Here is a 70,431-nt window from a genome sequence, read left to right on the forward strand (position 1 = left end):
CGGCGAGTTGTCTGGAGGAGGCGGCTGTGGTGTGGAGCCAGCCCACAGACCAGAGGGGGACAACCAGGTATGGGGGACAGCCAGGTGTGTGGGTGGGCGGCCGCATTGGAGTGGCCAGGTGTGTGTGGGGACAGCCAGGTATGGGGGACAATGGGGTGGGGGGCAGCCGTGTGTGGCCACCTGCACAGCCGACAGGTGCCATGGAGAGTGTGCTGCCAGCCGAGGGGTCACCTTCTGACATTCGCGGCCCCGAACACGGGGACCCAGCCTGGAGCCAGGGCTGGGAGGGGCCGCACGGCCGTGCTGACAAACGGGACTGGTGCGTCCAGGGTCCCAGGAGGATGAGGGCTCAGCCCCTGCACGCCAGCCCAGGGCAGAGAGGGCAGGGATGGGAGGGTTGGAGCAGCAGTGAGGTGATAGGGTAGCTCCACGCCCCTGCTCACTTGCCCGTCCTGATCTGGGCATGTGGGGGGGGGGGGGGTGTGGCCGGGAAGCCGGGTGGACCCTGACCTCCTACCCTGTGGGCACCCCTGCCATCCCCTGGGTCTGGTCCAGTCATCACCTGGGAGACACAACACTGGCTTCAGGGAACCCAAGACTGTCCTGCCTCCAAGTTCAAGTTCAGTCACTCACCTCCCAGAGAGCTCTGCTCACGGTCACCTGATCACCTGCTGTCCAGGCAAGGCTGGCCTGGTGTCCCCTCTCCCACCTCTCAGGAGGGTCAAGGTCCTGGGGGTCAAGGTCCTAATGTTCAAGGTCCTGGGGGGTCAAGGTACTGGAGGGGTCAAGGTCCTGGTCCTAGGGGGGGTCAAGGTCCTGGGGGTCAAGGTCCTGATGATCAAGGTCCTGGGGGGTCAAGGCCCTGGGGGTCAAGGTCCTGGGGGGTCAAGGTCCTGGGGGGAGGTCAAGTCCTGCGGGGGGGCTCAAGGTCCTGGGGGTCAATGTCCTAGGGGGTCAAGATCCTAGGGGGTCAAGGTTCTGGGGGTCAAGGTCCTAGGGGGTCAAGGTCCTGGGGATCAAGGTCCTAGGGGGTCAAGGTCCTGGGGGTCAAGGTCCTAGGGGTCAAGGTCCTGGGGGTTCAGGTCTTGGGGGGGTCAAGGTCCTGGGAGGTCTATGTCCTAGGAGGTCAAGGTTCTGGGGGTCAAGGTCCAGTGGGGTCAAGGTCCTGGGGATCAAGGTCCTAGGGGTCAAGGTCCTGGACGGTCAAGGTCCTTGGGGGTCAAGTTCCTGGGGGTCAAGGCCCTAGGGGTCAGGGTCCTGGGGGTTAAGGTCTTGGGGCATCTGGGATGAAGGTGCCTCCTCAGGCCCCTGACTTCTGACCTCTGACCCCAGGACCACTGGTTCCCGACCACTGAGGTCGACACTGGTCAGGAGACCAGAGGAGGGACCAGTCTGAGGGCCAGATGGTGGGTCTGTGGGTGCCTTGTGGGCGGTGACCCACGTCCTCCCTCCCCAGGGTTCGGTTCCCTCGGCTCTCGGAGCTCCGGCCGGAACCGTGGGAGGGCAGGTCTCAGGCTGTGCCTATGCCTTCGTCGTCCGTGTGGGGCAGCGCACGCCCCAGCCCGCCCCTCCGTCAGGAGCAGAGCCGCCATCCGTCTGAGCTCTAATTTGGAAATTAGACAGTGTTCACGTCCCATTATGTGGCAGAATTAGTTGCCAAAGCCGGGGGAGCCGGCCGGAGCGGAAAGTGATCTATGGCTGCATTAATCAGGGGAGACAGCGCGTGGAAGCCGGGAGGCCAGCAAGGTCATGTGGGGAGGCGGCGGCCGGCTGCCACACCTGGGCCCCACCTGGGCTGTGGGCTCTGCCCCCAGGAGCCCGCGTCTGACCTGCTCCCCAGGCCTGGCATCTACCCAGGGGAGCCCGCCCGCAGGCCCGGACCGACGCCTCGGCCGTCCCCTGGCTCCAGGCCCCCACGTGAAAGGGGTGGCAGGCAGACGGGCCAGCTGAGGGATGCGGAGCCATGGAGGGAGGAGAGCCCCCCGGGGCCCTGCAGGTGTGGGGTCTTTGGGGCTCCCTTGGGGCTAGCAAGGACGTAGCGGCCCCATGAGGGGCCGTGGGTGTTGGGACGGACTGGCTTTGGGACAGAGGAGACAGAGACACCGACAAGAGCCACGTGAAGCCTGAAGCGCACCCTGAAGGGACGTGGCCCCGAGCCACGGGACACCTGAGACCCGCAGGAGCTCACAGAGGCCGGAAGGACCCTCCCCTGGAGCCCGTGGAGGGGCCCGACCACACACACACGTTGATTCACGCTGTGGAAGAAGGGATTTCTGTGGTTTCGCTGTGTGGTGCTTTGTTACGTGGCCGTCCGACCTCCACACCGCTGACCGTTGACCTTGCCGCAGCAAGGGTCTCCACGGTGGCGGGAGGGGTCTCAGCAGCGAACCACAAACGCCCAGAGGGCCCTTCCTCCACCAGCCAGGCCGTGTGAGGGGCTGGCGCTTGGGAGTGGAGGGCACACAGCAGAGGGACCCTCCTGCTAATGCCGAGGCCCGTCCTCACCCCTGCCCCGGCCATGTGACCACGCGTGACTAATCCCACACGTGGCCACAGGCTGGGCGTGGTCACCTCACTGAAGTCACGTGGCTGAGAGGAGAGGGTGGTCCCGGGGCACCCGTCTCCGTGGACAAGGGGGGCGGCGGCCATGTGTCTGTGGAACACGGAGCCACCTTCGTGGGCTCCTCGGAGCCCCACCCTGGATTCAGAGACCTGTTGCAGCAGCTTGAGGTTTGTACAGCTGAAGGTGTCCGTTTGACACGACGGGAAAGTTCAGGAGACCAGGAGGTGATGACCCTGGTAGGTTCTGGATGCACTTAGCCCCCCGAACTGAGCACTTAAATACGGTTACAACAGTCAGTGTTAGGCTATATTCGTTTTACCACCATAAAAAATGCATCAGGGGCGCCCGGGTGGCTCAGTCGGTTGAGTGTCCGACTTCGGCTCAGGTCAGGATATCACGGTTTGGGGGTTCGAGCCCCACGTCAGTCTCTGCGCTGACAGCTCGGAGCCTGCTTCAGATCCTGTGGCCCTCTCTTTCTACCCCTCCCCTGCTTGTGCTCTGTCTCTCTCAAAAGTAAATAAATACAATTTAAAAAAATGCTTTAAAGTCACATATGCATGTCGCCAGATAACAGAAAAGACAAAGAGGGGTTATCACCCACCGTGGGCTCTTTCTACCCTTCTGTGTCCACCCCCCCCAGGCCTGTCAGTGGTCAGAACACCTGGCCCCTCCTGTCTTTGCAAATAAAGCTTTATTGGCACACAAGCACGTTCACTGTCTGTAGCCGAGGGGCTGGGACACAGGCTCTGGGGCCAGAGGCCTGAGATGCTCGCTGGCTGGCCCCTCACAGGACAGGGTGGAGGCCCAGGGAGCCCTGCAGAGCAGGGTAGAGGCCAGGGGGCCCACAGAGCAGGGTAGAGGCCAGGGGGCCCGCAGAGCAAGGTGGAGGCCCAGGGGGCCCACAGAGCAGGCTGGAGGCCCAGGGCCCCCCCACACACAGAGCAGGCTGGAGGCCCAGGGGGGCCCACAGAGCAGGCTTGAGGTGGGGGGGGGCCCACAGAGCAGGTTGGAGGCCCGGGGGACCCATGTGTGTCCATCTCCCAGGAAGAGGACTGTGTGTTCTGCCACAAGTGTGAGGTGGCTCAGTCCTCCTCGGGGCTTTAACGATATGTTCAAACCCGCCTCCTTGCTCCCACCGCTGGGGTCCCAGGAGCCCTGCCCCTGCTGGCTAGGTGGTGGGTCCCAAGCCCCTCTTTGTAAGGAGGGGCGCAGGGAGTCAGGGGACAACGGGGTCCCAGCCTGGCCCAGGAGTGGGGGGAGCAGGTATGACACTCCTGAAGACGTGACCAGGAGCCCGGGTGTGGATTCTGGGATCCTTGCCCCGAGCCCCCTTCCCCCCACGTCCCCAGGGCTGCTGAAGGGGAGACACACCCTGTGCCAGGAAGTGCAAGACACCTTGGGCCCGGGGTGCTGCTGAGCCCGGCTCCCCCAACCCCTCACTGCCTGCGCCTCCCTGCGCCTGTACATAACTTGCAGCTACGTGCTGCTTATGCAGAGCACGGATCGCTTGTCTCTGGAACCTTCTTGTCCCTGCTTGCTTATCGCTCCCGAAGGGACCTCATGGCCCAGGAGGACCCAGGGAGCAGCAGCCTTCGCAGGAGCAGACGGAACCCCTGACGAGGCCCCAAAGAGCCCCCAGGTCCGCCTCTCCCTCTCCTGTCCTCTTTCCCTTTGCAGAACTGGGCGCAAGCAGTTCGACCAGGAAGCTGCCTCCGAGGGGGTCTAGGAGGGGGTCAGCTCAGGACTTGCCCCCTCACTCAGCAGGACCAGGAGGACGTGGCCGAGGAAGCTTGCCGTGACAGGCGGTAGAGGGCACACGGGCTTGGTGGCGGGTGTCTTGGCCGCAGTGAGAGACACAAGCTTTAGATGTTCTCCTTGTTCTTTTGGGGACGGAGTTGAGGGTCCACAAAGCTGGGCGGGTGGCAGGGTCCTGAGCACTCACAGGACCGGGGGGTGCCGGGGTGCACCCCGTCCTCCCAGGCACCAGCCAGGGCCCCAGACCCCTCCTGTGCTCAGGAACCTCACCGACAAATATAGAATACGTCGTGTTCAATTATTCTGTGAACAAAAGCCAGAGGTTTCCCACAATTCAACACCCCATTAGCCGATAATTCAGCACAGATTCTCATCTAATGTGACTATATTTTATACAAATTATTTCGGACAAGAATTCAGTCCCTAATAACATTGATCTTCATAAAATTGTCGCCGGGCATCTTGTCTCGGGCCCGCGCTTCGACTCACGGCCACAAATCAAAGCGGGAGACGGGCCACAGACGACCTTGTGGCCCAGAGCCCGCGGAGGAACCAGTGGGGTCCAGGCTTCTGGGGACCACTGTGTGCAGCGCCCAGAAGGGCATCTGGGATCGCGGTGGGTGAGGACGGCCCCGCAGCCCCGGCCTCAGCTGGAAGGACCAGGGCCCTTCAGGTCTGCTAGGCTCCCCGCCCTTTGTGGCACCGCCTGGGACCTTCCGGTTCCCGGGACACCCGAGGGATGAACCGACAGCCTCCTGGGAAGGCCGGCGGACTGTGTGTGCCTGTTGACGGGCACCCGCGGGCATTTGACCGAAGATTTATCGTGTGACTCTGCGACACGGCACGGCCATCGCCCTAATACGTTATCAGGCTTGTTGAAATATCAATTTTGCACATGGCTTCACACGGCTGCCTGCGGCCCTGCTCAGGCCTATTACTTAATTCTTCTGTCATTAAGAAATCCAATCTCTGATTCCAGTGGCATTGGAGGGGGCGGGGGGAGGCGCCAGCTAATAGACCTCGAACCATCTGCTAATTGCGGTTCCTCAAACCCCAGGGAGCACGAAGCGGATGAGGGAGGCACCGGGAACACTAGGAGGCTGGGCCTTGCAGCAGCCGGGCCCAGGCGTGTTTCGGGGTCCGGGAGCCGTCTGCCCTCGGGCCCCGGCTGGGTCCCGTCCCCAAGCCCTGACCGCTGGGAGCTCGACCGGCAGGATTTCCACAGCCTCCTGGCTCTGCCCGCTCGCACCCTGGCACCCTGGCCGTGGTGCCCAGTCTCGGGGGACACCCACGCCCGCTCTGCCCCCGGGGCCCTGGGCAGCCTCAGTGCGTGGGGCGGGACCCTTCAGGGGCCCCTTCCCCAGATCGGAGGCCCCTGTCCCCTCCCTCCGCCCAGGACGCCCTTGGAGTGATGGATGGCTCCGCGAGGTCCCAGCCCTCTCCTCCTCCAGAGGGAGGATTGTTGACAACAGCTTTCTGTACCCCGAGCCCCTTTGTAATTGAGGACATTAATTTATTTCTCCGTCCTGTTAGCTCCATGCTAAGCAGGTCCCAGCCCTCTCCCGACGAAGTTCGTGTTTGCGGACCATTAATCATCCGCTCCCCGTTCCGAGCCCTTCTCGAGGCAGGGACTCCGGGCGAACCTACAGGAAGTTGCCCGCCGTCTCGTCAACGTCTCTCCACCGCCCGATGGAACGGGGGCGGGTTTTCTAGACACTAATTCCCAGCCTAAACGGCGGCCAACAACTGACTTTGCCTGTGATCCCCGGGCAGCCCCGCCACTCCCCTCGCGGGGACGGTGCCGAAACGTTTCCACCCCGGCCCTTTGTTCACAGCCACTGCTCATAAGCGGTCTGGCCCGCGCCCAAGCCCACACACCTTTTAGGCTCCAACGTGAAGTTCCCGTTTGTATTGTCGGTAGTTTTCAAACGAATGTGCCTTTGACAATGAGGAGGAGGCCGGCTGGCTTGGAGGCCGATCTCGGGCTGGCCCCCGTCCCCTCCATGGAGCCAGGCCTTCATCGTCCGGGGCTCTAAATCCCGGGGACTCTGAGGCACCAGCTGTCCCCGCACAGCGCCAGGGCCTGGACAGGCTGCTCCTTCTCAGGCAAGACCTGTGTTCGGTCTTCAGCATCACCCGGATGCACCAGGACGGGGCTCGACTCGAAGCACTCGTGGCCCGCGGGGACGGCGGGGGCGCGAACGGAGCCTGGCCCTCGGGCTGCAGAGGCTCAGTGAGCCCAGTATGCAGTGGACCCAAGACATCGGCCTGTTCACAGAGTCAAGAGAGCCGGGAAAACCCATGGAAAAGACTCCCCGTGACTGAGAGACTTTATCATCTCCCGACTGTTACTTGCTCGTAAGGGAATCGGAAAGAGTGTCCTAAAACTCGGTTAAATTTGGTGACAGGAAAGTAAAGCAGGCTATGGAAATCAGGATGGGAGAGGTAAGCTGTATGAGTGGCCTTCATCCATCTTCCCCTTTCATCCCTCCACCCACCCATCCACCTATCCGTCCGACTGCCTTCTCAGTGTCAGACTTCCACGGGGCCACGCACAGAATCTCAGGAGCCTGCAGCTGGATGGGTTCTGCATCCCCCTGGCTTTCTGTGGACCTCACAGCTCCAGAGGCTCCCGCCTTAGGGTTTGGGAACCAAGAGCGGCCATCCTGCTGCCTCCACCACAGGCCTCCTTCCTGTGCCCCCCATCCCCGCCCGCTGCCGTGGGGCTCCCCAGGGTGCTGGGGAGGATTTCCTGAGACCAGGCAGGAGGCCACGGCACGAGTCCACGGGAGAGGCTTTGGTGAGCTGGGTCCGTGAGATGAACGCACAGCTTTTGTAGGAGACAGCATCGAGCAGAGCCGGCCGGAGAGGGAGGCGGGAGAGAGAGGGATCTGGGTTGCGCTCAGCGGTTGGGCTTGGATGAACCGTGAAGGTTGGTGCCTTTGTCTGGGATGGAACGGACAGAAGGGCTGATCTCACGTGGGGGTGGCTGATCTTCACGGGGCTGTAAGTTCATGAGGTCAGGGACCAGGTCCATCTTGTTTCCAGGGTATTCCGGGGTGGCGCAACATTGCAAGAGAGAATGTGCGAAATGAATAAACACGACCGTGCTTTCACCAGGAGTCCCCCCAACAGGTGCAGCTCGGTGCCAGTGACACCCCAGCAGGGCGGGCTCCCTCTTGGGGCTCCAGGTCAGCCACCTGCAAATTCTTGAGGGGTAAGCCCCCTTTCCACCCAGGGGGGGTCATAGCAAACCACGGGGATGACCCACGGGGATGACAGGCTCTGGGGCAATAGCGGCCCCATCCCGGGACCTGTTCCCTCGGCCCAGACCCCAAGCCTCAGCTTCTGTGTCTGCAACTTGAAGAGAATCACGACTGGCTTGCACGGCAGCCTGGAGGGTTCAATGCCTGGTACCGTGTGTTCCGAGCGGGAACTCCAAATGTCCGTGCTGTCACTGCCGATGGGAACCGACACCCGTGGACCCGCCTGTGTCCCTCCCACCCCTGGAACAGCATGTCTGACGCACGGGGTGCCCAGCAGAGCTTCCTCCAAGGAAGTGTCCGTGAGGACAGCGGCTGGCGTGTCTCACTCTGCCCAGGAGCCCCTGTGATGTGCGCCGCCCCTCCTTTCCGCCCACACGGCTTGGGCAGCAGAGGTTTTACCTGGAGACAGGTGCCCTGCTGGTTTGGGCCCCGTAATTTCCACGGACGGGGCGGCCGCTGGACAGGGATGGCTGCCGTGTATCCCCGGGGGGGCCAGTGAGTCCGGGGCTTCCGTTCTCTGGGACCCAGACCCTCCAGGAGGGTATAGACCACGCCTCTGGGCGCTAAAAGCATAACCAGGATCCCGCAAGCCCCCAGAATGGAGAAATGGGGTCGTGCAGAAAGCATAGGGCGTTGCTCCCACAGACCCTGGAATAAAATCCCCAGGCTTCCAAAGTCCCGAGTGACCCAGCGGACGGCCCTGCCACTGCCCCCCCCCCCGCCTCCCCCTGCCTCCCAAACTTGCACCCACCCACACGGGGCCCTGCAGTCGGGGAGGGGGCGGCTCCTGCTGGGTCTCTCGGCACAGACGGACCCCTCTCAGAGATGTCCTCCCGCCCCTGCCCCCTGGTCACCTCCTGACTCGGCTGCTTTGTCCCCTCCATCACTGTCCGAAATCGTTCAGGACTTTAAATGTTCTCATCCGTTCTGTTGTTCACTGCACATTTCTCATCTCTGAGCCCCACCGAGGCGGGTCCCCTCCCCTTCTGACTTGTCACTGTGGTTTCCCAAGGCCTGGAAAGGCAAGCGGCCGGTGGCTGTGGCCCTCCCGCTGAGCAGCTACCAGCTGTGAGGTTCCTGGGGTGTGTCAGCAAAGGGGCTCCCGGAGCCCTGGACAGCCGACCGCTTGAAACGCATCCTTCCGCCTGGACACGCCATTCCTTGCAGAGCCTTCTCGGGGCATGAGAGAAAAGAGAGATACATCCACGTACAGATGCTCTGCCCTCAGGAAGGGGGCAGACGCCCCACTCTTTATGTGCGTAATGACCTCTTCCCCAAAGCGCAGGTGGAACCAGAAGAGGGGAAAGTCACGGTGGAGATGCTGACAGACCCTTTGTCAGGGAACCAGAGCAAGAGGGCAGGCGTCAGGCTTGGTGGCTGTGGGACACTGATATGGTCACATAGGGTGCCTCGCCTCTGGGTCTTCCCCCCAAGCCCCTTCACCCCAGTCGACTCATAAGAAAAGCATCAGACAAAACACAATGGAGGGACAGACCCTAAAACACCTGTCCAGCAGCCCTCAGACCTGTCGAGGTCATCACATTCAAGGAATGTCGGGGACACTGTCCCAGCCCAGAGGAGCCTCAGGAAACCTGACGTCTAAGTGTTACATGCATCCTGCAGGAAAGGGAAGTCAGACACACACTGATGCGTTCCAAATAACACACGGGCTTATTTACTTAGCAACAGTGTATAAATATTTCCACTATTTGTAACAAGTGCACAGCAACAATCCAAGGTGTCAGGGGTGGGCAAACCGGGGAGAGGGGGATACACAAGAACTCTGTGTTGTCAGCTTTTTTCTATAAATCTAAATAAACTGTCTTAAAGTAAAATCCTACTTTAAAAACATCTATGCACAGACATGTTTACCAAAACGTCATCTAGAAGGAGGGGATGTCTGGGCGCCTGGGTGGCTCAGTCAGTTGAGCATCTGACTTCGGCTCAGGTCATGATCTCACAGCTTATGGGTTCGAGCCCCGTGTCGGGCTCTGTGCTGACAGCTCGGAGCCCGGAGCCCGGTTCGGATTCTGTGTCTCCCTCTCTATCTGACCCTCCCCCTCTCTCTGTCTCTCAAAATAGGTAAATAAACATATAAAAAAAGTAGTCAGTGGGGGTGCCTGGGTGGTTCAGCCCTGCGCCCTGCGAGTGTCCGACTTCGGCTCAGGTCATGATATCACGGTTCGTGGGTTCGAGCCCCGAGTCAGGCTCTGTGCCGACAGCTCAGAGCCTGGAGCCCGCTTCGGATTCTGCGCCTCCCTCTCTCTCTCTCTGCCCCTCCCCCAGTCACGCTCTGTCTCTCTCTGTCTCAAAAATAAACAAACATGGAGAAGGAGGTGGCCTCTGCGTGGTAGGAGACACCGTGTAATGAAACACTGCGCCGCCCCGGAAAGGGACAACGGGAAACTCAGTTACATCCCAAAGCGCTCAGCTTTTAACTGAAGCTGGAAAAACGGAATTTAAAGTCTGTACAGCGATCACCCCAACTCTGCGGGACCCTGCGTCTAGAAGAGCGGAGCTGAAGGGGCGCCCCGGCCCAGCGCTGTGCCCCACCCCCTCCCCGGCGGCGGCCCTGCCAGCGGCCCAGGCCCCTCCCTCGTTGCGCGGAGACCGGAGCGCGCACGGGAGCAGGCGACACCGGGGGGCGCAGGCGCTCCCCTCCCGGAGGTGGTGTCACGTCGGGGGCGGGGCAGACGCGATGCCCTAGAACCGAGCTCCCAGAGAATCTGGATTTAGCGCCGTTGCCGTCGACGCGGTAAATCGCCCACCTCGCTGTGCGAACCGCGCCGCCTGGCAGACCGTGGGCCTCGAGAGCCGCACGCGGACGCCCGGCCCCGAGAGGGAGCCCGGGGTCTGACACCAGTCCAGGCGCCCCTCCCCCCCCCACCCCCCGCCCCCCCACCCGCGGTCTGCGGCTTTGCCCGGAGCGCCGGCGACCACGGCCAGCCCCCGGCTGGGGCACCTGCGCATCCCGGCGGCGGCCGTCCGCCTTCTCCGCCCCGGAGACTGAACATTTGGGGAGGAAATCCAGGTCTCGTCTGACATGGCATTTTGCAAGCGGAGCCTCGGAAACTTTTGCGGCCTGGGTAATAGGATAGCACGCTACGGCCTCCCGCCGCCCCTCCTCCCAGGGACTCCGGGAAACCAGCCGGGAGGAGGGGGAGCGGGCGGGGGCGGGGCCGCGCTGCGAGCCGCAGGCCCCGCGCGAAGCCAGTCCCTTGGCCCAAGCCTGGCCGGGGTGGGGTGGGGAGGGCCTGGCCCGCCCCCTCCCCCCACAGGAGAGCCCGTGGGCTCACGGCGCACGTGCTCACCCCCCCCCCCCCACCCCGGCTTCGGACCAGGAGCGCCTGAGTCCGGAGCGTCCGGCTCCTCTCCGGGGAGCGGTCGCAGCAGGCAGACTGACCGTCCAGGTGGCCGGGCCACGGGCAGCAGTTAAAGGGCCACGGAGCCCGCGGAGCGGCCGAGTCCAGGCTGTCCTGACGTGAAGCGGGTCCAGGGGCCATGAAGCACGTGGGTGTGTTTTCAGAGGACAAGTTCACAGGCAGCTGTGTGCCCAGGACTGGGCGCGAGACCCAGACCCCCGCCCCCGCCTCCAGGCCGCAGGGACCCCTTCCCTGAGAACCGGACTCTGGGGTCTGTCCTGCCTTGATGTGGTGGACAGAGTGACAAGGCGGCCAGTGGTGGGGGGGGGGAACTCAACAGTGTCTAGGGCTCCCCTCCCTGGGCGTGGAGAATGGGGGAGGGCTGTGATCAGAAGCCTGGAAGGTTCCAGAAGGGGTAGAGGTGAGTGGAAGTCTGATGGGGAGGACGAAGGGAAGCAGAGTGGAGGCCGCTGGGCCGCCAGGAGCCCCGGCAGGAGAGACAGAGGTGCAGGGCCCCGAAGAGCCCCGGGGAGCGGTGGGGGGGGGGGGGGGGAAGGTCACCGAGCCTGGCACTTTGTAGTCTCAAGAGCCACCCGTTCCTGACTCTCTGTCTGCCCCACAGCCCGCACACTGGCTCGGGGCCCCGAGACCTTTCCCAGCACCCCGCACCCCTGTACGCCCCAACGCCTGCCTCTGTGCCCTCAGGGTGGGGCACATCCCAAGCAAAACCCCTCAGGGCTCCACTCCGGGTAAAGTTACAGGGTCCCGCTTGGTCTGGCCCAGCAGCCGGCTCTGCCCTGGAACCATCAGGCCCTCGGCCGCAGGTTAGAAGCCGCCTGGGCTTTGCTGGTTCAGGTTTCTCTTCATCTGGGTCCCTCTGCCCTCACGGCTGGGGCTCCCGCGCCCTCCCAGGGCCAGGTGACCCGTCTGACAGAAGTTTCCAGAGCCACCCACACATCGCTGGGCTTGCAGGGACGGGGACACCCTCCTTCCGTCCCTAAGGTCAGATGCGGGGAAGGACGGGCACCCGCCTGTCCTGCCGCCCCCCCACGTGGCTGAGGGTCACCCAGCAGCACTGGGCTCTTTCCCGGCTGTTCAAGATGAAGGCGGGGTGATGCGGCATGCGGGTGGAGGGAGACAGACGGAAAGACAGACAGACAGACAGACAGACAAAAGGGGGAGGGAAAGGAACGAGGCGTCGCCCTCAAGGGGCAGAGAGTCCGCAGGCCTGTTGGTCTGTTCAGAGAAAGGCCCAGAGGGATGCCAGCGAGTAGAGAACGCGTTTGCGTGCAGCCGGGAGCCAAGTTGCGGCTCAAGGGACAGAACGACACCTGTGGAGAGCGCCCGGCACTTGGCTTCCCGGCCCCCCTCCAGCCCGCGCTGCTCAGCCTTCCTGGGTCCTTCCCCCAGCCCACAAGCCCCCTGGTGGCCCCGGTGCCCCAGGCACCAAGCCCGCCTTCTCGGTGGGCCCTCCTCCTGAGCATCTGCTCCCGCCACCGTCGCCACACCCCTGTGTCCCACATGGAGGGCTCAGCTCAGGACGCCTCCGTCTCCCCCTGAGCCGAGCCCAGAGTCCTGCGTCCACATGCGGATGGAGGGTAGAGAAACAGATGACAAAGCAGGACAGACTGACGGACAGATACAGAAGACAGGTGGACAGATGGACAGTGGAGGCATCTCTCTCCGTATATATTTAAATATTTACGTAAATATAAATACAATGTGTCTTTAAATACTTGAGGGCTATGAGGGGCGCGTGGGGGGATCAGCCGGTTAAGCATTTGACTCTCCATTTCAGCTCCGGTCATGATCTCACGGTTTGTCGGATCGAGCCCTGCGTCAGGCTCTCGGCTGACAGCAGAGCCTGGAGCCTGCTTGGGATCCTCTCTCTCTCTCTCTCTCACTCTCTCTTTCTCTCTCTTAAAAAAAATAAATAAGCTTTCAAAAACTATTTGGGGACTGTGAATCAACATTCGTATTTCCTGGTTTCTAAGTCTTCCCAAGTTTGCTTTGGATTAAGAAACGATACAAGTGGGGCGCCTGGGTGGCTCAGTCAGCTAAGTGGCCAACTTTGGCTCAGGTCGTGATCTCACGGTCTGTGAGTTCGAGCCCCGCGTCGGGCTCTGGGCTGACGGCTCGGAGCCTGGAGCCTGTTTCCGATTCTGTGTCTCCCTCTCTCTCTGACCCTCCCCCGTTCATGCTCTGTCTCTGTCTTAAAAATAAATAAACGTTAAAAAAAAAAAGAAAGAAAGAAACGATACAAGTGTGTTTAGAAACAAATGACCAGAGGGGACGCCGCGTGCAGGTCCCAGCGTGACCGTGCGTGCGACTCGGGGCGCACCAGGTGAACGCTCGCTTGAACCTTCGGGGGGGCTCGCGCACCGCTGAGGCGGGGTCCCGACAGCGTCGGGTCTGTGGGCCGTGACCCCACAGACCGCCCCGAGGACACGGTGCCTCCCCCGCAGCTGACCCGCGTCCCCCTGGGCTTTCTTCCCCACCTGCGTCCGCCCTTCCACGCACATTCCCGCAAGCGTCAGGCCGACTCATCGGAATTTCCTTCGCACGGGTGTCAGCCCTGCGTCTGGCGGCCGCACGGCCGGCTGAGGCTCATGTATGTTTCCCGTCAGCTCTAGGCTGGTTTCGAGTCAGCACGAAGAGCCCCAGAGAGCAGAGGCCCATCATCCTGAGTCCTCCGCGAGACCACGTGGAACAGACCGCAGGCTGGCCCTGGGGGGACCCAGACACGCGGTGAGAAGGAGGAAATAACTTGGCCTTTGTATTGACCCCAAGAATCGGTGGGGCCGCTTGTCTCTACATCATAACCTGAGCTGCTCTAGCTGGCACATTAGCCACCTGGGCCCAGCGTCCTCAAGAGGACACGCAGGGGGTGTGGCATCCCACAGCAAGAGTATCAGAGGTCGCGTCCGGACAGCCCCCAACACGGGCTGAGCTCCCCTGCCCCCACACGGAAAGGAACGCGGGCGCTTGGCTTCTGGACCGAGAGCAGGTGCTGAAGGTCAGCCTGCGGAGGAGAAGTCAGAACCCGCGGGGCCTGAGGTCTGGATGTGGCCCCTGGGGGCGGGGATGCCGGGCAAGTGCTAGGGGCAGCTCCCTACTGGGGTGGGGGGACACAGCGCCCCGGAGCACGACCTTCCCGCCCTGCGCTGCTCCTGCGGGAAGCCGGAGCCCCCTCGGGAGCCCCCTCCCCCACGTGCACGCCTGTGTCATATGTGTGCACCATTGTAGAGTCGAGCCCCAGCCGGACCTGGCTGTAGGCCCACCCACTCTGCTGCCGATTCCTCTGTGGCCCCGACCCCCGCTCCTGCACAGCCCGTGTCCCCCCCCCCCACACTGAAAGCCTGGCCCCCAGGAGCTGGAGCTGCCCCGGGACCCTGGGGGTGCCCCCCCGGCCACCTAAACCTCCCCGTGGCCTCCCTCACTGAAAGCAAGTGTCTCTGATGCCGTGTCCTCTCTCTGAAAGGGGCTCTGGGTGACAGCGTGGGACGCTGGCCGGAAGGTAAGCCAGGCCCCTCCCCAGCGGCAGCCTGCTGATCCCTCCTGAGCCATCTCGCACCTCCTGCTGCCCAGGCTGCCCGAGGCCGTGGGAGCCCGGCTTGTTGGGACTTCTCACGGACGGAATCCCGTCTGCACGTCCGCGATTCTGCACGACGTACCCTGGCTGTCCTGAGCTGGAGACAGGCCTTGTCCTGGACGGCAGAGCCAGGCTGGTGTCCCTGGCCAAGACATGATGCAGGCTTCTGATGGTCTCCTAAGAGCACAGAACGGACCCTGCAGCTTTCCTGCTGGAGACCTGGCTCCCACCCACCGTCCCCACTTACTCAAGCTTGGTGCCTCGGCAGATGGTTGTTCGGAAGGAACAACCCTCCGTCCAGGGCTCCGTCCAGGGCTCACCGTGGTCGGGGAGAAGTCCCTTATGCGCGTGGCCAGAGGGACAGCGGGCGGTGCCTGGGCCCTGCCGAGCGGGTGGTGTTAGTTTTCCGCTGGAGGACAGAGATGCTGGTGTCCCCAGCAAGAAAGCCCATCTCCAGGCGGGTCGCTCCCGCCTGCACTCTGGTGACCCTCAGGGCCAGGAGGAAGCTCACCCGTGGCCTCGCCGGCCCCGAAACCTTCCCTGGTGGCTTTCCTCCTTCCGTGACCGTGCAAAAGCCACACAACCCGGTCGCCTGCGTGGGACGGCAGCCTGCCTCGTGCCGTCTCGGGCAACCCTGGCCCCCGTGGACACGAGGAGGAGCCGGGAGACAGCTTGGCCCCCACCCCCTGGGTCAAGGACACCCTGCACTTTAAGCGGAGGAACAGGAAGCTTCTCGTAACTGTGTATCGGCAAGCTACGGCCACAGCGATGCTGGTAACGACCGCCCCGGATCCCGGTGGCTGACGGTGACCCTTTACTGTTGCTCACGAGTGCACAGCTCAGCCGTGTGGCAACTCCAGTTCTCTGACTCGTGTCGGAGCGCCGGGAGGGGCTGCCCCACGGTGGCCCGGGCCCGCCTCCTTGTGTCCCCCTCCAGACCGGCCCAGGCGTGTCCTCACGGCAAGGCGGAGCTGCGGGAGAGAGCGGCAGGTGCAAAGATTTCAGGGACACCACGCGCCGCGGCCCCAGCTCCGGGCCATCCCGCGGTCGACGTTGGCTGACCTCCCGTCCGGCAAGGGGGGGCTTCTCCGAGGGGCCCTGAGCCCCGTCCCAGCCCAGCTCTGCTCTCCGCCCCGCGTCCTTGTGCCTGCGAGTAGCCGGGGACGGAGGCTCGAGGGCCGGTGGGGAGGGAGGTCCGAGGTCTGGCCGTGGCGGGAGCCTCCTCCCGACTCCCCCTTGCCTCCCACGGCCCCGAGGGGCTCCCTGCCTGGTTCCAGCGGCTCAGCCACTCCCTCCCCCGCTACTCATCGTTCGCCCCGAGCAGAACCACGTTCCAGACATCTGGGCCCCCCAGCTCCAGAAGCCCCGACCCGGCCCCTCCTCTGCCACCCGGCTTCCCTCTGCTCGGATCACTGAGACACGGCCGAGCGGGAAGAAGGGGCTGCAGGTCAGGGGGAAGGAGGCCCCACATCTGTACCAGGCATTGTGGCTTCAGCCAGGCGCTCCCCGGGCCGGGCTCTCTGTGGCTCAGAGGGCAGCCCCCTTCCCTCACGCACGGCATCCCCGTGAGTGTCCCCACCCTCGTCCCCGCCCCTCTCGGGATCCCGCGGCCGGAGCTGCCCCCCAGCAGCACTGAATGGCATGATGGAGGAGGTGAGAGCCGGTTGGGGGGCGCTGGGGGGGCCCAGTTCACTCACCTGTGGGCACAGGAGCACTTCATCCCGCCCCATCATCTCACGGGGTGAGAGCCCGCCTCTGGGGCCACAGAAGTCCCATCTGATGGGCTGGAATGAACCGGGATACTCAGATCTCAGCACTGGGAGGGCCCCGGGGTCAGGCCTGCCGATCACAGGGGTGTCCTTCTCTGGCCCCAGGAGCTCGCCCGGCGGCATGATGGGCTCAGACGCCCTGCAGATGGGGCTCAGCCCCCCTCTGGGCCTGGGGCTCTGTGGCTCGCTCTGGCGGGCATCACAGGGTCCCCGTAGCCCTGAGCCCAGTGTGGCCCCGGGGTCAGCAAGCCGCTCCCCTGTGCCCCCTCCACTGAGCCTCTGAGGCGTTTCCACCTGGAACGCGTGTTGTTCTTGGCTAAGACCCAGGGCAGCGTCGGGTGGGGTGGGGCGGCCCCCACTAAGGGTTCGGGCTCAGGGCTGTGTCGCTGCCGAGGGCACTCCCCCGCGGGAGCTGGGCATCACCATGACATGAAAAGCGCATGGCTGTCTTTCGGCTGTTTGGTAAATTATTAAAAAAATCAGCCTCCCTTTCCGAGCCATCTAACACGATGAGCTCAGTTGGGGGCGGGGATCGCCAAACGTGTTCTTATTAAAAACCGCGATGCAAAAAAACCTCAAAAGTGGTAATATCTTTAGAGAGAGCCCGAGTGGTCTGACCTGGTCTCCAGAGTAATCTCCTTAAAAGGTTTTCAATAATTTCAGACTTTTATTTGCTCCGTGAGTCACTCTGGAAGCTCAGCGAGGTCTGAGGCTTGGGAACTTTATGAGTTTATTTAATGCCCGCTGTCGCGGAGTTTCGATCCATTAATTCGTCCGGGTCTGGGGGCCACCACGACCTGCAGCCCCACTGTCGGCGGGCACCGTGCCCCCTCCCCAGAGACCTCACGGCGCGTGGAGGGGACCCTCCCGGAAAGTGCCGCCTCTCGGGGTCTGCCCGCACCCCTGCCCGCTGGGGTCAGGCCCTCGCTGGCTCCAGGGTGCTGCTCTGCGGCTGCCGTGGCTGCCGTGGCCCGGCCAAGCCGACGCCAACACGAGCCACACAGAGCTCGTGCCCTCCCCTCCAGGCGGTCTCTGTGTGCGTCTTACCGTCCATCCGGCATCCGGCCCATCAGCTCTTTGCCCCACGTGGTCCAGCCTCCGCGCTGACCACCCATCCAGAGGGCACGCAGGGGCCCTAAAAGCAGCTCACACCTGGCTCCCCACCCCCGGGTGCCGAGGGTGCCAGCTCCCCACCGAGCCCGGGCACGTCCAGGGGATGTGTGCACGGCCGCACACACACCCACATGCTGTGGGCGGGGCGCTTCCCGGAGATGGAGGGAGGGGTCGTCACCCCGGGCACCCCCGGGCACGTGAGCTCGACTCCCACATCGCCAGACTGTGTGCAGGAAGCATGGGGCCTGCACCGGTGGTGTTCCCCACCACCTCCTCCCATAGGGGGCTCAGCTTCCCGGGAGAGGGGCCCTGATGCAGGATCAGCGGCTCCGTGGCGGCCTGGACCTGGTTCCTTGCACACACGATGCCTTGCACACACTGGGGCGAGCTTCAACAGGCCGCGCACACCTTAGGACCACCCAGCACGGCGCTCTGGCCTCATGGGCAGTGGGAACTCACGAATCCCCAGGTCGGGGGCCACCAGATCCGGCTCGGGTCCGGCTGCGTCTCCACCAGGGACGGCGTTGAGGAGGAAGGAAGTCAGAGCAGTTTGGGGTAAAGAAACCCTAACACGGTCATTCCCCTGTTCCCGGCATCACCCTCACCCCGAACAGCACAGACCCGAGAGCCCTGGGCAGCTCATGATCACGGTGACCGCAGGGACCCATCGAGTGCGCCCCCCACCGGAGCCGGGCCTGGGGCTCTGTCACTCACACACGCCGGTGACACATGGGGACGTGGAAGGGCCCACCGCACCTGCGGGGACTTACTTTCCTCCTCGTCCCTCTTGCCCTAAACGGTCACCACCCTGAGACACAGACGCTCCCAGGCCTCCCTCAGCCCACGTGCTTTCGTCCGTGACCACGTCTGCCCAGCGCGCACGTCAAGTGGCCGAGCTCTCTCAGCGCGCACCGGGCCCCACCCGCCCCTGCCGTGTGACATTCGGTCGTCCACGCCGCTCCTGCGTGGCCTTGTTCGTTCCACAAGCAGCATGGGGCCCCCCCTTAGCCAGGCGCTGGGACGGTAATAACGAACAAGGCAGGCGAGGCCCCTGACAGCACGGAGCTCCTTCCGGTGGAGACGGAATCGCCACGTCAACACACGTGGGCATAAAACAATTTCCAAGGGCAAGAGGGACTGCGGAGCCACAGAGGCAAGTGTCGCGGACTCACGGGGCGAGGGCGGGAGGGCGCAGCCAGGAGAGGACACCCGAGGAAGAGGTACGGGACCCCGGGGCGGCCAGAAGCGGAGGGCTTGCTCGGAAACGCCACCCCATCGCTGCTCTTCAAAGTCTTTTTCTGGTGCGAAACACACATAAGGTAGAATTCAGCATCCTCACCATCTTTAAGTGAACCAGACGCCGTCATTTCGCGGCAAGAATTTCCCGGGCTTCAGGGCGTTGGTCTTTGCTTCCAGGGGATTTTCCGTGAAGGAAACTCCGTGCCTTGAGGGGAACACAGACCCCGAAGCCGGCAGCCCAGGCCGACGGGCAGGTGCGCACTCCAGAGCCGTGACTGGAAAACCCGCCGCTGGGGAGGCCTCGGGGGTGACGCGGAGCATCTTCTGGGGAACGCCACCTCCTGAATCCTGTCACCGGGCTGTCCTTGTCCCCTCGCTGATGCAACACCAGGAAGCAGCCTCCTGGCGGGGCTGGTCTGCTCAGCGACCACGGGAAGATGAGCCGAGGCCCCCGGACGTCACAGCCCCTCACCCAGGGCAGGACGGGTCGGGAGGGGAGCAGGGGCCCGCGGGGGCCGCGCCTTCTCCAGCTTCCTCACCCACAGGCACCACCGCACGTTCTCGGATGGGAAACCCCGTGTCTCCTCTCATCCCCGCCTGAGCGACCGCCACCGGAGGGACGCGAGGCAGAAGCAGCAGCATCTCCCAGGCGAGGGGCCCAGGTCACCCAGCAGGACTGCAGGGCGTCTGGAACCAGGCCCGGGGCCGTGCTGTGGCCCCGCCCGCCCGGCCTCTCCTGCCGCAGGGCCGCCCAGAGGTGAGCGCCGGCCCCCGTGGGGCTCCAGGGCCGGGCCCGAGGGGCCTTCTGTGCAGACGGCCACGGGCGAGCCACGCGGAGGCCGTGACAGAGGACAGCACAGGTCCGTCCACACAGGCGGCCAGCACCCTGCTGGGTGGGTGGCCACGTCCCCAGGACAGGTGGGCGGCCACACGGCCCGGAGGGAGGGAACAGACAGCGGAGACAGGGCCCTGCCCACGGCCTTCGTAGCGCTCGGCTGGAGGCGGCACCTGACACGCCCCAGGCCGACTGTGCCCCAGATTCACGCGTCGGAGCCTCGCCCCCAGACCTCAGCGTGACCTTGTGCGGAGCGGGTCTTCCAACTGGCGAGGTCCTGAGGGTGGGCCCGACCCCTGGAGGCCTCAGAAGAGGCACATAGACACGGGGGGACGGCCACGTGAGGACACTGGGAGAGGACGGCGTCTGCACAGCAGGACGGGGGCCTCGGGGGGAGACAGGACCCTGGACTTCCGGCCCCAGGGCTGAGAGGACGGGAACGTGTGCGGTTCTGTCCCCACCGCCGTGGTACCCCGACGGCTCAGGTCCACGCCGACCCTGTTCCTGTGTCCTTGTGCTCACAGCTCAGGAATGCCTCAGTTTACCCTCGTGTCGCCCACAGCGAGGATAGCGGGACCCACGGGGTGTCCACGGGAGGGATGGGAACCACGTGTTCACACGGAGCGTGTTGGCCACGCATCTGCTGCATCTCACGCACTCACGAGCCCGTCTTCTGGCGCAGGACCCAGATCGCTAGGCTCCACCCGGGTCCCCGCTCCCGGGGAAGGACACTGCGGGGCGCGGAGGTTGGACTCACCCCCAGGGGGCAGGCTGAGGAGGCCGCCAGCCTCCCAGGGACCGGGCCCCGGCGACACCCTGCAGGGCCAGCAGGCCAAGCCACGGGCCTCTCTTCCCACCAGGTCATTCTGCCCGAGGGCCAGAAGTTCCACCAAAACCGTGGCCGAAGAGGCGCTGACCGCTAATTCGAGTGGGATCCACTCACCCTACGGAGCACCCGTGGGAGGTGGTGTGGGAGCTGCCGTGGCGCGCAAACACGCAGCCGGGACTGCGGGTGAGGGCCCCGTCGTGGGGAGGGAAGGCGGAGGGCTTCCCGGAGGAGGCGGCTCAGCTCAGGAGTGGGGGGCAGGGGCCCGGGGGGAACTTGCCGGCGGGACAAGGCAGGGAACCCCCGCCCCTCCACCCTGTGAAAGCAGAGCGGGTACAAGTTCCGCGCCCTGGGCGCTGGTCCCACCCCGCGCTGTGGGTGTGCCGTGAAGGCAGGGCGGTTGGGGAGGCGGTGAGAACGGCAGGCAAGGCCTCTTGTCGTCAACCGAGCAGCCGTGGTTTCAGCCCACGGAGCGTGGCAAGCCACGGGAGCTCCCAGTCGGCGGAGGCGTGGCTCTGGGGCGTGCTGACACCCTTCCCCTGACAGCCGACCTGCCGGGGTCCTGGGGCCGCCATCCCACCTGCCCCCGCCTTGGTTTCCTGCTCCCTGGGATGGCTCCCTCGGTTTCCCTCCCGATCCCTTTGTATTGGGAGGTGGCCTGGCCGGGGACTCAGGGTGGCCTGAGCACTGAGGCACGGCCCTGGGGCCCCAGCAGAGGGACCGGCAGGTGCAGGCACGTCCGTGAGTCGGACGGTGTTCGAGGTGAGAGGCGTGTGCTCTCACCAACATGCCATGTGGATGAACCAAGCCACGTGCCGGCCACATCGATTCGCAGGGGATGTGTGGACATCCTTCAAGGCCCTCAGCCGAGTAGCTGGCTGGCAGCTACGAAGTCGGCACATAGGTCCATCTCCCCGGCTCTGTCGTCTCAGCGAGCAGCACCTGGAAAGACGGGAAGCCACAGACGGGAGAAAAGGCTCACGGAGCCACTGCCCCGTGGACGGCTCTGAGAAAGAATCGTTCAGGTAAGCGGTTGCTCCCGTGGCGTCAGCAAAATCAGGCACTGGCTGCTCTCGAGTCCACTCCGAGCAAAGAGACGGACCGGGCACGGCTGGGGGGCCGTGAGGGCAGGAGGGGTCTCGGGCATGGGCGGCCCTCCAGCTTCCGTCCCCAGGGAGAAGGCCGGCACCCGGTGCATCTGCGTCCCGGGTGGGATCTCCCTGAACCTTGGGGCACAGAGCTGCCGGCCAAGTCTGGGTTGGGGACGCCCAGGGCATCCCAGCTGCCGCCCGGGGGTTTGGGGAAGAAGAGGAGAAACGCCCCCGTCTCCGCCAGCTCGGACCGGGCGGCTCAAGGGACGGACATTTACTTCTCATGGGTCGGGAGGCCGGGCTCCGAGATCCAGGTGCCGGCCGCCTTCGCTGTGTCCTCGCCTGAGGGACAGAGGGCTCTGGCCTCTCTTGTGTTTCTCGTAACGGCACTGACCCTGTCATGGGGCCGCCCTCATGACCCCTCCTGACCCGAATCACCTCCCAGAGGTGTTTCTATCTGCAAACACCACCACACCGGGGTGGGGGGGCGGGAGAGGCCTTCAGCGTGTGAATTGGGGGGACACAAGCATCCTGTCCACAGCGGCCACGGGGACAGACACAAGCTGGGAGTTCACAGCGTGCACAGAGACGTGAGGGCCAAACTCCCCTGGAAAACCGTTAGGGCGGGGGGTGGAGGGGCGGGGGTAGGGGGCAGGGATGGGGGGCGTGAGGGCCAGAGCCAGGGGACCCGGAGAGAGGCAGAGCCGATTCTCACGCACACGCACTCCCCAGGACCCATAAGTCCTCCCAGGTCTGCCGTGTCCTTGGGCCCAAGAGCCCCTTCTCCGGGCAGAACGGCTGTGCCCCCTGCTGCCCGCGGGACCCATGGCAGGTCCTATTGGAGATTTTCCGGCTGCCCCTTAAAGTCACAGCTGCTCAGTGTTCTGTCTAGAAAACAAAATCGCAAGTGACAAAAAACTCTTTGAAATAACCACCCTCCACTGACTTCAAAGACAGCTGCCCACGTGTGGGGACCCCGGAATTTATGCTGACCATTATTACAGTTACTCTAAGTACTACGAAGGGGCAAACGAGGTCCCTCCTCTCCCAGCAGGGGCTCCGTCTGGATGAAGCCCTGTTTTGTTACACGTCCCGCTCGCCGGGAAAAGCTGGAAGGCCGGGTCACCTCAGTTTCCCCCCTGTCCCCCCCAGCACCCCCAGGATGCTCCCCACGTGCAGCACGTGCCCGCTTTTAAGAAGAATGTCCAGTTCCAAGGTGTTTTCCGCCCCCATGAGCCTGTGTCCCCTGCACCCCCTACACCCCATCCTGTCTCCTCCCAGGATCCTCTAAGAACCAAGGGTGTGGGCAGGCAGGGGCACCAGGGGCACGGCAGGGGGAGTGTGCAGGGGGTGAGCAGGGGTGCATGTGGGGAGCAGGCATAGGGGGCAGGGGGAGGGGAGCAGGGGGCACAGCGGCCACGAGGGAGGGTCTACAGGGGGCAGGGAGTGGGGGCATGCAGGGGGCAAAGGGGAAGGGCAGGCATGGGGAGCCTTAGGGAGGGCGTGGGAGGTGGGAGGGGGGATGGCAGGCTGCCCCCCAGGGGGAGTTCTGAGCCCCCGTCGGCCCCACGCCTGGTGGCCACTCCCTGTGGCTGCTCCGTGTCACAGAAAGCCACGCGGGGGCGGGGCACTGGCAGTGTTGAAGGCACTTGGGGATAACTAGGTGTTTCTAATCATCGGAAATCAAAGGCAGATTGATCGCACACCCTCGGAAGAGCCCAGAGTCAGACAAGTAAAAACAGAAAAGAACCATCGAGCCCTCCAGCCCCCGGCGTGTGGCCAACAGACCTTCTCAGTCACGCTGTTCGAGAGCGCAGAGTGACAGGCCTGAGGCTGTCAGAGTCACCAGTTCGGCGTCAGCCAGAGCCAGGCTGGAGCCGGGGACTCGGGGACCGTGCCCTGCTCCCAGGGTTCTGAGCTGGGACTCCAGGAAGGACAGATGTGGGGGAGACCCTGGGCGCTCCTGGGCCTTCCCAGTCCCCGTGCTCCCCAGTCCCTGTGTGCTCCCCAATCCCCAATGCTCCCCAGTCCCCACATGCTCCCCAGGCCCATGCTCCCCAGTGCCCACACACTCTCTCAGTCCCTGTGCTCCCCAGTCCTCAGTACTCCCCAGTCCCCAATGGTCCCCAGTCCCCAATGCTCCCCATCCCCAGTGCTCCCCAGTCCCCGTGCTCCCCAGTCCCCAATGCTTCCCAGTCCCCGTGCTCCCCAGTCCCCACAGGCTCTCTCAGTGCTCGTGCTCCCCGGTCCCCTGGAGCACACTCTCCTGGGCTTCCGCTCACACTGTGCACACACAGAGCTCCACGCCCGGTGAGGATTCTGTGCACTTTGCAGGCTCCATTGAGTGTGCTCGGCGGTCCCCGGCTCGAGTCCTGTCTCGCCGGGGGGCAGGTGTGTTTCCAGCGTGGTGTAGGTGGGAGGCACTTAACAAAACCCAGGCCGAGTGACGTAAGATGAGCAACGAATGAAGGATCCCAAGCCGGCCTCCCACCCCGTCTCCGTCTCCAAACACTGGGAGCCCCAGAGCCGCTCTCCCCAGCCGCTCACGGACCCCGTCCCGTCACCAGAGGACATCCGGCGGCAGCTGCCTCTGAGCGCGAACCTCGTGTTTGCAAGTCACGGTCTCCATGGAGAGGCCCCACGCGCCCCAGCGATGACTGTCCCACCGGGCACACAGAACCGGACCCCCGTTCTAGCGGCTGGCGGGCCGCCCCTCGCCACGCTGGGGCCGCACCACCTGGGAGGTCAGACAGCCTCCCTCTCTGAAGCCTCCTAGCGTGCTGGGCTGACCCCTGTCGCCGACCAGGCCGCAAATGCACCGGCTCCACTGCACTGCAGCCTGGTCTCCACTGCACTGCAGCCTGGGGGTGGTGTTAGGCCCAGGCCGGTTCTGGCTGATGTACAACACGACCCGGGCCACCCAGCCCCACCAGGGACAGCGTGGCCTCCGGTCCCTGCACACGGCCCCAGGTCTGGTTCCGTGACCTTATCCTGCCGACGCCTCAAACCCCCGATACGATGCCAGGGACGGAACAGGTCAGCACCTGTCAGAGGGTCAGAACCTGAGGAGGGCGTGAGGCATGGAGTCTGCATCTGGGCACATGGGGTGGAAATGGGGGGTTCGCTGGCTCCAGGCCCTAGACAAGGGGTCTCCCCATCGGCTAAGAAAGCTGAGTCACGGGAACCCAGAAGTCCCGCTGAACTCACCTAGGGAGGGGCTGGTGAAGCCCCTGGACACCCAGAGAGGTCACAGATTTACAGGGGAGCTTCCTCAAAGGGGAGACCCCGGGATGACGGGCGGACCCTGGGGGCCAGCATGGAGCCTGGGCGTGCTGGGTTCCCGTCCCGCGGTTCATCGAGAAGGACCAAGATACACACTTGTGTGGGACGAGGACGTGGGGGGTGGCACACCGGCCAGCCAGCAGTCAGGCTGCGATGAGCTGACCACGAGCGGGGACGTCTATTTCCCCCCAAGGGGACGGGCGTCTCAGCGTCACCCGCAGACAATGCAGATCACACCGGCTCTCGGGCTGGGGACACCCCAATGCTCCGGAAGCCACTCTCAGGGGGAGGCTGCATCCTCCAGCCCGGGTGCCGGTCACGGGGGGTAACATTTCGAATAACAATGTACCTGAGAGTCGGGGGATAATTGAAAAAATAATTTTTTTAAAGAAGAAAATAATGAAATGAGAAAGAAAGCAGAGAGGCAGCAGGAAGGAGGGAGGGAGGAGAGCTCTTCCCTCCAGGAGAGCGCCAGCGGGTGGGCGTGCGGGAAGTCACGGCCTCGCGGCCCTGAGGTTCGTGTGCGGGACAAGGACCGTCCTGGGGAGCAGGGACGTGCGCTGGGCTCTGGGGGCCCCTTCCCGGAGGCCCCTCGGGCTGGCAAAGATGGGGAGCTTGGGGCTCCCGAAGCAGGAACAGACCTGGGGTCCGAGGCTGGGATCTGTGCTGACGGGAAGCTGGTAGGGTGTCCTGGGGGGTGGACCCCGGGGCCCGGCGGGAATCCGGGGTGGCTTCGTCACGAAGAAGGCTCCGGCCTTCCCTCGGCCAGCCAAACCGTCTTAGGCCGAGCCTGACTCTTGGAATCATCTCTCTCCGCCCCCGCCCCCCCAGAGGCATCTGCCCGGACACAGCAGGGCACGGCAGGAGGGACACCTGGGGGCACGGTGACAGTGCCCAGGGTGATACCACGGCCCTGCCCTCCCTGGGAGACGTGGGGAACACACAGGTGTAGAGGCTGCAAACCGGGAAGTGTGTTGCTGGGTGGGAAGCGTGCAGGGAGGGCGACACGGCCCGTGGGTCAGGACGATGATCACCTCTCACCGGGATACAGATCCATCTGCTTTCTCGGGTGTAGGAAGGAATAAATCACAGCCAACCGTCAGGGCCAGGACGGCAGGCCGGCACTCCCGGGTCCCTCCCGCAGAAGGCAACGCAGGCCCCGCAAAACGGGACGGAGACGGAGTGGGGGGAGGGCGCCCCGGCCGCATCCCAGCCCCTCTGCTTGCATCCGGTCCGCACGCCCTGGCGCCCCCTCGGCCGTCGTCGGCTTCGTAAGAGCAGCGGCGCCTCGCGAGCCGGAGGTCAGGGCAGCCGCGCGCTCGCGGCCATGACGCGGCCGAGTCCCACAGAGAGGCCATCTGGCCGGTCACGGCCCGTGCACCTCCGTGCCGATGGCCCTTTGGAGCCTTGTTACCACGTGCATCCCTGGAACCCCGTGGCCTGTGTCCGACGTGGCACTGCTGGGCTTCCCTCCCCACGCGGCCTCCGACTGAGTGGCCCCCTGACGGCGTTTGTCCAGAACTTTCCCTCAGAGACAATCACAAGGGCACACTATTGTCTCAGCCGCCCCATGGGCTTGAGTCTCCAAAGAGAAAGGCTGGAGGGGGGAGGCCCTCCTCGTGCCCGAGGGCGACCCCCACGTTCCAGATGCCTCTCGCCAGGGTGGGGATCCCGCCTTTCCCCAAAGCTCCGGGAGGTCAGGGGAGGACGGTCAGGGCGGCCGACCGGATGCCGTGCACAGCACCCCAGCCTCGTCCGGGGACAACGTGCCATGAGGTCTGGGGACTGGCCCTCCGTGTGGACCTCCCACACGTCCGGGCCCGCTGCTCCTCCCTGACCTGGGTTCGGTGGTGTCACGGCCCCGCAGAGGTCAGAGCCGCCCCGACAGACGGGAAACAAGGACGTGAAGGAACAGGACGAGCCCGCTGGTCCTGCCGTCACCCGAATGTCAGGGGCGGTGCTGTGGGGACGTTCGGCTGGCGGCTCTGGTGAATGTCCGCTGCCTGCGGGGACAGATGGCGTCATCAAGTTCCCAACGCGGACTTCCACTCCAGGCGAGCGGCCCACGGCACCCACCCGCGAGCACAGGGAGGTGAGGCACACACGGGGGACAGAAATGGGGGGGGCAGGCCCAGCGGGCAGAGGACAGAGGAGAGTCAGGTGCTTCCCGCCGGGGCCTCTGGGGAAACGCCCTGAGCAGCGTCTGTCGCGCCCTGAGCAGCGTCTGTCGCGCCCTGGGCGCTCGCCAAAAGGGGCCGGCTTCAGCTCCTGGGCGACGCTATAGCAGGGAGAGAGGGAGAGAGGCGGCTGGCAGGGGTGAAGCCGCAGTCCCGGGCCGAGGCTCAGGGAGGCCACTCGGGGACCGACCTCCCTCTCTTCATGAGACGGCCGTGCTGCCCTGGGTCAGGAGACCAGACCGCCCACCTTCCCTGTGGCCGGTCACGGAGACCCCCTCAAACTGGCCTCGGACTTGGGCTTGGTTTCCGTTTGTTTTGTGTTTTCAGAACTTGTTCTGAGCGCATCCTCACCACCCTTCCCCCAATTATTTGTCCATGAGACGGCCCTGCCCGGCCAGCAGCGTCACGGGAAAAACGTCCCCTGCTGCGCGTGGGTCCGACGTGGTCAGGGACAGCGTGGGCACGGGGTGCAGGGGCGCAGGGGAGAGGCAGAGAAGGGCGGGCGTGAGGACACACACGGGGGAGAGGTCTGACGTCCATCGCGATGGGCAGGGCGGGGGCTGAGAGGGTCCTGGGCCAGGCTTCCAGAAGCCTCCGAGGCAGCGTGCAGACCCTCGTGTGGACGCAGACACAGCAGCACCACCAGGACTCTGGGTGGGTGCCGTGGGGAGACTGCTGGGGACGGTCAGGAGGGTCCTCTCCCAGGAGGGCCCAGGGCACGTCACCAGCAGCCCCTGTCCTCGGCCACGCGCCCCCCGCCCTTCAGCACCGCGTCAGTGAAGCGGCCCCCGCGTTTCCGCAGAAGGAGCACTTTCCAGCCCAGAGGCCGCCCAGCCGGGTGGAGCCTCGCGCAGGACGGGGGCCCCGCAAGCTCGACCGCTGCTCCCTTTCGGTCCTGGGTGAGACCGGCTTCCTTCCTCCTTAAATAAAACACAAAACAAAGACGAGGGAGGGAAGGTGGTTCCTCATTCATCACCCAGACGCGGCCTCCGTGTTCAGCCCCCCCCCCCCCCCCCCCGCCGGCGGCGCTCCCCGTGGAGCAGGAACACAGCAAACGGGAAACCCTCCTCCAAACAAGCGCTCGTGAGCGAACCCGGGGCGTGCCAGGGGCCAGAAGGGCGCAGATGCTCCCCGAGAAGCCGCCTTCCCTGCCCGGAGGGTCGGGCCGCAGCCCCCGGGCACACCCACGGAACAGACGCGGCAGCCCCCGGGGCTCTGCTCCACGACTGGTGAATTCTGGGGGGATCAGAAGTGCCAAGAAGACCCCCCTCCACCACCACGCTGTCCCCACCCAGCGCCCCTTCCGAGAAGCAGCAGCAATCTGCAGGAAGACAGGCCTCGGTGGAGCGAAACCGCGGCTGGGACGTCGGCCTCACAAGCCGGGTGGGCTTCCCCGAGAAGGCCCTTCTGTCGATAGCAATTTGCTGAGTATTGATGTGGTAACAGTTTTTCAAGGAAAAAAAAATCCTTCAATGGTGTCTGAGCCTCCCAAGTGTGACTTTTTAGACGCGGGAGCACTTTCTGGCAGAGCTGGCCTGAGAGGCACATGTGGGGGGTTCACTCTGGACACCCAAACCCCTGTCCTGGGGCGGGGATTGCCGTCACCGAATATCATGGCCTGGCAGTGGGGGCATCTCTGGGGCTGACCCCGGGCCAGGCCCCAGACACAGGGAGAGGCAGGCCTCGGTCACTCAGCGAAGGGCAAACGGTCACAAAATGGGGGAGACCCTGGGGGTGAAGCCCTGAAAATTCAGTCACTTGCCCCCAGGGAGCCCACAGTTTTATTTAGGGGGTTGGGTAATGATTAACTGGCAATTACCAAGAAAGCAGTGGGTGTCCAAATGTAGCATCGTGAACAGTGCACATGCAGAGGGGACACGAAGAGACAGGAGCCCCTTAAGACGCTGCAAGTTGGGGACGGAAGGACCCGGAAAGGAGCCTCCTGTGGGGGAGGAGGCTGCATCCTGGGCACGTGGGCAGGTGCGACGGAGGGACCACGGTGAGGGCCACGGGCCCTTCCCCCCAACAAAACCAGAGGCAGGGAAGTTTCCAGAGGGCAGAGAGGCCCCCGGGGAGTGGGACTGGGTGGGGCCCCCGCACCCCAGCCCCCCGGGGCCCCCAAACCCGTCCTTGCAGAAACGAGCCTCCCCGTTCCTTCGAGCGAATCCCGGTGCCGACGTCTCAGCCATGGCTTTGCTCCAAGGCCCCTCTTTCCTGCAGGTTTCCACTGCGTCTCAGAAGGGGTGTCGGGCCCTCATTGGGCAGGGAAGGGTCCTTCCCAGGCTGGCTCTGACTAGCTGCCCACAACGCCGCCCAGGGCCGCATCCACCCACGAGTTGCTGTCTCTCAAACACCAGTCTCCACAGCAAACCAGCCCACGACTCTGAGCTCACTGTGGACGTAGCTGCGGGCGTGCTCCCCACTGGGCTCTGGGCCCCGTGCTCCTCCTCGTGCTCCCCATGCTCCTTCCTGTGTGCTCCTCCCTGTGCTCCTCTCCATGGTCCTCTCCGTGCTCCCACCCGTGCTCCTTTCTGTGCTCCTCCCCGTCTTCCTCCTCGTGCTCTCCGTGCTCCCCCTCGTGCTCCCCCCCCCATGATCGGAAGTGCTGGTCCATCTGTATCAAAACCAGGTTGTCCGAACGTCCAGAGGCCAGAGCTCCGTGGTCCCCGGGGAACTGTCGTTCGCCCCCAGGCTTGTTACGATGAGCCACACGAGGCGATTCATTTGAGTCTTGGTGATCTCTGTTTTCTCCGTGGCCTGGAGTAGCCTCTGGGGGACGCAGTGGGGGGACGCCATCCACAGGCGTGCCGTCACGTGGGGGGCGACTTTCCATCTGACATGCTGCCCACGATTACCTCCACGGCGATGGCGCCCAGACGCCGAGCATTTCTACTCCCGTGTCATTTCTGTTTGTTTTTCCAAGTTGTTCTTACGGTGGTTCTGTGTGTTTTGATATTTTATTGTGAGCCGTGTAAATGTTTTTACTCTTCTGAAATAGAGATTCTGTCCCCATCGGTGTGAGAGAATCATTGTTTTCCTTTTCAGAGCTTTGCTTGAGATCCTGGTTGTCTGATACTAACAGGACACAGAATCTATCGCAAATAGCCTTCAGAATGTAAATGGCAAACGGCCACTTTGTACTTTCCCTTCACCGGCGGGGGACTTGGCCGCCTCCAGGGAGGCCTCCAGGTTAGCTGCTGCTCTGCATTCCACGGACTGGGGGCGGGGGGTGCCTCACAGAGCCCAGGCCTCCCCAAACACACAGTGTAGTCACCGCTCCTGCATGCCACGCCCTGGGGCCCTGTTGGACACCTCACGTCTGTGCCCCCAAGTTCCTCTGTTGAGATTGTCATCCCCTTCATGATGGCATCGGAGGTGGGGCCCTCCCAGGACGGAACTAGTGTCCTTGCATGAGGGACACCTGCTCTCTTTTGTCGTGTGTGGACACAGCAAGAAGACGCCGTCTGAAACCAGAACCGACCGCTGGCCCTGATCCGAGGTCCAGCCTCCAGAGTGGTGGGAACGTCTGTGGTTCACGAGCGCCCGTCCGTGGTTCTGTGCACAGCGTCCTTGTCCACAAGCTGGTCCACGAGTAGGTGTGTTTCTCTGGGTCCCAGAGCCGGAATCCACACAGGGCTGCTGCATTTCACCCCACATCCTCCCGGCCTCACCAACTCCAGAGTTTTCCTCTCTTTTTATTTCCAAAAGTGTATTCGCTTTTTGAGTGTTTACGTGAGAAGAGACACGTGCCGTCTGGAGCCCCTCGAACACGTGTCTGAAGATCCCCAGCGCCCATCCCGTAAAACACCGCCGATGGGCTCTGGGGACACCAGGGTCCAGCGCACCTCCCGCCTTCCCGGGGTCAGACACCCGAGGCGCAGCCTCCCGGCGAGGCCGGTGTCCTGGGACCCCGTGCGAGGGCCGCGTGCGTCCAGCTCCTGACGCTGAGCCAAGAACCCAGTTCCCTCCAATTCTCCGCCGTCTCCGGGGTCACTTCTGCACCTCTCACGGTCTCACCCGGCCTGCGGGAGGCGCACAGACGTTCCTGGGCTCTCGACACCTGCCTCTCTCTTGCCCGACGCTCTCCGCCTCTGCTCTCGGGGGGCCACGCGGAGCCAACTCCACTGCCGGGGGTGTGCGTGTGTGCGTGTGCGTGTGTGGGTGCACCTGGCCTCAGACTCAGCTGGAAAAATGCACAGACAGAGGACTGAGCCCAGGTCTGCTCTCCCCGGAACCTGCAGACTTCCCGCCCCTCGCCGGACCGCGGGCGCCAGGACCCCTCCTCTCTCTGCCTTCCTGGTCTGTCCTTCACGGGATCTGCATGACCCCCATGCCCACGGGTCAGGTCTGAAGCTCCGGGAGGAGCCGGTGTAGACGGGTGGGGCCCCAGCCCCTGGGCACCTGCAGGCCCCAGTGGGGCCCCAGCGTCACTTTCTTGCTAAAAGCCCCGATGCCGTCTCCACCGCAGGGGAGCGGGAAAGCCTGGCCACAGGTCTCCACGCGTGACGCCTCTCAAAATGCAGAGGAAGGAAGGGTGGCTTTAATCTGAGATAATAAATCATCTTGTGCTGCAGGTTTTACAAGCCTCTGTTGGTCGTCGCTGCGATAAACTGTGATCAAACAGTGTCATCCAGCGGGGAAAGGAACCCGCAGCCCCTGGGGGCTGGAGCCCGCCATCCGCGACGCATTTCAGCCCAGAAAATCAGCTCGGTTCAGACTCCTTCTCCGTGAGCCTTCTGTTTACTCCGGGCGATACTCCCTCCGGATCCGGGGCGGGAGAGTCCCACCTCCGCTCCCGCCTGCCCTGTCCCTCTGCCCGTTTTCTTTTTCCGACCACTTTTATCTCAGGAGAGCACAATTTGAATCGTTATCAGCTGCTGACAGTTGCTGCAACCCCTGCTGTGCCCCCAAACAAAAGCAACAACATTCACTTCAACCTGCTCCTCCTGTCAAAGGGAGAGGCTGGCGGTTAAGCTCCGGGGGCCGGGTGTCTTGTGGATTAAATGCACACGCCTGCGTTATGTCTCATTTAGACACCCCCACTCTGCTCGGAGCCGGGCGGCTGCAGAAAGCGGGCGTTTGAGGCTAAGTTCTTTACAGCCCCCAAACGATCCCTGCCATGTGGCTGCCCGGGGCAGACGGGGGAGCGAGCCCGGAGCACTCGCACACAGGGAAGACTCAGTTTGGCTCCCGGGCGATGCTTCACCGAACAGCTGGTGGGGGGGGGGGGGGTCCTTCCCTGGGACCGGCGTGGGGGCTCCGGGCGCCCCGCTGCCTGGACCGGGAGGCCCCCGCCCAGGCCCGTGTTGGGCTGTAAATCGGATGCGGCTGGGGACCGTGTTAAGCCGTGAATCAATCTCTGAACGGGGTGTGGGCTGACAGGGGGCCTCAAGGACTCCCGGCAGACAGTGCCGGAGCTATATGAGCACCAGCCGATCCCGGGCACGGCCAGGAAGGGGGTGGGCTTCGCAGCGTGCGGGCTGCTGGGTGACCTTGGCCAGGCCGCTGCCCCTCGTCAGGACTCAATTTCCTCGCCCGCTCAATGAAGGGGTGGGCTGGGTGACCTCAGAGGCTCCCGCCGGCCCTCGCATTTTATTATCTTAATTGTGTGCTATTGACCATCGGTAAGCGGGTCACCCGGCGCGGCCCACGAGCGGCTTTGACTATTGATCTCGGCGTTACTTCACCCGTTGCCAAAGCAAACTTCCCAAAGTGACCCTTGTTTGGCATAAAACAAGCCGCACGGTCTTGTTTGAGAGGCTTTAACACTGTCATTGCCTTTGTGATGATGCCAGAACACCTGGAGGCCTGAGGGACCCCGAAGCCCCTGTCCAGTGCCCGGACACTGCCGGGCCACCTCCCTCTGTGTCTCCGTCGCACCCGTGAAGATCAGGGCCCCACAAGCGGACGGGCACACGCCGTCCCCCTGTGACAGGACAGCATGCACTTTCCTGGGCATTTTTCTCAGGCGTGTCCGCAAACGGAGCTTTCCGAAGGCCCCATCTCCAAGCACGGTCCCCTTGGGGGGCGCAGTTCAGTCCATAGCACAGAGATTTTGAGGAAGCGGGGCCGAGGGGTGGGGTTCCCCGTGCAGGTGGAGGACAGCATGTCAGCACGGTCGGGAGTCGGGGTCTGGAAATGATGCCGTTCCTGCGTCCAGGAGGCTCTGACCTTGTCCGTGGATCCGGGGGCTCAGGCAGATTGGACGGACGGTCATCGGGTAAGAGAACAGGTGTCAGGAGCTGAATCTCCAGGTGAGACAGCTCACCCATCTGGCCGACGTGCACGACAGGGCAGGGAGGCATGTCTGGACCCAGCACAAGGGGAGCGTGTCCCCAAACCCGTATGTCCGAGCCCTAGTCCCCGGGACCTCACAATACAGCGGACCTCACAATACAGGGGCCTTCGAGGGAGAGAGAGTGGGACACAGACACACTGAAGGACCACCTTGTGAGGACCCGGGGGGGTGGGGGGGCAGCGTCTACACGGCAAGGAGAGAGGCCTCAGGAGACACCAGCCCCACCCACGCCAGGATCCCAGACTTGCAGCCTCTGGGACTAAGGAAACAAACCTCTGCTGTTTCTCTGCCGTCTGTGATGTTTGTGATGCAGCCAGAGCTGACCGAGAGGGCCAGGGAGGACCAGGTTCCAATTTTCCTGTGAGCCCCTCCCATCACCGGTGCTTGCCCATGGCAGGTGCTCAGTAAACGCCACTGAACTGAGTCCATTATTCCCCTCATGATGTCGAATGTCCCCCGTTTGTCACAAAGACGTCACTCACGCCCCATATCCCGTGTCCCCTGGCTTCTCATCGCCTGGGGAGGTTCAGGGCTGCATCCTGGGTGAGCACCATCGAGGCCCCTCCCCCACGTCCCTCCGTGAGGCGTCTGCAGCAGGATCCCTTCCCCCGGCCCCCCCTACACACGCGTGGACATGTGTTTCTCTGCCTGGAAAAGTCCACCTGTCTCTGGACAGTGATGGTGCTCCTAGAGGAACCTGTCATCTCGAAGGAAACGCCGAGGACTCTATTAAACAGACCACACGGTGAGACGTTTTTAACATTGATAACGCTGTTGGGTGTTTATGGTAACTGGATACTTTTCACTTCCCTTCTCGGCTTTATCGTCTCTCCTGAATTTGCACAAGCAGTTGTGGAATCCCAGGGGCGGATGGCGTAAGTGTGTGCACGGAGGCTATAAATAGCCGCCGGTGTCCCCAGCATTGTCTAAGCTGTTTGGAAACCACTAGAAAGAGCACACTCCGTGATTTAGGTGGGAAGGGGCCTGGCACAGCCTGAGAACGGCCGTTTCCTCGGACAGAAGCCACGGCCTCTCCTGGGGAAGGTTCTGTCTGCGTCCTCTCAGGTTTCCAGGGGGAAAGGCAGGTGTCACAGCAAGTGAGGCCCATGGACACCGGTGCTTGATGGCCACGTGCAGAGGTAGTGGCTGTGGACGCTGAGTCACGACACTGCCCACGGTCGGCCTCTTGCTCCCAGAGGAGCTCTGACTCAGACGATCTAATTTTGTTCAAAAGGCCCAACAGGCCGATTCCCAAACCCCGTGGGAAGGCCGTCGGTGTGGACACTGGGGTCAGGGGTGGCTGCCCAGCCCCCCAAGAAACTGCAACGGCATCCACGTGCACGGTGGCTCGCCTCGCCTTGAGGAGACGACATAGCTGGCAGCTGGACCGTCCATCCCCCCCCGAGACCGCCAGAGAAGGGAGGGGAGGGAGGAGGTGACAGGGGCAGAATGCCACATACGAAAGCACAGGGCAGTCAGAGGCCAATCCAGTGTCTGTCCTGATGCTCGGCTGTCTCGACCCATCTGTCCACTGACACCCAACTGAATGACAGCCCCGCCCACGGATGCTCAGCCGTGGGACCCGCTGGCTGCAGCTGCACACTGGCAGGAGAGTCCCCACCTCTCTCTGGCCACTGGTCCCCTCGAGTCATGTCCCTTGGGTCTTGCTTAATAGCAGGCTCCCACATCCTTTGCAGAGCAGCTCTTTGGGGCTTGATCAGCATGTGGTGATGTGGGCGAGCTGCATTATTATCTGATAAATTTATCATGTGTGGTATTGTACTTGTTGGTTATGAAAAATCAGCGGTTGCCTGGTAACCAAAATTGTCTGTCAGCTCCCAAACGTCCAAGGCTGCAAAGCCCGGCTTGCTGGCTTCGTGGGGCCGTAACCGAGGCTTCTGGGTGACACTGAGAAAAGCTGGGAGTGCAAGGAATTTAGGGACAGAGGGATACCTGCCCTCGTTCGAAGTTGTCCCACTTAGAAAAGGCATCAGATAAGCGTCCGTGGCTGTGGCTTGTGGTTGTGCACAGCTTGGGGACATCAGTGAGTGAGCAACCCCACAAGGGAAGCGTCAGACACTCGTGAATGAGAGACACCACCCCTCCCGGCATTGGGGAACCCGTGTCCACTTTCACACCCTCGCCCATCCCAAAGGGCCTGTCCCACTGGACAAGCCCCAATTCTGAAGTTGTAATTGAAGGAATGAGACCCTGCCCCTGCCACGTGCTCTCTGTCCTTGTGTCCCTCACCTTAACCCCTGTCCCCTAACTCCTAACCCTAACCCTAACCCAATCCTGCCACCCCCCATCTCCATCCACCAGGATCCAAGTTCTCTCTCGGACCCCCCCCACCCAGACAGCAGATTCTAGCCAGCCAAGAGGGACGTGGCGCGGGCAGTGGGCCTCCACATGTGTGCCCCTCAGAGTCTTCGTGGTTATGTCAACCCCATCCAAGATAGCGAGGAGTTGTGGATGCAAATTTTGTTCAAAACTCTGTTTAAAACTTTTCCAAAATTGTTATAAAAGAAAACATGCATGCCCCAAACTTTTCTCTGTTAAATCTTTCTTGCTCGTGCCCTCCTCTGTTGGCTTTATAGAAAATGGCTCAAATAGAGAGATTTGTAAAATAAAGTTGTGTTAGTAAAATAACATGTATAATTGTATGTCCGGGGGCGTGTCATTTGCTGCCTGGGGTTGTTGTCAGAAATGAATGGATGAAGGGTCGTGGAGAGATTGTTGGGAAGAGGAGGGACATGAGTTCTTGGGTTTCCTTCATTTACGGTCAATAAACCAGCATCCAGAGCCCACGTGGGGCCAGGAGCTGTCCCAGGTGCTGAACGTCCAGAGCAGCGTGGTGGGAGGTGTGCGAAATTCTAGACACAGCCCGTAGGGCAGGTGTGTGGGCATTCACCCATTTGGTGGGCTTCCACTGACTTACACTCTATCCATCATCCACCCATCTATCCATCCATCCTTCCATCCACCCATCCATCCATCCATCCATCCTTCCAGGGGCCTCAGCCTTAGCCATCAGTTCCACTTTCTGCCTCCTTCCGAGCCTGGCTATGACCTCACCCCCAAGTGACGAGGAGAGCTCATACACCTGCCCCCGCTGGGCTCACCACACCCACCATCAGGAACTGTCTGCTTTTCTCTCCGAGCTTTTCCTCCAGACACAATATGAACTCTGGAGCCACATCTGGGTTACAGTTTGGGCTGCACCACTTCCAGTGGTGAGACTTTGGGTCAGTCACATGGACAGTCTGTGACTCAGTTTCCTCTTCAGTGACTTGGTGTGGTCTCACAAGATGATTAGAGGATTAAAAAAGTGATAGACAGCAAGGCCTTGGAAAATCATGCTTGCCACATGTTCAGTGCGATGTGTCCGCCTCTGCCCTTATTCCCGTCACATCCCGGATGACTGGTGAGAGGGCCCCGTGGTCATTCACCCACGGATCCCACGTGTCTACCTCCACTGTGCGTGGCCTGTGTGAGATCCTCTGTGGTTTCTTCTCTGCAGCCCCACTCTCTCATCTGTGATACTTGGCTTGTTCCTGGTCCTGAGATGACTTACTTACTCCCTGACGAAAATGCAGACCCCGCCAGCCTGGGGACTTTTGTTGTTTCACCACACAGTCCTGGCCCCCAGCACAGCATCCCACACAGAGCGGGCACTCAGCGCACAGCTGTGGGATGAATCATAGACTCTGCCCCTCACGTCACCCACACTTCCCGGCCCGAGGCTGACCTTTCTGGAGAGAAGCCCCCCTTTCTCCTACAGTACACATATATTTCTGAAAATTCACTTATGGGGGGAGGCAGGTTTGCTTCTTCCTAGGAATAATCTCCTCTCCTATTTTTATTTTAAGCTTATAAACTTTAGAAGAAAACTCCTGTAAAAAAAAAAAAAAAGCACCCCACCAGAAACACTGCCAACACCTGCTATGTGATATCATTAATAAATTACCAGAATATTGCAGCATCTTAAATGCTCATCTGCTCCAAGCCATTTGAAAGGAGCTGAGCTTTTCTGGGATGGATGCCAGTGACCGTCTGGCGGCCTCTGGAGCATGTGTGTGTGTGTGTGGGGGGGGGGGGTAGAAGGGGTGGCTGCAGATGGGGGTCCTTGCTCTCTCATTGGGAAAGTAGTAAGCCGCCTTCTGCTTTGTTACTTCCATCCCAACTCTTATGTGTTTCCCCTCACACTTTCTGAGAATGAACAAAGATGCCAGAATATTCAAGACATTTTCCTGTAGGACAATTAAATCTTGACAAAGGCAAGATATATGCAAAATATATGCACGTATTATAATATATATGTATATAGTAATAGGACGTAATAGGGTACTGTCTGCCTTTTCTTAACACTCAATCTCGTTTCCCAGGAGACTCATAAGAAGGTCCACAGGCATCTCTGGCACTGTGTTTCTCACACTGAACTCTTGCCCCAGGAATGAGAGTCTGTGCTTCTCCAGGGATCTGTGACCTTGTGATGGGCGCTGGCTCTTAGCCAGCATGGTCCCCAAGCCCCGGCCCGGTGTCAGCCCAGTGCCAGCCCAGTGCTTGGAGAGATTTCATTCGGAACAGGAGGAGAGCCAGTATAGAATGGTAGGCGTGGTCTTTCATTTCTGCTGGTCAATATCCTGGTTTAATTTTTAGTGAAACATGACTCTTGAGAGGACGTCATACTACATCTCCACAGACAAACGGAAAGAATATTTTCCTTCCCTTGAAACTTTCAAATGGAGCGAAGCAAGGGCAAACGTATACTTCTCAAACATAAGGTAAGGCTGCTTCCATTCACACAGAAGCCTGCTTGGCTGGCACTGTGGTTGGTGGTGGCCTGGCTGTGCTTCCCATCGGGACGTGACGCATGTCTCAAGGTGACTTTTTCCACAGCTGTGGATTACTCCCTGTAATCCCCTTGACATGCCCAAAGCTTTCACCATTCTGGATGACTCTGTTCAAGTCTGTCCACGCCCTCAGGCTCCTGGAGGTCCCCCTCTGGATTACCCTCCAGCTGCTCTAGGGGACACAAGACAACCCCAGGCAACCTCCTTTTGGGGTGGCTCCATCCAGTCTGCCAAAAACACACAGTGTTGGGATGCACCAACCAGATGTTGGCCCTTGTCCTCAGGGATGACTCAGATGCAACCCCTCTCCCCCAGATTATGGGGCACATGTTAGCCCCTTGAACAGTGCACCTACAGCTGGTCCTCAGATCTCCCAAGCATGAGCTTGGAGCCGTGTCCGTGAGTCCTCCTGCACGAACCTAGAAGCAGAAGGTGGTGCTTTGCTGTCCTCTTGGCAGGGGAAGGCATGGAGATGGCCACCCAACTCTCCAGATGAGTCTTCAACAGAAACCCTCATGGGATCGTGGCCCTGTTGCTGATCTCAGGGTTGGGAGCTCATACCCGTGGGAAGCACAGCTCTTGCCGATTTCCATGTCAACACCCTGCATAGGAACCATTACTATTTTTGGCCTAGAATTTATGCCAAACCTAGGAACCGAAGGCGCTATTCAACCGCCCCCGGCTGCCTGGATCACCTTCGTGCGCCCACTGATGTATTTACAACCAGCCGTTAACTGCATGCCCAGGACGCTGAGCCAGGTGCCAGAAAATGTGTAAATGTAACGCACCCATCAACTGCATCCTCCAGTCACGCAGCGGTGTCATCCGGGGGCGAGGGCCAACATCTGGAGACAGGGTTGGTCGTCACTACTGGCGGGCGTGTGAGGGGGTGGTGCTGCTTGCATCCACCAGGTGAGAGGTCATGGACATCTTTACCACGTGCAGGAGCCCATCCCACCACAGGCAACGATTCTGCCCAAACACCGGTAGCGCAGCCGCTGGGAAGCCTTGGGCCACCAGTCAAGGGAGACGACGTTTGTTGGCACAGCCCCCTCCACTTTGGTCCTCAGTTACATACCCAACAGGTTAGTAGAAAGTTGCGTTCATTTCTGTTTTTATTTGGGGGGGGGGTGCAGAAGGAGAGAGAGAGAGAGGGAGAGAGAGAGAGAATCTCCAGCAGGTTCCACGCTCAGTGTAGAGTCCAACGTGGGGCTTGATCCCATGACTTCTGGGATCACGACCTGAGCAGAAATCAAGAGTCAGACACTCAGCCGACTGAGCCACCCAGGCGCCTCAATAGTTGCATTTAACAGAAAAAGCCTAACACACGATTGTAAAGAACATGCTTTGGGAAGCACCGCCCACTCACGGTCAGGTTGAACAGGCTGCGTGCGCTGGGGCTGGAAGAAAGTTCACTCTTCCTGGATTCTGTGCCCAGGTGCTCGCCCCGCCCACCGCCCCAGGCAGCTCGTGTTTCTGGATCTCCATACGTCTTCCAGCAGAACATGACTGCCTTGCTTGCAGGCTGCGGACAGGCATATTTGTGGGTCTGCTTGGGAGGAAGACGATCCATCTGCCCCGTGTTTGCACTAAAGTCAGCACCTCTGTCCACCAACTCATGCACCGTGCTCCACCAGCATGACTCCGGGGACTGCGTGAGACTCAGCCTGCAGCTGTCCTCCTCCTCTGTGGTCCTCCCAGCTGTCCTCCTTCCTCTGTGATCCTCCCAGCTGTCTTCCTCCTCTGTGGTCCCCCACCTGCATGTTGGGCCATTGTTGTTTTACGGCACATGGAGTCTGATAAGACATAACCTTTCCCTTCAAGGGGTTAACAGTCTGTTAAGTCAGATTAGGGAGGAGAGTGGTCAGCTACCGGTGATGGAGTCAGACCCATCCTCTGCTTTCTATACTGTGTATAAAATAACCAGCCGGGCAGAGGAGACACCCCTTGGCACCTAGAGACCCCTGGGGACCACTTCCCTGTTGCTGGTGGTGCCACCACGTGGCCCCCTGGAGCCCATCATGAGTCAAGAGTGCAAGACCCCGAGTGTCCGGGCTCCTCCCTCCCTCTCTCTCTCCTCCCTTTTCTCTCCTCCTTTATCTTTCTCATGATTCTATGATTCCGATGCAGAAGCCTGGCTTTATAACCCTGCAGAGAACAGAACAGCTTCTCTGGCTCTCGATGAAGACTTGTCTGGCTTTTATTGATGTGAAGATGGCCCCCATCCAGGCGTGGAAAGCTTCACAGTATTTTCACTTGCAATTCTCAAGGACGGGAGTTGGAACGCCTTGGCCACGCCTCCATCAGGCTTCAATAACATGTTCTGATTTTGTGTCCTGACACCCTGAGGCTCTGCGTCCCAGCCCGCGAACGTTCCTGGCAGCGCACTGCCGTAGGGATCCTGTCACACCAGGCAGGGCGTCCGGCCCTCCAGCACCTTCCCCCAACCACTCTGTGTCCTCGGGGGCTCCTCTCAGGCTCTGGGCCCTTCAGCTTCCTCGCTTTTGCTCTCCGCGCCCCTCCCCCCACCATCAGGCTATTTGCCTTATTTACTGATGATGAAACAAATAACAAGAGACAATTAACAGACACCCAAAATAGTGGCATGTGGACGGAGCACTGAAGATCTATGCCAGTAAACAACCAAAACTAGGTGAAAACGAATTTAAACCTTCTGGAAATTTCCCTAAGGGAATTAAGCAAGTGAGCATGTTTATTCACGGTGTCTGCCAGATCTTGGTAAGAACAGTGAGTGCTTAGCGTCTGAGGCATGACCTGCTCCCTCCCTCCTTTCCTCTGCTCAGCTGGATGGAATCTCCAATACAGGGGCCCCCAGAAGATGGGCCCCTCTGCCCTTGGCTCCCAGCAGGGGCTCCATGTGAGGCTGGGCACAGGGGTCCTCTTCAACACGAGCAGCTCCAGGGCCTGAGGCTCAGTTCCTGGTGAGCATGACCGAGGGCTTGGGGCACCCACCACACCCACCCCGTTCACAAGGCACATTGGAAAGAATAGCAAATAAATCCGAGGCAAGAAGACAGAAACAATAAAGATAAGAAGGAAGAGCCTTGAAGTAGAGAAGAGAAAACTGGAGAAAATCAAGACCATTGACGGATGTTCAGCTCTTACTGATCAGGAGGAAACTAGAGGAGACTCATTTGCAAAATTCAGAAATGATTAGAGGAGGTGTTACCACCAAGCTTACAGAATTAGAATAGGATTTTAAAGGAATATTGTGAATAACTGTAGGCAAACAAACTTTAGGAAACGTAGACAGAATGGACGAGGTCCGAAAGACAGAAAAACTTATTTAAGAAGAAATATAAAAGCTGAGTAGACCTGAAACAAAAAGGGGATTGAATGAATGATTAAAAGTCACCAATCAAAGCAACCTATAGACGTACCACAATCCCTATCAAAATTCCGTGGTGTTTTTGCAGAAATAAAAAAAAAAGAATCCATCCTAAAATTCATATGGTATCTCAGCAGACTCCAAATACTCAAAAAAAAAAAAAAAAGGAAAGAAAGAAAGAAAGAAAATCTGAAAAAGTAACAAGAAAGCTAGAGGGCTCACACTTTCTGACTTCAGAACTTATTACAGAGCTGCACGATTCCAAACTGGCCCCAAGGGTGGTCCCGACATAAAGACAGATGGAAAGACCAATGGGACAGGACCGAGAGCCCAGGAAGGAAGCACTGCACACATGGCCCAACGAGTTCTGAGAGAGGTGCCAAGTTCCCTCACGGAGAAGAAGCAATTCGTTGTTGAGGAAATGGAGTCTCCATGTGCGTAAGAACGAAGTTCGACCTCTTCCTTATACCTGACAGACAAAAACTCAGCAAAGTGGATCAAAGATCTAAAAGTGAGACCTAAAACTTTTACTGTCTCTGGAGAAACCATGTGGGAAAGCTTCGAAACTTCGTATTTGGCAATCATTTCTTGATTATGATGCTACAAGAACAAGCAAAAAAAGTAAAAGCAGATGAACTGAACCACATTAAACCTAAAAACCCCACACATCAAAGGACACGATCAACAGGGTAAAAAGGAAATCTACAGAATGAGAGAAAAAAAATATGTTAATCATATACCAGGTGAGGGATCTATATCTAGAATATATAAAGAACGCCTACAACTGAATACCACACAAAAAAAAAAAAACCAACCAACTCAGTTGAAACGTTGACAACTTGACAAAATTGACAGACATTTCTCCACAGAAGATATACACATGACCAACAAACACAGAAAAGATCACTCGTTATCAGGGAAATGCAAATCAAAACGGCAATGAAAAACCACCTTACGCTAGTTGGGATGGTGGCTATTAAAAAAAACCACACACACACACAGACAAAAAATAAGTGTTGGCAGAATGTGCAGAAATTGGAACCCTGTGTGTGCAAAACGGCGCATTCCTCAAAAAATAAAACAACAGAATTACCCAATGACCCAGCCACTCAGCTTCTGAATAAACACACAAAAGAATAGAAAATTGGATCGCAAAAAGATGTTTGCACACTCGTCTTCACGGCGGCATTATTCACCATATCCCAAAGGTGGAAGCTACCTAAGTGACCATCAGTGGACAAACCGTTGAACAAGTGTGGTCCATCCACACAAGGTCCCATCCACAAAAGGGAGCAAATTCTGACACCTGCTACATGGATGAAACTTGAAGACACGATGCTCAGTGAAATAAGCCAGACATGAAAAGACAGAGACCATATGCTTTAACTTGTATGAGGAACCTGGAATAGCCAAACTCGTGGAGACAGGAAGTAGAATGCCGGTTTCCGGGGGCTGGAGAGAGGGGAGGACGGAGAGTTAGTGTTCAGCCAGGACAGAGTTTTCAGTTTCGCAAGATGGAAAATAGTTCTGGAGATTCGGTGCACAACAACGTGAATATGTTTAATGTGGCTGAACTGTGCACTTAAACATAACTAAAATGGTAAATCTGTTATGTGTATTTTACCACAATAAAAAGTATTTTTAGAGGAAAACAAACTGCAGAGAATAAAAACACCCAGAGCCAGATGGCTTCTCTGGTAAACGCTACTCGTCCTTAAAGAAGATTTAATACAAAGTCTTCACAGACTCCTTCAAAAAGTAGGAGAGAGGACACCGCCCAAGTCATCCCACGAGGTCTGATTTACTTGGGCCCAAAAACCACAAAGACAGCACAAGAAAAGTAGAGACCAACATCCTTTTGAACATCCACGGAAAAATCTTCGACAAAATACTGGCAAATTGAATCCAGCAGCATTAAAAAAAAAAGGGTTCCCAAGAATGCACAGTTATTTTAACAAATATCAATTAATGTGATGCACTATGTCAACAAAATAAATAACGGGCACCTGGGTGGCTCAGTCGGATAAGTGTCTGACTCTTGATTTCAGCTCAGGTCGTGATCTCACGTTTGTGAGTTCAAGCCCCACATCAGGCTCTGTGCTGACCGTGCGGAGCCTGCTTGGGATTCTCTGTCTCTCCCTCTCTCTCTGCCCCTCTCAAAAATAAATAAATAAACTTTAAAACAAATAAATAACAAACCCATATGACCATTTCAATATATGCAGAAAACGCATATAAAGAATTCAACACTGCTTCATAATAAAAGGAAAGAAAATCACAGCAAAGCAGGAACACAAGGGAACTTCATCAAGCTGACAAAGATTGCCTCCCAGAAACCTCGCTGCTGACATCACACTTGACGGAAGATTGGACGCTTCCCCCACTAAGACCAGGCAAGCCAAGGGGCTCCCCTCAGGGAAGACTGGATAGAAAAATAAACACAAGTCTCCCAGACTAGAGCGGAATAACCCATGCCCATATGCAGCTGACATGATGCTATACGTAAGGAAAACATCTGAAGGAGCCCACCGAACAACTCTCTGAGCCAACAACAAATTCAAGACAGCTTTAGGATACAAGATCAATATAAAAAATAGAATTTCCATGTACTTACAACAAATAATCCAAAGCTGAAATGAAAAATGACTCTTTATAATAGTATCAGAAAGAATAAAACATACAGAAAGACATTTAACAAAAGAGGCTCAAAAGCCATATTCTGGAAACCTCAAAATGCCGTTGAAAACATTGAAAGAGACACAAACAAATGGAAAGATTTCCCACGACCATGGGTCAGAAGACTTACGTGGCTAAGATGATGGCAAGATTCCCCAAATGGGACTCCGGATTCAAAATGATACTTAAAAAAAAAAAAATCCCAGCTGACTTATGTGTGGGGATTTGTAAGCTGGTCCTGAAATTCATATGCAAATTGAAAGAGTCTGGAATAGTCCAAATAATTTTGAAAAGGAAGGACAGAGTGGGAGGACTTCTCGATTTCAAAGCTTACTACAAAGCTCCAGGAATCAGGTCGGCGTGCTATCCATGTTAAGGATGGACAGACCAGAAGACAATGGAACCCGTAAATAACTCACATTTTTGTGGTCAGTTGACTTTTGACACAGGTGCGAAGGCAGTCCCTGGGGGAAACAATCTTTCCAACAAATGATGCAAAAGACTTCACTTGGATCCGTACCTCATCCCACATAAAAAATTAACTCAGAATGGAATAAATAACCATGTATGGAGCCAAAGCTATAAGGCTCTTAGAGGAAAGCATAAGCATTAATTGCATGATGTGGGTTTAGGCGCAGTTTTGTGGATACGGAGCCCAAAGCAGGAGCAACCACCGTCCCCCACCCAGAAAAAAGATCAGTTTGTCATCATCAAAGTCAAAAGCTTCTGTGCTTTAAATGACACCATCAAGGGGCGCCTGGGTGGTGCAGTCGGTTAAGCGTCCGACTTCAGCCAGGTCACGATCTCGCGGTCTGTGAGTTCGAGCCCCGCGTCGGGCTCTGGGCTGATGGCTCGGAGCCTGGAGTCTGTTTCCGATTCTGTGTCTCCCTCTCTCTCTGCCCCTCGCCCGTTCATGCTCTGTCTCTCTCTGTCCCAAAAATAAACGTTGAAAAAAAAAATTTAAATGACACCATCAAAAAAATAAAAAAGAATCCACAGAACGAGAGAAAAGTTCTGAGTGACGTCGCTGATAAGAGACGTTTGTCTAGAATAGAAAAGGAGTCTCATGACTCAAGGATAAAAAGGCAACGCAAATTAAAAATGAGCAAGAATCGGGGCGCCTGGGGGGCTCAGCCGGTTAAGCGTCCGACTTCAGCTCAGGCCATGATCTTGCAGTTTTCAAGTTCGAGCCCCGCGTCGGGCTCTGTGCTGACGGCTCGGAGCCTGGCACCTGCTTCCGATTCTGTGTCTCCCTCTCCCCCTGCCCCTCCCCCGCTCGCACGCTGCCTCTCAATAAATAAATAAACAAACAAACGTGAAAAACTTTTTTTAAAAAAATGAGCGAGAGTCTGAATGGCTGCTTCTCCGTAAAAGACACACACACGTGGCGGGTGATCATGTGAAAAGACACCACCACTAACGTGCAACTCTAATCACAGCGAGGGGCTGCTTCACAGCTGCAGACGGACGATCACGGCCGTGGGTGAGGGTGCTCGGGAACCGCCACCCTCCCACGCTGGTGGGGGAGGGGCAGGGGAGCAGACAGATTATTTTTTAAATTCAGATTCCCAGGCTCCGTCCACCGAATCGTGGTTCAATCCGCTAGGGCACCGAAACACCAGCAAGGAGCCCGGGGTCTCTGGAGCAGGGGGTCTGGGGACAAACACCACAGCCACACGCTGTCAGGCTTGGGAGCCTGATACCCTGCACATTCGCTCTCCCGGCGGCCTACCCTGCTCTGCCCCAGACACACGTCCGGAGCCCAGCCCTCTGGTCAGGCCACCACGGGTTCCTACCTCCACTCCGGGACCTGCAGCCTGTCCTCAACACGGCACCGACTTGACCCATTTAAGCCGAGTCCTTCCTTGGCTCGGGACTGCCTAGGATCCCCCCAGGAGCGCCTCCAGGAGCCCCCCAGGAGCTCCCAGGACCCGGGCCCTCCCCCTGCCCGGCTCTCTGACCCGTGCCCCCCACTCTGCACCACGTTCACTGTCCTCCAGCAGCCCGGTTCACCTCTCTGGCCTCCCCCAGAGTCTGGACAAGCTCTGCCCTCTCTCTTCCCTCTGCCTGGAGTGCCTGCCCCACCTCCCTCATGCCCGCTAGGTCTCTGCGCAGTGCCCACCTCCCCACAAGTGCCCCCATGACCAGCAGTCCCGAGAAAGAACACCCTCCTCTCCCCTCCTTCTCCCCTCCTTCTCCTGGTGGTCGATCCCCTCACACTTGGTTGCTTCGTGAGGAAGCTCTTGCTTCCTCCCAGGCCCAGAGCAGCAGTGGGCATGGAGCGGGCACCGGGGCACCTCTCCTGAGTCAGGAAGACTGGATGCAGGCGGGAGGTCCTGCGGCACTGAGAACAAGGCTCGTGGGACCTTCACCCTTGCATGGCGCCAGCAGGCCGTGGAGAGGAAGCCACCACTGGGTCCACACCCTTCCCACATCAGTTGACAGTGGGGCGGGGGACACCAGCCAACCCCGGGCAGAGGAGGGGACCTCGGACAGAGGCCCGGCCGCCTTTCCCAGAACCGGGTGCGTCCACATGCCCTCTCGGGTCTCTGAATCGGCAGCCCCAAGGAGGACCATGGCCACAACGTGCCATCCACGCCGGCCAAGCTGGCGGGGTAGGGGTGTCCAGTGAGAGCGTGGGCGGCTGAAGCAGAGACGCGATGTCCCTGCCTCCCGGCAAAAGTCACACGTGCCCCAGCCGGCAGTCGCCATCGGCAGACCCGGGCTGGCTGGACGGCTCCTGGACGCGCCTGGAGAGAATCCCTGGGCTCCCCTGGCCGGGAGGGAGGGCAGGCTGGGAAGGGTCATCGGGGGCAGGGGTGGGCGCTCCCAGCAAATGGGGGCTGAGCGGCGCCCTCAGAGTGCTCCCTGCCTCACGGGGAGCACCCACATTTGCTTTTTTCCCCAGCAAGAAGCAATCAATTACCTGAGAGGTGTTTTCCGCTGCGGGTAAACAGCCACCCGGCAAGGAGCAATTGGCGAAGTGTCACTTTTATTCATGGCCTCGGATCCGAGAATGGGCTTCTTCACATTTTAATTATCGGAAAGCACTTACCACCCTCACTTTAATGAATTATGTAAAATTTAAGCACGTGCAATTATATTTATAAATAAAAAGCACCGGGCCTGATTTGGGGACACTGTGGTCTCCAGAGGAGCCATATTTATTCTGGTCACCTCTCCCCCCACCCTCACCATCGTCCTGGCCTCACGTCCTCCCCCTGCACCCTGCCCTCTCCCCTCCTGCCTCCCCTCCTCCTCCCCCGCCCTGCAATGTGAACGCCTGACCTCACACTCTCCCCCTGCATGCCACCCTCTAAGGGGAGGTAGACTCTCCCATCCCAGCCCCACGCCCACGGACTACCCAGGAGCACAGCCACTTGGGGGCCGACTCCATCCCACGCCTGCTGGACGGCGGGTCCAGGGCAGGGCTGAGACTCCCGTGTGGGCGGGTCAGCCCCAGGGCCCCCAGGGCTCCCCTGCCTTTGCTTCACCCAGAGGGGGCTCTGGGACAGCCAGGCTGTTCTGTCACTAGGAGGCTCAGGGAGGCACAAACGGCTGTGTCCACACCCGCCCCCCCCCGTCCCTGGAGCACAGACCACAGGGAGCCCCGCTAGGTCCTTGCACAGCTCCAAATTTCACCCCCAAATTTTAAATGAAAGAATTTGATTACGTGAGTGACGACTTATTTTGTGAACAGCCAAGACCAGATGGGCTTTATTCTTCTGCAACACGGAGTCCGATCTTTGTTCTGCCCGGTGAACACTTTGCGAATCCATCACGAAAGCTTGAGGCCTCCACCGGAAGTGAGGGTCGGGCCCAGCTGGGGTCCAGTGGGCACATGGCGGGGGGGGGGGGGGCTCTGTCTGGAGAGGGACCCGGTCACCAGAGCCAGACTCCACTCCTCAGACCCCAGGGGCCCAGGGCAAGACCCTGCAGACCCCCCGCCCCCCAGGGCTCCCTGCGTGCACGGCCTCTGTGACCATGAGGCTCAAGAGGGCACAGGAGGGCCCCCCTGGAGAGCCGTGTCCGCAGGCAGGGGGCGGGGCAGAGCTTTTCTGTGGTCGCTGTACTCGGGAAACACTTTTCACAGGACTTCCCAAGGTCACATCTGACGGCCTCTGAAGCGTGCCCTAATTCACCGGCTGGCTTCCCGGGCCGCAGACCCGGAGCCCACACTCATTATCCCTCCTCGCTGCTGGCCGGTGGCCTGGGAGGGACAGCCCTGCTCCGGAACAGCCCGGGGACGCCTGGCCGTGCCCTCGTTGTGATTATCCGGGAAAAACCTCGGCTCCTAATACCTTCTCATCCCGGTGCACGGTCCGCTAATGCGAGCACAAGTAATTCCTTCAACATCACACTAAATTGAAGGTGAGACAAGGTTTGAGCCACAGGGCTGTTAACTGCCTCCTTCTAACGAGCAGCTGGCCCTACGGGACTCGGCTGCCCAGAGACTCACTACCGGTCGCCGTCTGGCCCTGGGGCGTTGACGTGGGGAGGGGGTCTTCGGGGCCACGAGCCCCGCCTGGAGGGTCCTGCCCCCTCCCCCTCTGGTGCGGCTGTTTCCATCCCCCAGCCGCACAGAAGCCACGTCTCGGGCACAGGCCGGGCAGCGGTGGGGAGGCCGGAGGGCGCACGCATTGGGATGCACGATCCCCAGGGGCTCTGAGTGACTCACCCAGGTGGGCAAAACCCCTCTTGTGGCCGTAACTTTGTGCCAAAAACGTTGTCTGATAGTCTGACTCCGCTCCCACAGCCGGAGTCCACAGGGCGTTCTGAGCTGCAGCTCTGTGCTGACACGTAGCCCCTCGCGGCCCGACATCGCGGGCACGTGGACATCCACGTCCCGCCTGCCGATGGGCTCCGGGGAGCGGCTGGCTCGGGTCACCCGGCCGGCCTGGTCGGCGGCCTGAACCTGGCGTCCCTCGCTCGAAGACGTGCCCACGGTGGCTGTGCTGTAAGATGCCACCATTCGTGACACGAGGAAGCCGGAACTCAGCTCCGACGGGCTTGTGGGCCACGTGGCCGCGGCCCACGGGCGCCATCCAGGCCCCGGGCAGGCTCGGTCAGCCGGAACTCACACGGGTGGACCTGCTGAGTGCCCAGCGGGACACGTCCCCAGGAGACAGAGAAACAGAGACACGGAGAGACAGACAGAGGCAGAGACAGAGCAGGCACCGTGATGGCTGTTTCAGGGAAAGGGCCCTGGATGTTTGGTGAGGGGCAGCCCCCGTCGGTGGCCACCAAGGGCGCAAGGCAGTGTTTCCTAACGGCTGCTGCCGGAGGGGACCCGCAAAACAGCACGGGAGATGGAAGTGCTCTGGGAAAGGGGCGGGGCGGGTCCAAGCCCCCATGGACGGGGCCAGGACAATCGTGCTTCCACGGCCCCCAGTGTCAGCGCTTAGATGGGGGGGCCTCCCTCACCCGCTGCAGGCCCTTGGGGGCTGTGGAGACCGTGCTTCCTCCCCGGGGGTCCCTGTGGGCCACCCCGGCACCCCCGGAACTCAGGCTGTTTGGGGAGGACGGCGCGGAGGAGCAAACGCTCTCTGCAGCAGCACAGAGCAGCGCCTGCGTGCTGGTGACACCGGGTGTGGGGACATCCTCCTCCGGAAGCGGGAGCAAGGAGGGGTTGTCACATCCCACGTCCTGTAGGTGAGACCTGCCTCAGCAGGGGACGGCATCCTTGACACAAACACAAGCAAGGAGGGAGGGAGGGGCCCCCTCTGGCTCCCCTATCACACAACCCACGAAACGCACAGTCAGCAGGCGGCCGGGCTTCGCTGGCGGGCGGCCTGGGCTGCGGTCACGGCCTCCACGGCCGTTAGATTTACATTTCCCCGCACACGATGGTCACTGATCACATATCCATATGAACCCAGGTGGAACAAAACAACATTATGGCCAGGCCCCGCACCGCTCTCAGTGAAAAGCCTGTCTCTCATTCAGCATCACTGCACTTGGGTGCTATTGTCCACAAGGCGGGCACGGTGGCTCCCCGAATTTCCCCGCTTCATGTTGACCATCAGCCCTGGGAGCCCCTGAACCCAGGGCAGTGGGTCTATGAAGCCATTCACAAAAGCTTAGCTCTAGCGAATTCTCGTGGCTTCCTGGCGGGAGGAGGGTGACTTTCCCGGGCCCCTGGAGCAGAGGGAGGCAGACGTTGGGGCTTTTTGCTGGTGGCTCGGGGCTGGTCGGGGCTTCTCAGGGGCGCAGGGGAGGTGGGCTTGGCCAAAGTGTCTGACTTCGGAAGTCACCACTGAGAGAGGGATGGCCTGCCCCTGCTCGGCACGTCCGTTATGAGTCCACAGGAAACCCCACTTTGCTTTGTCCTGTGGCCCCCATTACCCATGCCCCTTCCCGGCCTGCTTCTTTCAAGCTGCCTGAGGCCCTACAGGCGGGGACGACCCCGGTGATGTCCCCAGGAGAATGAGGGAGGTGGAGATCCGGCCGCACCCCCAGCCCCTGGCTTCCTTCCCTGCCTGGGGGACCGGCCTAGAACAGCAGCCCCAGGGGACAGAGAACCCTGGCAGCTGTAGGGTGGGCCCCTCCCCCACAGTTTAAAGAACAAGGTTAAGCAAAGGCTTAAAACAAAACCAAGGGTATCGACAGACGGGAGGGTAAAAACTCGAGACAATAAATAAAATGCAATCAATCCGAAGCAGGGACCGTAGGAGTGAGAGCCGATGGATGCTTTTCAGGACCAGGAGACAAAGACGGAATGGAAGTGAGGGCTTTTAATTTGCTCAGAAGATCCCAGAACTCTGTAATCACTGGGGGACAGGAATTGATTCGGGAACAAAGCCTGGGCCATCACACATCCCAGACATGCACTGATGCGTTGGCTATTCTGCTCAAAAGAGACAAAGGCCTGGACGGCTCCCGACGAGGCCTTAGCGCAGGACAAAAGGCAGCCTGGTGGGTGCAGAGTTTCCAGCCTGGAGACAGAGGTGGGTGGTGACACCGAGTGGCCCTCGCCCGGGGGTGGGGGGGCGATGGCGGGCTCTCCACACGCCTGCACACAGGGAAGGTTCGGGCCGCACCAGAGTCCCTGCACGTGCAGCCCACGCACCCGTATTTCCGACTCACCCTCCAGGTGCGTCTGAAGTGCTCTGAATGTGGGACTCTGTTTCCGGGCGCGTGGACACCCAGCGGGTCTGAGGATGAGTCCTCGCTCCGGTGAGAACAACCCCGGTGACGCCCGGAGGGAGGTGCCCTGCTGTCCCGGGAGAGACAAGGAGAGCAGGCTTGTCCCTTCCTTGGTGGGCAGCCCCTGACTCCAGGAGACCCTGGGCGGAGCAAATGCGCGGGAAGACAGCAGGCCGGGCACGTGCCGGGGACCCCAGGCGTCCTCAGCAGTTCGTAAGACCTTCCCCCTCCTGTCAGCGCACAAACACTGAGCTCTGACTGCAGGCCGGGCTGTGCTGGGGACCCGCAGCCGTGAGCAGGGCCACGGGGCTCCCGTGAGTAGCGAGTGGACACAGGCAGTGGACGGGCTGGTGCTGAGCAGGGATGAGCCGGAGCCGTCCAGCTGGCGATCTCAGGGGGCGGCCCGGATACGGACCCCGAGGTCCTCTTTCCGGTCACCACTGTTCAGGGTGGACACGCTGGCTACACCACTGGGAAGGCGCAAAGATTTGGAAATGCTCCTGCTGGAGGGGCAGGGGGGGGCAGGGGAGCAGTGAGGCCTGGTGGCTGCACCTGTGCTGGGAGTCGTCAGTCAGGCGGTGGATGGCCGGTGTTTGTGTTGTGCTGGAAAAGCCCCATGTGCCCTGTTCCCTTCTCATATGCCGGGCATCGAGTGAAAGACAAGCGAGCCTGCGAGCCTCGGGGGGACGTGGGGACAGGCAGAGGGCAGAGGGACCTGTGGGCAGGGGCGTGCGTGCTGGGGGACATTCGCGGTGTGGGGATGGGGGCCGACTGCGGGCTCGTAGCGTTTCCCAAGAGGGTCCACGTGCTCTGCATGTGTGAGCACAGCGTCGTCCCCGACGGTCACTCTGTTTCCCGGACGTTGCCCAGATGAGTGGTATGGGGCGGACCGTCAGATGACCCTGCTCCCGGCCGGCAGAAAATGCAGGGCAGACTGGACGTTACGGCCCAAGGGCAGGCTCTGGGGGCAGGTCTGGGGGCCATTAAACCTCCAGCCGGGGACTCGGGAGAAGGTTTCGCTGGAGCAAAATGGGGCATCGACGACGGGGAACAGGGACCTCCGTGTCAGGCCTGACCCAATCATGTGAACGTGGGGTAGAGCCTCTGGGGTCCGCGGGTGAAGACGGCACCGCGGGAGGAGTGAGGGAGGTCCTCAGCGGCACCGGAACAGACGCGGGTCAGTAAGACAGCTGGCCGCGTGAGCGAGCTGGGAAGCCTGAGCGAGGTGACAGATCCCAGGGCATCGGGGCCACTTGGCAGACAGGGGCAGAGAGGGGAGGGGCTGTAAGGAGACCACGAGAATGTGGAGAGCGACCCCCATGCTCTTGTCCCCATGCCGAAACCGCAGCGGGACGCTGGGGTCCAGGAGGCCGGCAGGTGCGGAAGATCCCAGGGCGACCAGATTCCCGCCTGGAAACGGGGCGTGAGCGTCGGGAGGGCGGCAGGCACGTGAGGGGACAGGCGCGCCCACGTCCAGACTCTGCTTCAGGCTTGAGAGGCCAAGAGAGGACAGGAGACCAGGGACAGCGTTTCCCTGGAGGGGTTCGTTCTTTCTGGCCTTCCTCGGGGAATTTATGTTTTTCCGTATTTCAAATCCCAAGAGAAATTAATTGAGAAATGGGGAAAAGGGTGGAAAGAGTTAGAATTCTCTAGAATTCTCCCGTGAGAAGCAAAGCAATGCAGACGGCTCAGGGACGTGACTGGTGGGAAGAAACCCGCCAACGTCAAGGCGGGAGACCCAGGCGGAGGCGCAGGTCCAGGAGGAGGTTCGGGAGCCCCCGGCCAGGCCGCTGGGGTGACTCTGTGTTCAGGCCCCTGCCCGCAGCTGCGGTCACCCCCCAAACGCCAGGGGTGCCAGTGCGTGCGCGTACAGATGCGCGTGGTGTACAAACCGCGGGCAGGCCGGGAACGAATCCGCGCGCGGACCTGAGACCCTGCCGGGGGAGCCCCGAGTTCCCGAGATGCGTCAGGACCACCGCTGCTGCGGAACATGCGCTCGGAAGCGGCCCAACGTCTGAATTACCAACAGCACCAGCAACTTCAACAGCAAAAGCAACACCAGGCTGAGCAGACAACGGGCCTGAATCGAGGAAAGACGAAATAAATTTAAACCAAGGCTCGTGTCCCCTCGCCCCTCTTATCGGGCGGCTGACCTGTGAGCCCCGCCACGGACGCCCCCAGGACCCGCGGGCTCCTCCGACCTCCGGCTGCCCCCTGCGTCCGACCCCGAACCGGGGGCCCTGGGCTTGTCGGGGCCGCCTTGCTGCCTGGCCCAGGCGGCTCCCCGTCGCCGCCCCAGCCAGCTGTCGGGCGGGGGGCACCTGCACTGGGCGAGTTTGCCTGCCCGGGCCCTTCCGGGCCCTGGACGCCCCCAGCGTCCCGGAGCCGCCGAGCCATCCGGTGTGCACTCGGCAGACGTGCAGGTGGGTCGGAGCGCGGGCTCTGGAGGACGAGAGCCAGAGGATGGGCACAGCCTCTCTGTGGCCGGTTGGCCCGTGCCCGGCACGGCGGGTGCTGTTTCACCTTCATTTTGCCCGAGGGGGCGGGGGGGGCAGGATGCGGGAGCCAAGCTGGGGCCGGTCCCGGGTCACCTCCTGCCAGCATGGCGGTCTTCCCGGCAGCGGTGTGAGACGAGGGGCAGCGCGTCCCACCCGGGGAAAAGGGAAGAAGGGGGCGAGCGGCACTAAGCTGGCAGCCAGGGACCCGAGCATCCACCCGACGGCCACACCCAGACGGGCCTCTGGCGCCTTCCCGCTCGGCCGCCAGCCCCTCGCGTCCTCTCCAGTCACACTGGTTTCTCCCGCCGCGGAACCCACAAGCCGCCGGGACCGGCACCTGCAGCCACCCGGAGGCTCACGCGCCGCCCCACCGTCCGCGGGCCCAGAGCCGGGCACGGGCTGGGCTCTCCGCTCGCGGCCTCAGGAGACGGGAATGCAGGTGTCGGGCTGAGCGCCTGTCTGGAGGCACCGGGGACCCAGCTCCTTGATCAACAGGACCGCTGGCGGTGTCCAGGCCCCACGCTGCCTCCCGGGGGCAGGGCCGTGTGACCCCTCCAGCGCCCCCGGCGCCTCCCAGCCCCCTCCCCGCCCCGCCGCCCTGCTCTGCGCTCGGCTTCCAGCTCCGCGATCAGGCTTTTAAGGACCAGGCAGATGGGCTGCAAACACTCTTTCTCAAAGACGAATTCCACTAAATGTCTAAGCTTCCTTCATGTTATCTGATTTTGTAAAAACTTTTTTCCAACGTGCATCCTTCAGTGATCCACAAATTGAGAATTATGATTTTACCTCAAACGAGGAAGCGCTACCTAATCCAAGAGAAATCTCCGTGGGAACTGCGGCAAAATCCAGGTAATTGTAGCCAAAATTACGCACGTGTGTGCACGCACACACACACACAACTTTTTGTTTTTGCAAACACTGCCAACTAATCAAAGGCAATGGGCTTTGCCTGCCGAGAACTTCCTTTTCAGTAACTCCTGCATTTTGCACGTTTCCGGAAGGTGACGCACGCCTGGAATTACTTGGTTTAGCGAGAAATGCAGATCTCCCCGGGTTCTGCCCACTCCCGGTGCTCCCGCAGCCTGTGGCCTCCGTGGGGGCGGGGGCAGTCCCTTCCTGGCCCCGGCGGGCCCCGGCATCGGGATTTGGATCACCCCCCACGAGCAGGAGGTGGGGGAGGATATAAATGGGGCAGCCGCGTCTGGCCGGTGGCGTTGACAACCACATCTCTGTCTGGACTGGAATGGCCATGGTCTCTGTCCCCAAATTAGCCCATTTTTTTTACCAAGACGCTAATGGACGCGGAGGTCCTCCGTGTGAGATGGTGTCCTCTGCTCCGGCCACGTCGGCGACGGTCCCGAAATAGCTGCCTGGCGGCCATCACTTCTGCACCCGCGTTCCGTCTCGATTCAATTACACAGCCGCGTATGTCTGGGCCGCCAGTTTATCATGCGGGCGTATAATTTAAAAGTGCGCCGCACCTCATATCCCATATTTAGGAAAAAATTAAGTAAAAAGTAATGAACACCACCCATCTCTCCGCACGCCCAAGTGAAGACGTGGGCTTTCCATTCTTCATCCGAGACAGGAGATGAGGCCCGGGGACAGGCCGCCGAGGAGCTCCATTAACAGGCCCGCGTTCGAATTATTCACAGAAACCCGCCGTGGAGAGGCCGCTCTGCTTGCCAAGTGCAGACGTTCTGCCCTCGTCTGTGGCGATGCATCGATACGTTAAATGCACTTTCAACTTGGGATGTGTTTTAAAGCAACTCCCTATTTGTGGACCCCTGTAAATCAGCATTAAACTAATCACGTGATGAATATGGTGATTTTCCTTTATTTTCACGCATTCCGTGGACCCTGCTCTTTTGAAAGGAATGAAACTCCCTGTATTGAGAACACAGAGGCCCCAAATTAGACTCTGGTGGCCCGTTCCCTTGCAACTCACCTCTGCGGTGTCTCTCCTCCAGCTCACAGCCCTGCGGAGCCCGGCGTCGCTTGGGCACCTGTTCAGACCCTCATTCTGCATTTAGGTCTCCATCAGCAGCGGGGGCGGTGGACGAGGCCTCGGAGCAAGGTCTTTGACAGGCAAAAGCCCCCCAGTCCCATGCAAGGGCCAGGGGCAGTGGGCGTGGAGGGGCCCACGTGGGGAGATGGGGAGAGCTGCTGAGGGGCCTCCCAGGAGGCCTGGCGGGCAGTGTGGACCACCGGACACGGGGCTGGACCCGATGGCCCTGGGTGTCTTGAAATTCCGAGGTGAGGGGTCCTCAGGACGGCAGGGCTCCCAGCAAAGCACTCCCCCTAAATCCAACTCAAAGCTTTGGAGGAAAAAGTCACTCAGTGGAAGAAAACCATTCTAATAAAAACAGCCCCAAATGCTGTTTCCCATAGCAAGGGTGCCCGTCCTCCACCAGTGTCCTCCTCGTCCCTGCTTGTGTCTGTCTTCCCATCACCCCGGCCGCCGTGCAAACTGGGCTGTTTGTTATGTTTCTGGCATAAAAGGTCAACCACCCGAACCTGCTCAGGAGCTTGTACAGGACCCGGTGCTGGGAAGCACCTTCCAGAGCAGGTGGCATGGCCCTGTGGCCCGAGCGTCCTGGTGACGTCACAGGGACACAGCCCAGGGCATCAACACCAGAGCCACCCCACCCCCCAAGGCAGTTCTTTCTTTTCTCTGGGCCTGGGTCCCCTCCCAGGCCTGGGTCCCCCCTCAGGTCTGGGTCCTTCCCCGGGCCTGGGTCCCCCCCCCCGGGCCTGGGTCCCCCTTCCGGGCCTGGGTCTCCCCCGGGCCTGGGTCCCCCCTAGGGTCTGGGTCCTCCCCCGGGCCTGGGTCCCTCCCCCGGGCCTGGGTCCCCCCTCTGGGCCTGGGTCTCCCCCGGGCCTGGGTCCCCCCTCTGGGCCTGGGTCTCCCCCGGACCTGGGTCCCCCCTCGGGTCTGGGTCCTCCCCCGGGCCTGGGTCCCCCCCCCCCCGGGCCTGGGTTCCCACTCTGGGCCTGGGTCTCCCCCGGGCCTGGGTCCCCCCCCCCGGGCCTGGGTTCCCCCTCTGGGCCTGGGTCTCCCCTGGGCCTGGGTCCCCCCGCCCCGGGCCTGGGTTCCCACTCTGGGCCTGGGTCTCCCCCGGGCCTGGGTCCCCCCCTCGGGTCTGGGTCCTCCCCCGGGCCTGGGTCCTCCCCCGGGCCTGGGTCCCCCCTCGGGTCTGGGTCCTCCCCCGGGCCTGGGTCCCCCCTCGGGTCTGGGTCCTCCCCCGGGCCTGGGTCCCCCCCCCCCCGGGCCTGGGTTCCCCCTCTGGGCCTGGGTCTCCCCCGGGCCTGGGTCCCCCCTCGGGTCTGGGTCCTCCCCCGGGCCTGGGTCCCCCCGCCCCGGGCCTGGGTTCCCACTCTGGGCCTGGGTCTCCCTCGGGCCTGGGTCCCCCCTCGGGTCTGGGTCCTCCCCCGGGCCTGGGTCCTCCCCCGGGCCTGGGTCCCCCCTCGGGTCTGGGTCCTCCCCCGGGCCTGGGTCCCCCCGCCCCGGGCCTGGGTTCCCACTCTGGGCCTGGGTCTCCCCCGGGCCTGGGTCCCCCCTCGGGTCTGGGTCCTCCCCCGGGCCTGGGTCCCCCCCCCGGGCCTGAGCCCCCCCTCTGGGCCTGGGTTTCCCCCGGGCCTGGGTCCCCCCTCGGGTCTGGGTCCTCTCCCGGGCCTGGGTCCTCCCCCGGGCCTGGGTCCCCCCTCTGAGCCTGGGTCTCCCCCGGGCCTGGTTCCCCCCTCGGGTCTGGGTCCACCCTCTGGGCCTGGGTCTCCCCCGGGCCTGGGTCCCCCCTCGGGTCTGGGTCCTCCCCCGGGCCTGGGTCCCCCCCCCCGGGCCTGGGTTCCCACTCTGGGCCTGGGTCTCCCCCGGGCCTGGGTCCCCCCCCCCCGGGCCTGGGTTCCCACTCTGGGCCTGGGTCTCCCCCGGGCCTGGGTCCCCCCCCCCGGGCCTGGGTTCCCCCTCTGGGCCTGGGTCTCCCCTGGGCCTGGGTCCCCCCGCCCCGGGCCTGGGTTCCCACTCTGGGCCTGGGTCTCCCCCGGGCCTGGGTCCCCCCTCGGGTCTGGGTCCTCCCCCGGGCCTGGGTCCTCCCCCGGGCCTGGGTCCCCCCTCGGGTCTGGGTCCTCCCCCGGGCCTGGGTCCCCCCTCGGGTCTGGGTCCTCCCCCGGGCCTGGGTCCCCCCCCCCCGGGCCTGGGTTCCCCCTCTGGGCCTGGGTCTCCCCCGGGCCTGGGTCCCCCCTCGGGTCTGGGTCCTCCCCCGGGCCTGGGTCCCCCCGCCCCGGGCCTGGGTTCCCACTCTGGGCCTGGGTCTCCCCCGGGCCTGGGTCCCCCCTCGGGTCTGGGTCCTCCCCCGGGCCTGGGTCCTCCCCCGGGCCTGGGTCCCCCCTCGGGTCTGGGTCCTCCCCCGGGCCTGGGTCCCCCCGCCCCGGGCCTGGGTTCCCACTCTGGGCCTGGGTCTCCCCCGGGCCTGGGTCCCCCCTCGGGTCTGGGTCCTCCCCCGGGCCTGGGTCCCCCCCCCGGGCCTGAGCCCCCCCTCTGGGCCTGGGTTTCCCCCGGGCCTGGGTCCCCCCTCGGGTCTGGGTCCTCTCCCGGGCCTGGGTCCTCCCCCGGGCCTGGGTCCCCCCTCTGAGCCTGGGTCTCCCCCGGGCCTGGTTCCCCCCTCGGGTCTGGGTCCACCCTCTGGGCCTGGGTCTCCCCCGGGCCTGGGTCCCCCCTCGGGTCTGGGTCCTCCCCCGGGCCTGGGTCCCCCCCCCCGGGCCTGGGTTCCCACTCTGGGCCTGGGTCTCCCCCGGGCCTGGGTCCCCCCCCCCCGGGCCTGGGTTCCCACTCTGGGCCTGGGTCTCCCCCGGGCCTGGTTCCCCCCTCGGGTCTGGGTCCACCCTCTGGGCCTGGGTCTCCCCCGGGCCTGGGTCCCCCCTCTGGGCCTGGGTCTCCCCCGGACCTGGGTCCCCCTCGGGTCTGGGTCCTCCCCCGGGCCTGGGTCCCCCCCCCCGGGCCTGGGTCCCCCCTCGGGTCTGGGTCCTCCCCCGGGCCTGGGTCCCCCCCCCGGGCCTGGGTCCCCCCTCTGGGCCTGGGTCTCCCCCGGGCCTGGGTCCCCCCTCGGGTCTGGGTCCCCCCTCTGGGCCCGGATCTGCCTCTCTGCATTCCAGAGACTGCTCACCTTGAACGCCAGGCCTCCACGGAATGATCTTCAAACAAAATCAGGGGTTTGGGGGCTGCTCAGGCTGAGGTGACACAGGGCTCCTTCTCCCCAATGTGCCCCTGCCCTGGGAGCCATAGGCAACCCCCGGACCCCTCAAGGCGCCCCCATGGACCTCAGCTCAGACCACCTCAGAGAAAGAGTGGGAAAGGGCCCCTGGAGAGGTCAAAAGAGCTCAGTGCAAGTGCAGCCCACTGGGAGGCCCAGGCCCCCAAAGCCACGGCTGTAGCGCTCAGGAGACACATCAGGACGCTCTTCTCTCGGCATCCCAAGATGCTGACACCAGCCCGCACTTCCGAGCACAGAGGCGGGAGCTGGATCTTTGGGCGTCCAGGGAAGCACCCAGCCCATCCCCAACAAAAGGCACGGAGCCTCCCCGGTGGCTTCAGCAGGCGGGGACAGGCGGGCACTGCCCCAGAGGGCGGGGCTCAGGGCCCCCCACCTGCGCTTCCCCCGTCCTGCACCTGCTGCCTGCACGTGCCTCCCTCTGGGCCAGGGCCGTGCTTCAAGTACAGACCTGACCACCGGCCTCTTGTCTCGGGTCCGGGGATCTTACCCGGCTGCACGGCTCACGGATCGCGAGGCCCCGGGCACCCTGGGAAGCCTGCCGCGGCCCCCCTGGTCCACTCCCCAGCCCTGACCCAGCCAGCCGTTCTCCCTCCAGTGCTGGAGCCTGAACATCATCCTCCTTTTCCTCTGGAGGCCCTTCCTGACCCGCCCCCCCTTCCCAGTTATCACCTCCTCTGTGCTGGAGGGTGCCTTCAGGGCTGCCTGAGCCATCCCCCTCAGCCTGCCAGCCCACGTTCAGGTGCTTTGTGTGAAGGCGTCTTCCACATCAAACGTCTCCACTGTGGTATGTTCGTTATGGCCCATCCTCCCTGGGCTGTGGACCTCCAGGAGGAGGGATTCCCTCTATCCTCACTGCCCACCATCATCTTCACACACCGCTCCTACCCTGACATGCAGCAGTGGCATTGAATGAATGAATGAATGAATGAATCAGTGAATTAAGAAGGGAGGAAGGAATGGATGAGTGTGTGGATGGACATATGGACACATGGATGGATAGATGAATGATGGATGGATGGATCAATCCATCAATCAATGGATGGGTGGATGATGGCTGAGTGGGTGGATGGACAGATGGATGGATGGATGGATGGATGGGTAGATGGTGGATAGATGGATGAATAGACAGATGCGTGCGTGGATGGACAGATGGATGAATGGACAGGTAGATGATGGATGGATAGACGGATGGATGGATGGATCGATCAATTGATCAATGGATGGGTGGATGATGGCTAAGTGGGTGGATGGACAGATGGATGGATGGATGGATGGATAGATGATGGGTGGATAGACAGATGGATGGATGGATGGACAGGTAGATGGTGGATAGATGGATGAATAGACAGATGGGTGTGTGGATGGACAGATGGGTGGATGGACGGGTAGATGATGGATGGATGGATTGATTGATCGATGGATGGGTGGATGATGGCTGAGTGGGTGGATGGACAGATAGATGGATGGATGGATGGATAAATGAATGGGAGGATGAATGATAATGTCTCTGCAGACCCACACTCACCACAGCTCTGTGAGGTCTACGTTAATGATTCAACGGTACATATTAAATAAGGTGTTTTTAAACAGAAACACACATGAAAAAGGTTATATACCAATTGGTCGATGAAAATATTCTGAGCAAGAGGTGGCAGGAACCAAGCCCTGTCGCCTTGGGAGCCGCAGCTCGTATTCACTCGGTGTCCACAGTGACTTCACAGAGCAGGACGCTGCAGGTGCAGAGAGCAGGCTGTGCCGGAGGGCAACCCCCCCTTCCCTTCACCAGACCCCTCTCGTTCTTGGTGTCTATGTCCAGACCGGTGGTGGATGCAGGGCGGCCAGCCGCTCTGACCTCTGTCCTAACACACCCCGGAGCCCCAACGGGGCCCTGAGGCCTGCCGATCCACCCACGGGGGCCCCAGAGGGCAGCAGGGCTGGAGGGACAAGGCCCAGCTCCTGGCTCCCCAGACCCTCGCCTCACGACCGGTGCCCGTGCTCAGAGGCCAAAGCGTGGGCTGCCTGCTCGACCGTGAAAACCCAGCGGCCCCATCCACAGAGAAGGCTCGCCCTGGGCAGGGCAAGGTGGGGACACATCCCGCTGGCAGAGCTAGCCTGAGACCGGGGACGCCCTGAGCAGGACCCCACAGATCGCTCTCCTCAGGGGTCCCGGGGCCCACCGCTGTGTGCCCGGTGGGCGTTTGTTGCAAAGGAAAGCCGCGTGAGGACCCTCCCCACGTGGAGCCCAGCCTCAAGGAAGAGCAGAGTGGAGGGGGCGTCCTTCCGGGTGTGTTTTTGCTTAATGGATATTCATTACTTCTATTCACTCCTCATCCTGTGGCTATGTGAATACATGCGGTGACACCAGTCCCGTGGCAAGATGAGTTACGAAATAACTCCCCAGGTGACGGACGTGGCATCCTGACATGGCCGCCGCGGGAGGGAGAGCTCCTGGGCTGGAGCTGGGCCGGGCTGTTGGCACCTGTGAGCCACCCCCCTTCTCCCCCAGGGCCCGGGAGCTGGAGGGTCTCCCCATGTCCATCTCCGTGGGCCCAGAACATTCCATGGAGCAGAGCATCCCCTGCGGCCCTCCCTGGGTCAACCTCCCCTCCTCAGAGAGGGAGCCCCTCAGCAGGTGGGCAGCACGGGTGAGAGGTCCTGACCCCTGACAAGTCTGTGGCCTCATGAGGAGCCAGGTAACGCGACCCCTGGTGTGGCCCCACCCTCGCATCTGCCTGCAGACCGCTTTATCTCTGCTCTCTGACCAACCCAGACCTGGGACGAGCCGGCCACGCCCTCCTGTGGGCTGCGGCCCCAAGACATCAGCGCACAGCGTGGTAGTTGGCACATCCCAGGTGCCCAGCAGTGCTGAGCTCTGGACTCGGAATGGAACTCAGAGATGTGTGGCACTTACGCCGGGCGGGTGGGGCACGTTGGCTGCCTGCCACATGGAGAGAGACCCCCAAGGTCTCACGAACCCCACACCAGGGAGCGGCCCCAGAGACGGCACATCCCCGAGGAAGCCATTGGCAGCAAGGCCCGAGCGGATCTGTGAGTCGCCCTGCGTGTATGAGACATTCACAGGCAGCGGTCGACCCGCCCAGATCTCAGGGGTCGGGGCTGGGCTGGGGGGGGGGGGGGCAGTGGCCGCTGGGAACGTGGGCGGCATGGGCTCTGACCTGCTCGGTTGTCTTATCTGGAAGAGGAGGACCACAGTGGGCCTTACTCCACAGCAGCTGGGTGAAAATTGAGCAAAACATCCCCCGTAGCCCCTTAACAGGAAACACCGAGGACCCCCAGCGCAGGGCACGGGGCAGGGCGTTAACAATGAGGAGTGACACCGGCCAGCTCCTTTCTGCGTCAGTCGCCTGGGCCACCCTCACAAAATACCACAGACCGGGCCGCTGAAACCACAGAGGTTGGCTTTCTGACAGTTCTGGAGGCTGGAAGTCTGCAGCCAAGGCAAGAGCGGCGTCTGCTTCTGACGGGAGCCCTCCCCTGGGGCTGCAGGCGGCCGCCTCCGGGCTGTGTTCCGCGGCCTCCCCTCGGTGTGAGCATGCGAAGTCGGGAGCTCTCTGACGGCCTTCTTAGAAGGACACGAGTCCTGTCAGATCGGGGCCCACCCTCACGACCTCCCGGAACCTCACTCATCTCCGTGAGGCCCCATCTCTCCACACTGGGGTGAGGGCCTCCACGCGTGGATTTGGAAACACACGGACGTTCGGTCTGTAACACTCATCGGGGGTCATCCGACACTCGAAAGCATTGTGACATAGGCCCGCGGAAGAGAAAGGCAGGGAGGCACGGTGCGAGTTGGAGAGAGGCAGGAAGGACGGTAGACGGACAGAACAGTGAGCCGCGGCCCTGGGTGGCCAAGCTGAGCACAGACGTGGAAACGGCGTCACGTCTAAAGACGGACGACGTACATCCTCCCGATGCTGCCGTGTCAACAGGGCCCGTGCTGCGTTAGCTGGATGGGAATGGCCTAGAAGGAAGATTCCAGTCCCTCCCCTGTGAGCTGCTCCTGGCAAAGCATTCAGGCCACGGCGAGCTTGGAGGCCCAGAGCCGTGGCCCGTGAGCCGTGGGGAGTTGAGTCTCACGCTGGACAAAGTGACAAAGATCTCCCTCATGATGCTGAGAAGTCACCAATGTTTGAGGTTTGTTCTAATTTTATGGATAATAGATCATATCACACATGAGAAGAATTCATAATATGGAGATGAAGGAAAACAATTTATTAATGTTAATAAATCCTCCAATAAAACTTCCAGGAGGACCTATGGTGATAAATTGAATAATTATGGGCATAATTATGACGAACTAGAAGTATAATTTCATGCTAATGCAATAGTAATGACACAAAAGTGTAGGTCATGAATTTTAACTGCTTAGTTATTTCACATTTCCACAAGTAGGGACCAAAAAAAACCCTCTCTGAGATCTGATCAAATTGCGGTTGACTGAGAAAGGGGGAAGCATTCTTGGTGTGAAGGGACCTCCTTTTGATGATCTTTTCTGGTCTGCAAAAAAAACTCGCGTGCTAACTAGGGACTCGAAGGGACTGAATTCGGGAAACAGACACCTGGTGCTACAACAGTTTTCTGAGTCAAAAAAAATCCGGGTAATCTATCCTTGCATCATCCTCGCGGAGGGTACGACGCCGCGTGAGGGAAGCGGGGTCGAGGGGGGTTCGCATCGAAGTCTGTGCTGTATGGTGACAGGTGTTTGGGGAGGGAATAAACAAGCTCGAGGACGGGGGCAGCTCCAATCCAGGAAGGCTCTAGGGCATCGAAGGCAAGCCCCCGGGGACCTGTGTGTCTAGAAAGGACGCCGCGGAGGGAGCGCAGCCTGGGATGGTCTGGACTCGGGGCCCCAGAGGGTTTATCCCAGAGCATTTGGTCCGTGCAATCATGGAGGCCCTCAGAACCGTCCCTGTGCCCTGAGGGCCCGCCAGGACAAGCACTAAGGTCAGGACCCGGCGGACGTCACTGGGTCACAGTTGTGCCCCAGGAGGTGGAGCTTTGGAGTTGACCAGGAGGTCCCAGGAGGCCGGGCTGGGGGGACACAGTCCCCTCCTGAGCTCAACTTGATCCCTTACTGTTTTTGCAAATATCTCCTCCTCGGGGATGCCCCAGGGAGTGACTGCACCTTGTCAACCGCCTTTGCTCCTCATGGAGACCCAGGGCAGAGAGATCTCCTTTACAAAAGGACTGAAGTGTGTATTAGGGGATTAAAGACTCCGTCAGTCTATTAGAAGAGGGTTTCCTCCTTCAATCCGCGAGGGTCCCGGGTCTCAGCCTCCTCGCCGGGGGGCCATCGGGCGTCAATTCCTGACAGGTGCCTGGTGGCGTCCCATGCGACAGTCTGCAAGTCCCTGCTGGCCAGGGGCACGCGGAATTCGGTCCTGCACACATTTGCTCACCGCGTGGCTTCCCTGGCAAACGGTCTGTTTGAATATTTTGTCTGTGTTTTACTGGGTTGTTGACTTTCCTATCGAGCTGTCCGAATTCTTTATGCATTCTGGACACAAGTCCTTTATCCAATTTATGCTTTAGAAATACTTCTCCCAGACTGGAACTTGTCTTTTCGCTCTATTAATAGCCTTCTGAAGACCAGAAGTTTTTAATTTTGATGAAGTGCAATCTATCAATGTTTTCGCATTATGGATTTTCCCGTCGGAAGCGTATCTATAGATTGCTTGCTTTAACCAAGGTCACGGAGATTTTTGTCTGTGTAAACTTCCAGAAGTTGTAGAGTATAAATTTTACATTCAGGGTCACGACCCATTTTGAGTTAATTTTTGCGCACGGCGAGAGGTCCGGATTGAGGCTCGGTTTTCCGCATACGTACGTGCAGCTACGTCAGCCCCTGTGGAGGAAACACTCCCCTTTCTTCCCTGACCTGCCACGTAAACTTTGTGAGAATCAGCTGTACGTGCACATGTGGGTTATCTCCGGGCCTCCTCTCCTGTTCCCCTCACCTGTCTCCGCCCACGTCAACACCAACCCGCTCCGTCTTAATGGCCGTAGCTTCCCAGGTCATAACATCAGCGTCAGTCCTCTAAACTCGTTCATTTGTTCAAAGTCGTCGGGGTTTCCCGGGATCTCTGCATTCTCGTGTGAACGTCAGAGTCAGTTGGGCAGTTGCCACGAAATGCCGGTCGAGCTGCTGCTTGACTTGCGTTGCATCGGTACATGGATTCGGGAAGAGGCGTCAGGCCGCCGCTGAGGGCTCTGACCCGTGAACGCATCACCTCTGCTCATTTACCTCTGCCTCACTTTCCCCCTGTGGCGTTTTCCGTTTGTCGGAGTGCAGGCCTCGTGCGTCCGTGGTCACAGTTCTCTGTGAGCGCTCCGTGCTCCAGTAGCGTTGGGTTTTCGTGTCTGATCTTCCGGTTGTTTGCCACACGCGTGTAAACACACACATGACTCTCGGCGTGTGGCTCTTGAACCCTGTAAGCGTGCTAAGCTCGCTCCCGATTGCCAGGAGCTTGTTTGCAGATTTTCTGGGTATTCCAAGAGCACCGTCATGGCATCTGTGACCCAAGACAGCTGTGCTTCCCTGGCTCGGGGCAGGAGAGTGCATGTCTCTGGACGCACTTTTGCCTCGTCGTGGGTTAGAGCCTTTAGCACAGCGCTGGAGAGGAGTGGCGAGTGTAGACATCTTGTCTCATCCTCGGGGGACCATTCGGTCTGTCAACACTAAATACGAGGCTAATTCACAGTTTGCCGCGGAAGCCCCTTCATCGGGTGAGGAAGTTCACTTGTCTTCCCGGGGTCATGGGGCCATATTTGCCGTCATCAGGGAGGGGGTTTTTTGGCATCTGTTGAGAAAATTGTTTGCCTTTGCCTTTTTAGATTCCTAAGATGGTCAATTGCATTAATGCATTCTCAGATGTTAAGAGACCCTTGTGTTTCTGAGATAAATCTTACTTCGTGATAATAAATTTTCTTTTTACGTTTTGTTGAATTCTAGGGGCTGAAATTTTCTAACGGTTTTTGCACTTATATTGGGCTGTGGTTTTCTCTTCTCGGGATGTCTCTGTGCATTTGGTTTTATATCACAGCGACGCTGGCCCCATAAAATGAGGTGAGAAGAACCCCCGTGTCTCCCCAGGAGGAAGAGCGAGTGTAGACCTGGCAAGCGTCTGGTAGAACTGACCTGTGAGATCCTCTGGATGGGGATTTCTTGTGCGAGATTTGCCAATTTTTAAAGTCTTTCCCAAAAAGCAGATTTGGGTTTTGTTGATTCTCTCTATTGTCTGTTCTGTCTTTCACTGGCCTCTGCTCTTAGCTTTTGACTTATTTCCTCCTACTTAATGTAGGTTTAATTTGACCTCATTTTGGTTTCCTAGAGACCAGTGGTGAGGACTGCTGTTGTTTCTTTAAGACGGGCACTCGGTTGTCATCTGTGTCCCCCAAAGAACTACCTGAGCAGCGTCACGCAAATTCCAATCTGCTGTATTTTCATTTTCTTTCAGTCAAAATATTTTCTAAATTTCCCTTTTGATTTATTTCTCTGAAAAAATAAAAACGTGTTGTTTAGCTTCCGATACTAGGGGATTTTTCAAAGATCTTTATTTTACTGGTTTATAATTTAATGGATTGTATTCGGAAACAGCCTTTGTATGACTTACATGCTTTTAAACGTGCTGTGACACGTTTATGACCCAGAATATGGTGTGTCTTCGTAAATGCCCCGTGCCCTTGGAAAGGAAGTGAATTCTGTTGGCCAGAGTGGTTTATAAATGCCAGTTTCTCAGGACTCTCCACAAAACTTTAGTCGCATATGATCACTGGTTTTCTGTTCACTTACTCTATCCATCACCCAGGGGGTTGTTTCCAAGTCTCAGACTGTGCCTGTAGTTTCTTTTAACATGTCTCCACCACAGCGATGTTTAGGCAGTTCGAGCCTCCACCGTCAGGTGCGTGAGCACTGAGGATCGCCGTGTGATGTTGAGCAGCTCAGGCCTTCATCGCTACACAGCGACATGCTTTTGTCCCGGGATGCACGTTGCTCTGAAACATACGGAAGCGGAGTTGAGGATCTGGGCCACTGTCAGCGTGAGCAGGCTCGAGCGGGTCGTCAGAACGGGACTCTAAAGCCGGCCCACAACCCAACCTCACCGCCCGCAAAGGAGAGAATCCAAGACTAATATCACAACTTCGTTTTCTTGGATAAAATTTTCCATTATTAAAAACTTTAAAAATGAATTTAAAAACTGGGGCGCCCGGGTGGCTCAGTCGGTTAAGCAACCGACTTCGGCTCGGGTCATGATCTCGCGGTTCGTGGGTTCGAGCCCCGTGTTGGGCTCTGTGCTGACAGCTCGGAGCCTGGAGCCTGCTTCGGATTCTGTCTCCCTCTCTCTCTGCCCCTCCCCTGCTCGTGCTCTGCCTCTCCCTGACTCTCAAAAAAATAAATAAATGTTAATAAAAAAATATTTTTTAATGAATTTAAAAACTAAAGTAAGGGGCACCTGGGGGGCTCAGTCAGCTAAGCATCTGACTCTTGATTTCGGCTCAGGTCATGGGCTCTCAGCCCAGAGCCTGCTTGGGACTCCTCTCTCTCTCTCTCTCTCTCTCTCTCTCTGTCGCTTCCCCGCTTGCACTTGCATACTCTCTCTCTCAATATAAACAAACATTTTAAAAAATAAAAATCAAATTAAAAAACTGAAAGCAAGACGCACTTTGATGTTAATACAGTCGTTAATGTGTTGGCGGGAGTCTGGACGTATTTCTTTACCCCCCCGCATTTGAACCCGTGTGTGTGTTCACTCGGCGTGCAGATCTTGGAGCATCTGATTGGGTCGTGCTCCTTAAACTGACCCGACAACCACGCGTGTCAGCTGGGGCATCGAGACCTTTCCCGTTTAACGTGAATCTTGCTAATGTTCACGTCGACCATCTTGCAAACCGTTTTCTCTTTGTCCTACGTGCTTTTTCTCCGTCCGGGGTTCTTTTCCAACTCCTTTTGCACGGACTGGTTGTTTCTACGATCCCACGTTGTCTCTTTTGCTGGTTTATCGTGGGTCTTCCTGACCGTTGCTGGCCATGGTGGCCCTCACCTGGACTCTGCCACGTGCCTTGCAGGGCACATCCCAGGGAGGGTGACACACACCGGGCAGAGCCGAGGGCCTCCGGAAGCAGATCAAGAGTCTGCCCTGGGGTCGGCCTTCACTCCGGGCTTTTTGGGGCAGGACTATGGGTGTGGTTCCCCTGCCCCAATTGTGGGTGCCCACAGGGACGCTGCTGTGGGTCCATCTTGAGAAACCACCTAGCTTCTCTGACGCCCGACTCCGGGGCCGTGGTTCTGTAGCTCGGGGGTAGAGGAAGGAGCCACAGAAACACCCACGAGAACCAGAGCGAGATACAAAGTGCCGAGTCAGGAGCATGTGAAGCCCCTTCTGCAGGAAAGGCACCTGTCTGTGTGACAGCCCCAGCAGGTGAGACACTGGCCGGGGGGCCAAGATGTGGGCTGCGGCGAAAGCATAGGACCGAGAGGCAGAATGTTCCAGTCACGTCTTCCTTTCTCTCCGTAGACAGACTTCCAGCCTCAAGCAGGTGAGCTGAGGGGGAGGAGGAGATATTGAAACAAAATTCCGGGGAACGGATGTCTCATTTCTCGGACCAAAGACTGTGCTTTCTATGGAGAGTGTCCGCAGCACCTCGGTTCCCCGACAATGGGCAGGGCCGTCTGGGTGAGGCAGGGAAGGTGAGACCCCTGCCGGTGTATGAGTGTGTCCCGGGGGAAATAGATACAAACAGTAAACACCACTGTGCCCAGTTACGTCACGGTTTATCTTCACCCTGCCGTAAATACGCGTTGAGTTGAGTTAGCGGAAATAAGGAGCCGTTAATTCGACATGAATTTCAGCTTATTTCAGCTACTGTGTTTGCAATTTGTAGCCCATGCATATTGCCCAGCGTTGACTTATTCGATGCATGTTGCCGTAGGAACAAGGGAAAACGTATTTTAATAGAGATGGGACACAACGTATGTGCTGTTGATGTCTGATCGCATCACGACAGGCGTGGCTGGCAAACGCATTATTTCTATCACGTGAGCGAGCGGAGAGGGGAACTTGGTGCATCTGAGCCGACAGGACACCCGTCTGAGGCGGGCGGGCTCCACTCATCCCGTGAGCGAACGTGGTGTTAGTGACCCAGAGACACAAGAGTGTCCGTGAGCTGGGAGCTGGGGGAGGCACACGGAGTCCAGGGCGCTATTCTCTCCACTCGCGTGCATGTTGGAGACAGCCCACGATAGAGAGAGGGAGGGACCATGAGCACGTGTTCGGGGACACCCTGTGGCCCTTCCAGGCCTCTGCCCCCAGCCGCACCACCGTGGGCACCCCCAGCCCCTGCCGGACACACACAGAGGACGGGAAAACACAGAAGGACTCGCCGTCCCCAGCGACCAGCTCTGCGGTGCACGTTGCTGCTTACGGGGCCCAGTCTCTGAGGGCAGAGGTGCGTCGCGGAAAGGGCCGGGATCAGCGGTCTGCAGCCTCACCCCTGGGACAAGATGACTGTGTGTCAGACGAATCACAGCTAATCCAGCTCCGGGATCCCATCTTCATTCAGCAACTCGTCCGGGCACTGAGCGCGCCGAGGGGGCTGCCTTCGCGCGGTCACGGCCCTGGGCGTAAAACACGGTGCCAGCCTGGCACCAGAAGGTACAACTGAGAAGCTGGTGGAAGGTGGGGCCGCCAGGCTGTCTGCATTACGACCGGCCTGTAAACACAGGCAAGCTGGGGTGTCTGTGGGGCGTTGCCGGGGGGCATGAACACATGGGGGAGCCCTGGGTCCAACAGGTCACCCCCCACGGGGGCTCATCCGGCCCCGCGAGGCCTGAGCGAAGCAAACAGGCCGAGGGGCAAGGACCGGAGCTCGCGCTCCCCACCTGGACCCGGGCGCCCTTGCTGGCTCCTCCCGGGCCTCGGAACCCCGCTGTCGGACGGAGGGTGCGGTCGGCTGTCCTGGGTCCCCGGCGCGAAGACGGCGGGTCCTGGGACGTCTCAGCCTCCGCGATCCCGTGAGCCGATTCCTGTAATAAACCCCCCGTTGGTTCTGTTTCTGTGCAGAACCTGAGCACGCGGTCTGAGCGCACAGGGATGATGGTTGTGCAGACGGCTGAAAGAGTCCACTCGGTCGGTGCTCAAGAACCAGTCCCTGGGGACCGAGGTCAAGCGCTGGAGGCCTCAGGGGTCCGTGACGGGAGGGGCGGGGGCCGGAGATGTCCCGGTCACCAGGCGCGCAGCGATTACGGAGGCGAAGGCCCGTGTGAGCGTGAAGAGAGCTGCACTCCGACGAGCAGAGGCTTCACCTGCTCTCCGTGCAGAACCTGCAGCTCGCTGCAAAGGGGAAGACAATCAACAAACACGGTGAAAACAAACACGCACAGACGCACAGAGCATGATACCCACTCATTCGTGGGATGGAAACGTGTGAGGGCAGGTGCGCGGAGGCCTGAG

This window comes from Prionailurus bengalensis, chromosome B4 (genome assembly GCF_016509475.1).
Source record: "Prionailurus bengalensis isolate Pbe53 chromosome B4, Fcat_Pben_1.1_paternal_pri, whole genome shotgun sequence".
Taxonomy (NCBI): Eukaryota; Metazoa; Chordata; class Mammalia; order Carnivora; family Felidae; genus Prionailurus; species Prionailurus bengalensis.